General features: G+C 36.7%; 2 protein-coding genes across 9 annotated transcripts; one reads left to right on the forward strand and one right to left on the reverse strand.

Annotated features, from left to right (window-relative positions):
- The first annotated feature begins 32,275 nt into the window (after window positions 1–32,275).
- LOC130420704 (L-selectin-like) lies at window positions 32,276–46,284 on the forward strand. 7 transcript variants are annotated; one of them, XR_008906686.1, is made up of 7 exons: window positions 32,276–32,300; window positions 32,602–32,640; window positions 35,329–35,682; window positions 35,815–35,868; window positions 37,401–37,568; window positions 39,322–39,411; window positions 44,953–46,284. XR_008906686.1 is itself a non-coding variant. In XM_056748197.1 (7 exons), exons 1-7 carry the CDS (start codon window positions 32,294–32,296, stop codon window positions 45,450–45,452), a joined length of 744 nt encoding a protein of 247 aa, XP_056604175.1. In that variant the 5' UTR covers window positions 32,276–32,293; the 3' UTR covers window positions 45,453–46,284. The 7 variants fall into 7 exon arrangements, 6 of the variants coding, with proteins under 6 accessions (XP_056604175.1, XP_056604177.1, XP_056604174.1 ...); XM_056748197.1 differs by lacking the exons at window positions 37,401–37,568; window positions 39,322–39,411 and having other exon boundaries at window positions 44,953–45,051; window positions 45,189–45,367; window positions 45,441–46,284; XM_056748199.1 differs by lacking the exons at window positions 37,401–37,568; window positions 39,322–39,411 and having other exon boundaries at window positions 44,953–45,051; window positions 45,189–45,367; window positions 45,450–46,284.
- A 6,436-nt stretch (window positions 46,285–52,720) lies between these two features.
- LOC130420706 (uncharacterized) lies at window positions 52,721–58,930 on the reverse strand. 2 transcript variants are annotated; one of them, XM_056748204.1, is made up of 6 exons: window positions 58,649–58,930; window positions 57,259–58,264; window positions 57,046–57,115; window positions 53,534–53,563; window positions 53,313–53,393; window positions 52,721–53,215 (listed from the first exon to the last, which is right to left on the reverse strand). In XM_056748204.1, exons 2-6 carry the CDS (start codon window positions 57,592–57,594, stop codon window positions 53,151–53,153), a joined length of 582 nt encoding a protein of 193 aa, XP_056604182.1. In that variant the 5' UTR covers window positions 57,595–58,264; window positions 58,649–58,930; the 3' UTR covers window positions 52,721–53,150. The 2 variants fall into 2 exon arrangements, with proteins under 2 accessions (XP_056604182.1, XP_056604181.1); XM_056748203.1 differs by lacking the exons at window positions 52,721–53,215; window positions 53,313–53,393; window positions 53,534–53,563 and adding exons at window positions 55,331–55,951; window positions 56,367–56,535.
- Between the last annotated feature and the right edge of the window lie 4,702 nt (window positions 58,931–63,632).

The following is a 63,632-nucleotide window of genomic DNA, read 5'->3' on the forward strand; positions in this document are numbered from 1 at the left end:
TGACATTTGATGGTTCAGTTTCCCAGTTCAGATATGTCACAGGATCACCCAGAGACCACTTCCATTTATAAACATCTGTTCTCTTCAGTCCAATCCAGACATACACTTGATTGTTATTAACAGTCTTCTTCAGCTCGTTCATGTCATTGATGTTGTTGACTGTGGCCAGATCTGTGTAGTTCTCTCTGCAGTATCTCTGAGCTTCAGTCCAGTTCATCTTCATGTTTATAAATTGATAGCGGCGCTGGATGCCTTCAGATAATGAACAGAGAGCTGAAAGAGAGAGTTTTTATTCAGATACATTTACTCAGAGCTGATCTAAGCAGGATTGGGCTGACACCACACAATCATCATTTACTGACACAACGTTTGTATTGAAGAAGCAGATTCTGACAGATTTTAGTCTGTTAGTGTCTCAGAGAGACGATCGCTCGAGTCGGCAACTCGGAATCAAATCAAATATTAAAACACATCAGACTGGCAGCGAGAAAACAAGAAAAACAAGGAAATATCCTGCAGTGAGATTTCTGAGCTGGCTCAACGATTTATTTTTTACCAATCTGCAATATATTCTGTGCTGTTTGATTTCAATCTATATTCCACCATCAGCAATAGTAATTCTGCATCGTGCACTTAGACCTGAACATTGAAATCACAAACATCAATCCTGGTGATATTTCAAAGCCCTTGTTTGTTAAATGTCGAATTGTTTGTTCTGATACATCGGGATAGAAACATACAGTTGTTTCTTGTTTTATGTAATTTTATTATTCTATTTCATGTATCTCATTTATTACATTACTCATTTATCATATATTCATTTATCATATGTATTCATTCATTGAATAAAATAATTCCTTTTTGTTCAATAAAATATACTGTCATTAAAATATGGTAATATCACAATATATAAAAAAACAGAAAACACTTCTAAAAGATTTTTGAAAGCATTAAAGATCTCATCACTCCATCCAGGGTGTATCCTGCCTTGATGCCCGATGACTCCTGAGATAGGCACAGGCTCCCCGTGACCCGAGGTAGTTCGGATAAGCGGTAGAAAATGGATGGATGGATAAAGATCTCATAATAATTTAATATAGATTACAGTAGAAATGTGAGTGTTGCTTTGTGGCAAACCGCAGAACTGGGAACAAGGGTGATGAACCAACCCACATGTCTCTACGACATTTAAATCAGACGAAAAACCAGAAACACAAACTCACCAATGACAAGAAGACTGAAATACAGAATCTGAGCCATTTCTGAGGAAGAAACACATTAAAAACCTCAAATGTAAACTTCTGTTTGTTCGGTTTGTAAAATTAATTAAATCTGTAATTATGACATAAAAGTTTGCTTAGTTTCTGTCATGTATTAAAGTCAATGAAGTTATAAGTCAAAATGTCTATCACTACTGTATCTCTTCAGAAAATCAGTTTCTTGATAACTTTTCATTTAAAGTTATTTTCATATCAATTCACAAAAACAGAGTCATTTCAAAAGAATGATTTTAATAAGAATGAGAATGTAAATAGTTCTTACTCTTCATCTCTTGTGTGTTTCTCTTCTGAATCTGCTGCTGTTTCTCTCTCTGTGTGTTCATGTGTTGTTATATTACATCAGGTCTTCAGCACCTCCCATCTTCTGGTTATTTCTCAAGAAAGACTTATTTACTTACTTACTTTACATCCTGCTTATTTGTATCCTTGTTCACTCAAATGAGAAGAAACAAAGTGTGCGTTCTCTTATTTGCATGTGTGATGTGTGTCAGCCAGCGAACACAAGATAATAAGAGACACAGCAGAGGTTGATGTGATGTGTTACTAAATATATACATTTCAAACTTATAGATTTTAGGCATGACTTTAAAAAACAGGTCTGGTAGACTTTTGTACCACAATCAGCGTGTCGTTCAGCCGTTCACTTTTGATAGAACTCCACGCTGCATCGATGACCACACTATGAGGAACGTCTCTGCACTGGAGATCTCAAGCTTCCAGAGGGATATTAAAGCCTGTGATGTGACTTCCCCCGGCCTGACTTGAGGTCTTTTTGAGGAAGGAGGTCACATTGATGTACGGCCCTGCGTGAGAAAACAGATGTGTGGAGTGAGAGCATGACAACAGAGTCAAATGAGTGAGTCTTACGCCCAATGTGTGACAGCCCTGAAAACATCAAAGTAAGTATTGATGTCAATATTTGATGTTTTCTCATCTCATGTGTGTTTTCTGTTTCTGGGTCAGAAGAATGACTTTCATAGAAGCAAAAATGGATAATTCTTATATAATGAGGCTCTAAGATCTCTCACTAAGCTTTATTCCTCTTTCTTCCATCAGTCCATTGTTATTACATTAATAGAAGTGTGAGTTTTCATTATTTCTTATGACACTAAATATATTTTAAACATCTTACTGTGAATACAATTTAATGGTTACCAAGTATTGCTATACCAAACATTAAATCCTCCTCAGACCTTCACTACGACATATGTGTGGCTTAAAAGTAGTTAAATGTGTTTTCTAATAATAAATTCTAATAAAGAAACAATTTACTTGTTTATTTGCTGAACATTTAAATGGTCAGTTCACCTAAAGTTGAAAGCAAGTTTGTTATTTAAAATGATACGTTCACGTGTTCAGGTCTCTTTCTGATTCAAATGTATTTGCTTGAAGCTCTTGACCAGCAACTCTCTGTATCCAAATGTTGGTGTCACATGGGTCCTTTCATGCATATTTTTGTGAGCAGTGTTGTGATGGTGGTTAAAATTCAAATCCATACAAATGTTGTATCCAAACAAACCAAGCGCACATGTTTTCTCTTGAAGAAGGAAGATAATCTGTGCACAGATGTCTAATATTGTGGCCTTTTGTTGTTGTACAATGTAAAGAAATTCACTCATCTTACATTTTTGAGTTCTCTTTTTCCTTTGACTCAGTTAAGTTTGATGCACAAACAGGCTAAAATCTCTCAGAATCTGCTTCTTCAATACAAACGTTGCGTCAGTAAATGATGATTGTGTTGTGTCTCCTGCTTAGATCAGCTCTGAGTGAATGTGTTTGAATAAAAGCTCTCTCTTTCAGCTCTCTGTTCACTATCTGAAGGCATTCAGCGCCGCTATCACTATATAAACATGAGGATGGACTGGACGGAAGCTCAGAGATACTGCAGAGAGAACTACACAGATCTGGCCACAGTCAACAACATCAATGACATGAACGAGCTGATGAAGACTGTGAATAACAATCAGATGGTCTGGATTGGATTGGACTGAAGAGAACAGGTGTTAATGAATGGAAGTGGTCTCTGGGTGATCCTGTCAAATATATGAACTGGGAAATAATGTGCTTTTATGAGAAATGGAAAATGGCATCAGCAGAAGTGAAATGAGATGTCACAGTTCATCTGCTTCAATGGTGAGTGACAGCGAACCTTCACTTAACAAAACATGATCATAAGAAAACAATAATAAACACCACAGTTAAGACACAGAACACATGTGGGGCAGATGAACAGGTTGGAGCTGAACTCTACAGGATTGGACACATCTGATGTAAATGCAGTGAACAAACAAACACCTGAAGTTCGTGAACGTATACTCTCTCCTGCATGCACGTGAAAGTGATGTCTATGCATGCTCGCTGTGTGCTTTTCTGGTAGAATGGTCCAAAAAAGGACTAAGAAATAATTCTTACGAAACAGTTTTATATGTTCAAAAAAACTTTCTGATACCTGTACAATCGCTGGGGGAGTGTATCAAGCACAGAAATACTACATAATACACCCAACTCATTTTTTGACAAGTTAACCATGTTAAGCATGAGAAGATAACACGTTTAACATTGTTAAGAAGTCAGAATGCATGAAAGACCGCTGCAGGGCGGCTCTCCTGTTTTTACCACATGGTTGATATCATTACGAAAACATCATGTTGCATCATGTTGCATTTTAGGACGATTTTGGTATCGGATACACTTAAGGAAATTTTAACCCTTAGTGAATAACAATTAAAAAACACAAATATTAAGATATAACAAGAATAAACAATGTATTATGAATAAGTTTGATAGAGCTCTGGCTCAAACCACACGCTCTCAGCCAACAGGAAGTGATGTCTGTCGTTTTATATTTGCATATGTAAATAGTCTTATAAAACATTCTAACAGATTTTACCCTGATCCGTACAAAAACGTAGTGACCAGATTCATTCATCAAATGACCATTGTCCAGGTTATCTGAAAACTGAATACATGACGTCGCTACAACGTTCTCCATGAGATTAATTCATGATGTTATTTGTGCATTGATGTGGCTAGGACGATTCAGAAACGTAAGTAAAAATTCTAAGAAATGGAACATTGCCAAGACGTCCTCAGAACCTGGTGACAAAGAAATGTTGCCGTGACAAAATGAAGACGAACTGGCGGCATTATCAGAACGTACAGTGTATTGTGTTTGCATGGTAAACTCTGCCTACTCACAATGAGTTGTGGGTAATATCAGCCCTTTGAGTATCCATGAATCTGCACTTTTATTTTCACCAGAAAAGACCGTCCGGGAACTTATTTCACCATTCTATGATTTTGGAGTTACTAATTCTAACTGCAGTTTATCTGAATTAGTTTGATGATTGTCGCCATTGTTGAGGTTTGTATGTCTGTAAAATCATGTTAATTTTTTCACAGGTTCTTTGCATTTGTGAACCAAAACATTCAAATCAGTCATGAGAGATGAGTTTCAACATTGGTTAGTGTTCATCTTATATTACTGTACTCCTTTACAGATATTGCAAGCAGTAGCCTACTTTAAATAAACTTTAAACATTAATTTCCTTACAGGTGAATAATGTTCTTGTAGAAACACTAATGCAAAGCACTTAATGAGAGTCAAGAGCAAAACTAAAGTGATCACTGATCACAATAATGGTGGTTTGTTTAAATTACAAAAAAATTCTACATTAATTGCGAGTTCAAAAGTGACATTGATTCAATGTAATTAACATTGTAGACAAATTTTATAACATTGATATAATTGTTCTCACCTGCTCTCGTGCTTTCAGGTTAAGAACTAAACTATACAGATCACTGGCCCTCCTGAACTGGAGTGGACTAGTTCTGATTTACATTCTTTCAAACAAAGGAGCATCTGAAAATCTGAATGCAAATCGGTTTCACTTTTACCAAACAGAAGCATGTTTTGAATAAAAGTCATTGTAGGAGGCTACTCTGTAGGAAACAAAACCCAGAATGTAGAGCTAAGAAAGACCATATTCATCTTCAGACTGAGACTGTTCCTTCAGGTAAACGCGGATGTTTTATGATATTATATCACTAAACTGGCATGCTGATTTACTTTTTTGAAATGTGTTTGATTCCTTCTGTTTCAGATTGATATTATTCTTTAAATCCACCAGCAATGGAAATGCTGCTTCTTCTGCTGATTTTCTCAGGTCAGTGTGTGTGTATACATTTAAAATGATAGAATTACAGTATTTGTTTATCACTGCCCTTCAAAAGCCACACATCTATAAGCTGAATGTACTTTTGATCCATTTCCAAATATTTACTTTTAACATTATATATTGTCTTGTTAACAGCAAACAAACTGTTACATTTAAAGGTGCAAATAATAATATCTACTGAAAACAATTTTTTTATAATTTTTATTTGTACATTATTTACAATGGATATCCCCTCTGATATATTTCCAGATGATATACCTGTGCTTCCCTTAAAATGTGTGGATTTGTCAGTGTTAATTGCATTGAATCAATATCAGGAACTGTAAAAATGAAATTTCAAACCACTATTATTGTGATTAGTGATTATGTTTACATACCAAATAATCCAATTGTATTTGAATTGTAAAGCCTGCAAGTAAACAGTTTGGGTCGGATTGCTTTAGGTCTAAACCACCCCTTTCGATTCATTTGGAATTTTGTTCAGATTGATCTCAGTCGGCTCAGTCATCATTATGATGATCAGTGTCTGCTTTTACGTTTTGATATTCATAGTGTATACAGTATGTGTTGTAGGTTCTGTGGCTTTAGGGGAATACTCTCGTAATAGAAGTCTTATAACTAAGATTGGTAAATAAAAAAAAAATACTGACAACATACAAACAACAAATGTAATGTAACAATTAAAATGTTTCATGATTAACAGAAAACAAAGTTACTTACTAAATGAGCCTTTCCATTGCATTCACACCAGAATACTTCTATCTTGAAATAATTCCAAATTAGAACGTTGTTCATTATATAATGGGACCCTGCTCGTGAAAACCCAGCAAAAGTATTTTTACTGTCCCCTTTTGTCGGTCTCTGGACGTTGTGTCATGACACAACATCATGACTACAAACAAAACGAATTCAATGAATTCTTCATCTTCTACATAGTCGGATCTACGATGTAGAGCAGCGGATCGTCCCTACCTGCAGCGACCTTCCCCTGGGCGTCTCGCCGGTTCCGGTGGTGTAAGAGATTTTTTTCTAAAAAGGTCCTTTTCAGGACTGAGCATTCTCTAGCGCGGCCTGTCCCGCTGTTCTCTTGGGTGGCTACGGGCCCAAAGTCCGCCTGTATTAGCAGCATTAGTGATGTGGGGACCTCTGCAAACGTAAACCCACCAGCCAAGTGCTCACGGGCAGATCACACCCCGATTCGCTCTTCTGAACGTTCCCCAACCGGCGGTGGCATACCGTCCAGATCCTCAGGCACGCACTCCGAAACGATGCGTGACGTAAATGAGATGTCGCACGCAGCATCGGATGAAGATTGGCATCCGACTCTGACGAATCCAAGCTCCACCCCCAGCGGTCGAGCTCAGAAGGAAGCAGAAGTGATGTTAGCCGTGCTAACCCAGGGATACGTGGTTCCTGAGGTCGGAGCGCGGTGCAAACCACGCCCACCCCGTTTGCCCTTTTTTTCCCGGAGGTGCATGAGGAACTGTGTAATACTTGGAGCGTTCCACTCACGGCCCGCTCCAGTCAAACCAGCTCCGGCTCACTTACTTCCCTCGATGGTGGGGCAGCCAAAGGTTACGTCGAGATTCCCCGGGTGGAATGTGCGGCTGCGGTGTACCTGTGCCGCAGACGGCTACCACCTGGGGGAATCGGCCACGCCTACCGTCCAAAGCGTGTAGGACTTCTGCATCACTGGTGTCGAAAGCTTGCGCTGCCGGGGGCCAGTCTGCCTCCTCTCTCTACGCCATGGCCATCCTGAAGGTCCGCCAGGCCAAGGCGTTGAGAAAACTCCATGAGGGTAAGGCCGACCCGGGTATAATGCAGGATCTAGACGGACCGTCCTCATTAGCCACCGAGACAGTGTGGGCAGCTCTCGAGCTCCCAGGGACTGTGACGGGGGACCAAGGGGACTGTCTGCTTCACCATTCCAATGGGGGTGGTTCGTCGGCTGGCGGAGCTAACTATATGTCGCGGGGGTCCCCGGAGGGAAGGTTGGCTCCGCCTTTTTGTCTGCCTGGCGGGGCAGCTGCACGCACTGTCGGTTTGAGAGTTGTGCCAGCTGTCGTGTGTGCACGACCCTACGCCTACTCGATCTAGTTCGCCAGAGACTCTCCCAAGTCCGGGGGTGGAGCTATCCCTCGGGTGGGGACCAGCATGCAAATTTCATTCAACATATTTCATTGGCCATTTCTATAGTAGTCAGAGTTGATTGGTTCTCAAGGTCGAACCCCATCTGTCGTTCTCGACACATCTCGTTCCCTCCATCAGGGAACCAAGACGTTTTCTACATAAAAATCATACAAAAGAATATTCTGTGAAAATATAACAATTATATCTTTAATATTGAATAATGGCATTTTAAAGATGCCCAGGGCGTTGCAATGAGTCTCTGTGTTTGGTGGTACCGTCTCCATTCCCTGTTGTTTTATTTGCCTTGGTCGCAGCTAGCTTGCGAGCAACATACTTCCGTTCGAGAGGAGTAAAGGGATGACGTATGTGGTTTCAACGATGAATTAAGTCTTGTTCACTTTTGACTGGGATGCATCTCAGACCACCTCCTGAAGTGTTTTGACATATGGGGTTTAAATCCGTCTGGAATGCGTTGCGAGGGCATTTACAACTAGTCTTTCATGATTGGATAGCTATCCGATGAAAGAAAACGCATGAAGTGACCTGGTGTAAATAGGCTCTATATGACATCTGACAGGAAATATTGCAGATAAGCAAACAATCCAAAAATATGTGTTGCAGACGTAAATGTAAACATCAAATAGCCGTCTGGTAGATATATGTGTGCTATTATAGGATCATTTATGTATTTTTTTAAATGTTGGTATAATGGAAAGATCTCAATAAAAGATGTGGCTAAAGAGACACACTTAGACACTTATCAAACAAACCACATTCAGTTGATGGTCACCATTGTTGTCTTTGTGTGTCAGACCGATGCTGCAGTTTTATCTTTAGTGTAGATGTTGGGTTTGCTTTTAAATGTATTGTTTGTTTTAATGTGAACATATCACTTCATGACAAGTTTCCCACCATGGTTTCACATATGAGCTTACAATTCTTTTCCAAAATAAACGTGTTTAATGCACTAATAGAATACATTTTCTTAAATGAGAGTCAACAAACTAAGAGAAACACTGATCACACTAATGATGAATGTAACGTTTAAAACTTCAACAAGAGCTTTTGAAGATGTGTGATCTACAGTAACTAGCTGGCAACACTGTTGCCAATATATTTCTGTAAAAATGTCTGGTATGGTCTAACAGTGCACATAGATGAGCCACCATCATATGATACCAAGATATGATAAGTTCAGAAATTAAGATGTGAATAAATTTAATAACATGAACAAAGATCCCAGATAACAAATTTTTGCGGCCCAAATCTGGCCCACACCTTACTCCCCATACTTTACTCATCTGGCCCACATATGGCGTGGAATGATGGCACTTGTGCGGTCCGCTCCTGTTTGCCAGATTTGGGCCACAGGCATGCCAAAGCTGTGCCACATGTCAAACATCAAAACAAATAAAGCAGAACTGAACCAAATATAAACAACAGTTCATTTCAATTCTGGCCCAGATTTATCCCAAAACCAACACCTTTCTGTGCTCCAGTTTGACAGAATTTGTATTGAGTTTCATTATTATTATAGTGGCTCTAAACAGGCACCTGCATCTCGACTTCACTTGGTATTATTCTCGACACCCGTGTTATTTACATCACTCGTCTAGAAGGACTTTCAGTATTCATCAACCCTCGTCTACTGTGATTCAGAGCATTTGGTCTAGCAACAGGGCTCTGAGAAAGCTGAAACGTCCTCAAAGGAACTGTCGAACACCGTGATCACTTGTCAACATAACTCGGATCGATTCCAAGGATAACGTTACCACCATTGGCCGCATATTGGAGAAACACTGTGCTCTTCTTAACTGTCGCTCCATCTCTGGTAAATGCTCCTATATAAATGACCTCATTATTGACAATAACCGGGATATGTTATTTCTTACCGAGACTTGGCAATCACCAAATGACTATTTGCAGCTAAATCTGCTTACACCAACAGGATATAAATATCTGTCCAAACCACATTCAACTGGCAGCGGGGGTGGTCTTGCAGTCATTTATCGTGATTCCATAGAATTATGAAAAACCAGTTTTGTAAGTTCAATGACATTTGAGTTTATGGTTATGAAGGTTGCCTTAAAATGTCCCCTTATAATTATTTTGATTTATAGACCACCCAAGCAGCAAACTGAATTATTTTCAGAACTCAGTCAATTGCTTACGTTAGCATGTGCTGTGTCATCCAAGGTTATCTTACTTGGTGACTTTAACATCCATGTGGATATTGTCTGCTTTAATGCTACTTAACTGATGGCTGTACTGGACTGCTTCGATTTTATTCAGAACATTAACTTTCCAACTCACACTCATGGTCATACACTTGATCTGGTCTGTACATCTGGTTTTAATAATATGTCCGTCAGTGGTCTGGCTATTCCTATCTCTGACCAAAAGCTTATTATTTTTGAATTTGCATTAATCTGTCCAGCCAAATGCACTAATAATACAACTACTTCATATTGTCGGTTAATGCTATTAACATCAGTACATTCTCTGCCTCTGCTGTTCCTGAAGTTTTAAATCTTACCCGTCCATCTATGATTGATGATATGTACCATTCTCTTAAATTTTAACATCTTGGATGAGTGTGCTCCAACTAGGACCAGGTCTGTTACCATGTCTCACTCCTCTCCTCGGTTTAATGCGGATCTTCTTGCTATGAAAGAAAAAATGCAGACAACACAAACGTCTTTTCAGGAAAACGGGTTTAACTGTCCACCAACTTGTTTATTCTGACTATGATAAGAACTATAAAACTGCCTTGAATGCAGCCCGCTCTTCTTATATTTCCAGCATCATTAACAAATCTAAAAATAGCCCTCAAGCACGATTTAGCATGGTAAACAAACTAACTACTAACCAAATCATAGTATTAGCCAACATGAATCTGCTGATTTGGGTTGCGCTTTCTTGCATCACTTTCAGGGAAAGATGGATGTTTTATGTTGGACCTTTGGTGAGGAACCCACTATTTCTGGTTGTGAGCAAACTCAGTCTACCCAATCATTGACAACCTTTACCTTCACAAATCCATTTCAAATTGCTTATTTAATACAGAAATTGAACTCCTCTTCAAGCCGTCTTGACCCTAGCCCTACTTTTCTCCTGAAACATCGACCCCTGTTATTTCTGCCCCAATCTCACACCTCATTAATATGTCTTTCATTTCTTCCACTGTTCCTATGTCATTTAAGACTGCTGCGTTTACCCCTATTCTCCAAAAAAAACCTGAATCTGGATCCTTTAAATCTATCTAACTACCGTCCGATATCTAATCTGCTATTTGTTTCAAAAATTATGGAAAAGACTGTTGTATCTCAACTGCAGAATTTCTAGCCCATAACAATCTCTTCGATGTTTTTCACTCTGGTTTTCGCTCGCAGCACAGTACAGAAACTGTAAAGGTCATAAATGATCTCTTATTTTCCGGTGATTCAGGTAGCCTATACATTTTTTATTACTAGACTTTAGCTCAGTTTTCGATACTGTTTGTCATTAGAATTTAATCCCGCGTCTTGCAGAGTTTCAAATAAAAGATATAACTGATGTTTCCAGGTTTGACCTTGACGCTACTGTTAGAAATTTAAGTATCATTCTAGACCCATCACTGACCTTGGATGACTACATCAGCAAACTATCCAAAGCTGCTTTTTTAGCTACGACGAATTACGCAACCTAATCCTTTTCTCAGTAGAAAAGATGCAGAATCATTAGTGCATGCATTTATTACCACTCGCCTTGACTATTGTAACGCTCTTTTCTCTGGATCACCAGCTCACTCCATATTTCGTCTCCAATACATTCAAAATTCTGCTGCAGTAACGTCTCTTAGTGAATTTAAATCAAAGCTTAAAACATTTGTTTAATCAACACTATTACTAAACTGCATTGTACTCTCTATGCCCTTACTATATTCTCTGTGTTAAATGCAATTGCATTATTTTGTTACTATTGTACAAATGTCCAATGACCACTGTAATTTGTTTCTTTGTAATGTGTATTTGTTGTATTGGTGTACCTTATACAGCGACCTTCAGCCTAGGAAAGGCGCTATATAAATTAAATATATTATTATTATTACACAAAATATGAATACTAATCTTAGATCATTAGTTCTGCAAGTCACAAATGTTATTTTTTATGTCATTTCAGCAGAGACTCTTGGCCTGGACCCCTGTGATAATTACTCTGTTCTGGATAATGCTTGGAGGTCCACAAGCAATAGAGTCTCTTCCCCAGTAATGTGTGATCGTTATGTCCAGTGGGTTGGATGGTATCGGCTCTTCCTTAATAACCAAAGTGCTCAGATGCCGGATACATGTGTTAAAGAAAACATTTGTGGCACTCATGCCACTCTGTGGCTAAACGGTCAACATCCAAGAATGGAGGATGGGGTGGTCACCCGGGATGTCTGTGGTAGCTGGAGCAATAACTGCTGCTATTTTAAATCCACTCCTATTAAAGTCAAAGCATGTCCAGGACAATATTACATCTATGAGTTCAAAATCCCAATTAGCTGCCATTTTGCATATTGTGCAGGTAATTACATATGTGTCTTATAAAATATCTGTGCCTCTGTTACATGATTTTTTTTTCTTATTAAAAATCCTATAATAAAAAAAACTTAATTCGTAAGTCCCTTTGGATATTAGTGTCTGCTAAATGACTAAATGTAAATGCTTATGTAACCACCTTCAGGTGACCATTTGCCTGTAAAGCAGAGGTCATTAAGCCTGAGATTGAGTGATGATAGAGATATCAATGGAGACATTGTAAATATTGGCGGCTGGGTGCATTTATCTACCTAATGGTATTTTTAATGATGTATGATTGACTGTTATGGTTTCAGTTTGTATATCAATCAGTGCACGCAGCCCTTAAGCTAAAGCTAACATTTAAATGTAACATTTTAAGTGTGCATATGCTATATTTTTATAGGCTATCGATTTTATAATTCCAGTGCCTGATGAATGTGGTAACATGTGTGGGCCAAACACATACTGTGTCAACTCCAACGGAAGCATCTCATGCTCTTGTTTGGGTGGATATATTGTCACAAATATGGCTAAAATGATCAGCAGGAATAACCCGTGTCTTGGTAAATGTTCAGTCTGCTGCAACACTTTTTTTCTATTTTTTTCCGTACTTAAAGGGGTCAAATTGTTTGTGTATTATTTATGAGGAACTGCTATTAAAAAATCTGAGAGTTTTATGTCTTGTCATTCTCTTTCCAGATGTGGATGAATGTCAGGCAAATCCATCTGTGTGTGGTCCACATTCCTACTGCACAAATGTAAACGGAAGTTACAATTGCTCATGCGTGGAAGGAATTTCTGCAACATTCCCAAATCTCCGTATCGGCATCAGTAACATATGCATGGGTGAGTTATAGGCTGACATTTGTGTTTTCTTCAATGATCACCATTCATCAAACCAGATCGGTGTGTGCTTTAGTTGAGCTCTTGACTCAATATTTACTTAGGTTTTTCTGAAGCAGTTATAACTTTTTGTTAGAATATATTTGTTGTGTTGAAGAAAACTAAGATCCGGAGGCTCAGGTAACCATGGTAGTTTCTGTATAGTTGTGCAGCTCAAAATTGTTGACTTGTGTATTTTTACCATGTGAGATTAAGGCAGTGTTTTGGCTGTCATCCTTTTAAGAAAGGACAAAACGCTCAATAAACACTTCAACTAGACTATAAGAATCAGTGTATAAAAGGGGGTTATATGACGGAAATACGTGTTTTTCTGTGTCTTTGGTGTGTTATATGTTGCCCATGCATGTATTAGACACGTAAAATTGCAAAATTGTAAGTATCAGAACAAAAGATGCATTCTATCTTAAAGCGAATGTGGACCCAGACCTGCCTGAAATGCCTCGTGTAACCACACCCCCACATGTGTACGCAAGTAACGTGGGCGGTCTTGAAAATCTCGTTGTACCGTCGCCAGCGCAGCCTGATGTTCCGAATATGGTAAGATGCGTTACATTTCTGTGCAGTATTCGACCAATCACAATGCACGTTTCAGAGAGGCGGAGAAAGAGGAGATACACACATGCAAGTATCCACTGTTGAGGCATGTAGGACAAGAGGTTATGTCTTTCTCTTCAGATTTAGACAACATTAATTTCATTATCTTCAGGGGCCAGTTTTTAAAAAATTGTTATCTGGATCAAATTGATACAGATTTGGAAATCCCATGTTATGCTATGCAGGATCAGCTGATCCATTTTACTTTTATGCCAGTTTTCAAGGAACATTGAATTGGATCACTGTGATCCAAATACCAAATTTCAGGATTACCAAATCCTGTTTATCAGAGCCTTAAATGGAACCAACAGTGTAGCCTACTGGCTGAGTAAAGAACAACAGGTAGGAAAAATAGATTAGATTAGATTAGATTAGATTCAACTTTATTGTCATTACACATATACAAGTACAGTGTAACGAAATGTAGTTTAGGTCTAACCAGAAGTGCAATTAGCAAGTGCAGATATACAGTGTGAATAAATACAGAATACAATATTAGGAAAATAATTTACGTTGGGCATGTACTATGAAAATATGACAATCGGTATGTACTATGAACAATATATACAGAAGGCTATATACTGTGAACATTAATGTACAGGAGGTTATGAACAGATAACAATATAGACTATACAATAGTGCAAGTGACTTGAGTGTGCATTAGGTACAGACATTAGCTATTAAAGTTACAGTGCAGTAGATGAGTTAATGTGGTTATTAAAGGTACGGTGCAATACATGAGTAGATGCAGATATACAGTCACAGTGCAGTAGATGAGTTAATGCAGTTATTGAAGTTATAGTGCAATAGATGAGTAGATGCAGTTTGTTATGCGATAGATGCAATAATGCAATAGATGAGTTACAGTGCAGTAGGTGAGTTAGTGCAGTTATTAAAGTTACAGTGCAGTAGATGAGTTAATGCAGTTATTAAGGTTACAGTGAAGTAGATGAGTTAATGCAGTTATTGAAGTTACAGTGCAGTAGATGAGTTAATGCAGTTATTAAGGTTACAGTGAAGTAGATGAGTTAATGCAGTTATGAAAGTTACAGTGCAGTAGATGAGTTAATGCAGTTATGAGAGTAGTCCATTAGTGCAAATGAGCATTCAGTGTAATGTTCCTGGTGTGCAAGTGAGCAGTATAGAGTGCAAATGATGCGTGTAAACAGTCCGGTAGAGCAGATACATGAAGTACTGGTGTGTACAGTTCCGTCATGCATGGCAGCCCTGTAGTGCAATGTAAACATTATAATAGCAGCATTAAGTTAAAGTTATGAGAGGTAGTGAAATCAGTGGGGAGCAGAGTTCAATAATGAAACAGCTCTGGGAAAAAAGCTGTTTCCTAGTCTGCTGGTTCTTGCCCGGAGGCACCTGAAGCGCCTACCGGAAGGCAGGAGAGTAAACAGTCTATGAGCGGGGTGAGAGGAGTCCTTGAGAATGCTGCGAGCTCGACGCAGACAGCGTTTCTTCTGGATGTCCTCAATGGAAGGGAGTGTAGTTCCTGTGATGCGCTGGGCTGTTTTCACCACCCGCTGCAGTGCCTTGCGCTCAGCAACAGAACAGTTCCCGTACCAGACTGTGACACAGTTGGTCAGGATGCTCTCTATCGTGCAGCGATAGAAGTTCACCAGGATAGTTGAAGACAGTTGGTTCTTCTTCAGTGTCCTCAGAAAGAAGAGACGCTGGTGAGCCTTCTTGACCAGGCATGAGGTGTTGGTGGTCCAGGACAGGTCCTCCGAAATGTGGGTCCCCAGGAACTTAAAACTGGAAACACGTTCAACAGCCGTCCCGTTAATGTGGATGGGGTCGTGTGTGCCTCCTTTCGCCTTCCTGAAGTCCACGATGATCTCCTTTGTCTTTGAAGTGTTAAGGAGCAGGTTGTTGTTTGAGCACCATGTGGCCAGGTGCCGTACCTCCTCCCTGTAAGCAGTCTCATCGTTGTTGCTGATGAGACCAATCACTGTTGTATCGTCTGCAAACTTGATGAGGGAGTTAGATCCATTCACAGGCCTGCAGTCGAGTGTGAAAAGGGAGTAGAGAAAGGGGCTCAGTACGCAGCCCTGTGGTACACCAGTGTTGAGGGTGGTTGTGGTGGAGCAGATGTTGCCTAGCCTAACAAGCTGAGGCCTGTTCGTCAGGAAATCCATAATCCAGTTGCAGGTTGTATTGTTAATGCCTAGGTTTCCAAGTTTGATGATTAGCTTGGAAGGGATTACGGTATTGAATGCAGAGCTGAAGTCTACAAACAGCATGCGTGCATAAGTGTCCTTATTGTCCAGGTGTGTGAGCACGGAGTGCAGCGCCATGGACACTGCATCATCTGTGCTCCTATTGCTACGGTAGGCAAATTGGTATGGGTCCAGTGTGGATGGTAGAGAGTCTTTTAGGTGTGACAGGACCAGCCGCTCAAAGCACTTCATTACAATGGGTGTGAGTGCTACAGGGCGGTAGTCGTTCAGGCATGTCGGGCTGGAATGTTTTGGAATGGGCACAATGGAGGTGGATTTGAAACATGCTGGAACCACTGCTTGGGCGAGGGACAGGTTGAAGATGTCCATGAAGACCCCAGCGAGCTGCTCCGCACATGCCCGGAGTACGCGACCAGGGATGCCGTCAGGGCCAGCAGCCTTGCGCGCATTTATCCGGCTTAGTTCAGTGAAAACATCTGTGGAATTTACTGTGATGATTGGGTGGTCGGTGGAAGGTGTGAGCCTGGTGGCGGGTTCCTTATTGTCTCTCTCAAAGCGTGCATAAAAGTCATTAAGCTCGTTCAGAAAGGCAGCATCTGTGGTTATGGGGATGGAGTGGTTGGGTTTATAGTCACTAATGGCCTGGATGCCCTGCCACATGCGTCGAGGGTCAGAATTGGTAAAATGCTCCTCTAGCTTCAACTTGTAGCAGTGCTTGGCCTTTTTGATGCTCCTCTTCAGATTTGCCCTGGAAGTACTATAGGCCTGTGCATCACCTGATCTGAAGGCGGTGTTGCGTGCTTTCAACAGGAGGCGCACTTCCTTGTTCATCCATGGCTTCTGATTAGGGTATATGGTGATCTGCTTTTGAGTTGTGACACTATCAATGGTGGTATTGATGTAGTCCAATACAGAGGAGGTGTAGCTGTCTATATCCGTGTGAGAGCCACTGGTGGCCTGAGAAGCAAACATACTCCAGTCTGTGTGTAGAAACCTTTCCTGGAGTGTGAAGTCTGCCCCCGCAGGCCACACCTTGATGGTCTTCATTGATGGCTTCACACGATTAATGAGAGGTGAATACTTGGGGGTGAGGAACAAAGAAAGGTGATCAGATTGACCCAGGTGGGGGAGGGGGGTTGCGGTGTAAGCTTCAGCCATGTTTGTATAGACATGGTCTAAAGTTTTGTTTCCTCTTGTGTGGCAGGAAACATGCTGATGAAATTTAGGGAGCACTGTCTTTAAGTTTGAGTGATTAAAATCTCCCGCAACAATAAATGCAGCCTCCGGGTGAGCAGTCTGTTGTTTACTGATGGCTGCATGAAGTTCTTTCATAGCAAGCTTGGCATCAGCATCCGGTGGAATATAAGCTGCCGTTATAATGGTTGAAGTGAATTCCCGTGGCAGATAAAACGGTCTACATTTAACCATGAGAAACTCAAGGTTAGCCGAACAGTGTCTCCCGACAATAACAGAGTTCGTGCACCAAGCTTTATTGACATAAATGCACAGTCCACCTCCTCTTGTCTTACCGGATTCCTCTGCCGTTCTATCCGCGCGGTGTGTGTTGTAGCCCGCTAACTCAATAGCGTTGTCCGGTATGCCGCTGTGTAGCCATGTTTCCGTGAAGATTATGACATTGCAGTTCAAAAGTCTTTTGTTGTTGATGATGCGGAGTCGAATCTCATCCATTTTGTTCACTAATGATCGTACATTAGCAAGGAAAATGCTGGGTAAAGAGAGCCGGTGTGGTGTTAGCTGTAGCTTAGCTCTTAGCCCTCCGCGTTTTCCCCGCCTCTGTTTACGATCTCGACGCCGCCGGCGAGCACTTCCGCCGGGCCGTGTGGGGTGCGTAGCATCGGAGGTTTTGACGATCTCAGGGACGAGTTGAATGTTGCTGATATAACTTCCGGGAATGCGCAAACCGATATCCAAAAGCTCATGCCGGGTGTACGTTGTGAATGCACAACTGTTCTTAACGAACAGGCCCGAGATGAGCAAGAAAAACACTATATAATTGCTAAAACTGGAGAGACGCTGAGCCTCGCGATGTTCACGCGCCGCCATCTTGGTCTATCGGTTGCCGGTTGCCACCAAACGCCATTGTTTGTTTTAATTGTGAGAAACAGAAATACTGTAATAAACAGAAACATTTTGCATTCCTTATTTTGTTATAATGTTAAATAACAAAACAAAAAACAATACTATCCAATAGTCAAAAATCATCTACAGGACAGATACCACCTATTTCCATCTATGCCTTTAGATGATGTATCTCCGTCTGTAATTTTTTTCTGCTGCAGTTGGGAAAGCATGATTTCTTCTTCACCCAGTTCAATTTGTACTTTTGCTCTTTCGGCTTCCCGTTTCAGAAGCAACTCACAGCTGTCACAATCCTGGTTTGTAGCTGAGGAACGTTATATGATGTATATATCATCAGTAAACATTGATTTTGTGATCATTCACTTAAAAAAAACCTCTCTGATATTATTTGGTCTGAAAAATCACAACTGAATCCACCCTTCTGATGGGATCAGGATTATCCTGTTTCTTTATCAAATAGATCCCAAACCGAGTTTAAAGTTTTGAAAAACTCAGAGGTCAGGTTTGATCTAGATCACATGACAAATCGGATTACATGATTTGATCTTAGTTTGGAATCCCTCTTTTATTTTTGAAAAACCCATTTCCAAGATTTGATCCAATCTGCCATCCGAAATCCCACTGGATTACTTTTGAAAACTGGGCCCAGGTGATTTCGTCTAATATTGGTATTGGATGCCTCTTTATATTCAACACTACGTCAGTGTTATTTTAACACTCTAAGGAGTGTGGCCATATGTACTTTGATCAGTGTTGTTTTAACACTTGGGATTTTGCTGTGAACAATATATCATATTCTGTTGTTATTGCGAACAAGAGTGTATCGTGTGCTTTATTGAGCGATTGACATGCTTTCTTTAATTCATATGGTCAGCAGCTCCTCGTTGACGATCATCCTTATTCATATGTCAGATGACTGACTAGTTCAGTGAGGCGGATTCGTTCAGTAGCTCAGATCAATGATAGTGTTTAAACATCTCGCACCGAGGGACTATTGTCTTATGCTCAGTCAGTCTTTCACAGCAGGACAGGGAACCCAGAATCGGGTGCAGATTAAAAGTGCCTGACCGGACTGATTTCTCATATTTTATAAAAGAAACACATAAACAACAGCAGTATTAGCAACAACAAACTCTGAGCACGCATTAGCATGTTTAAGTGCCATGAATGTGTCATACACTTATATTATTCAATGTGTGTAAATATGATCGTGTAAGTACATGCTTCTAACAAACAATGTTATACTTTCATTAGGAAAAATAACTTTGTACAACAATCCACAGTTAAATCATCATGTTTATAAAATAGTATATTTAAGTTATTTGCTATTGTTTGAGCATAATATTTATGGTAAAACTATTTGTATTGGCATGGTAAGAAGACAAAGTACATAAAAAAGGTGTTCAGGTGTGTTTGATTCTGGTCGGAGCTAAACTCTGTAGGAAAGTGCATCAAGAGGTCTGGAGTTGGGGGCCCTACACATGTTAAAATAAGCAACTATATGGTGATATCGCTACAGTAAACATCACCTTTTTCAATCTGCAATAAACACACTATCCCACCGGCCAGAACATAATTTAATTTAAGAAACCAAGAGTCAAGAGCCCAACTTAAGGAACACAAACAATGTTGGGCTAACGCGTTACCAGTAATATATGTAATGTAATCAGAGTACTGACAAATGTAATGCACAAGTCAGTAAATGAGTGATAAGTGAAGAAACAAAATGTTCTTACTTCTGGACCATTCACATATAAGATCAAAGGCGAATACATTTCAATTAAGTATTTGTACATTATATTTAATCATTTATAAAAGGAATAGATTAGTGCCTAGTTTGTTTGTACACAGCAAAACCTCCAGTGTTAAATGAACACTTTAAGTGTTTATATAATTCTCACTCAGAGTGTTAAAAAGTAATACTGAAACAGAATTAAAGTTAATGAGATAATTAAGAGGATTACTGAAGTGATGATTGATCATTAATGATGAACACCTGATGATAACAAACACAATCACTGAAGAAAACATGAAAAATAACAAATCACCATAATAGTGTTTAGTGTTTTCTTTAGTTGTGCTCTTATCATTGTTAATTATTTCATTATTTTTTGGTTAGCTGTAACAGTGTGTTAATAATGCACATTTATAAAAGGAAAACAAAGTTAAATATTCTTGTCCACTTATTTATGGTATTTGATGCAGTTATGACTTTCTTAAGCTGAATGTAGGTGCGCTTTATAATTTTCAGACTTAATTTTGAGTTCTTGGCCTTGAGATACAGCACCACAGTGATATATTATATAATGAAAGTACACTCTTAATAGATAATTAAAAAAAGCCAAACGTTTGAGTCAATTAGACATGAAGAATCAGTCTATGAATCTCAACAATGGTGACGGTTAACAAAAGAAAACTAAATGCAGCAATCCAGAATTAGTTTAAGAATCTCAACAATGGTGACAAAAGTTGCATATTTTATTTTAGCTGCAAAGCATGCTGGTAGTCATGTATGACTTTTGTATTGTTACCCAGCATGCATTTCAGCTAACATTATTATTTTTTTCACCATTGTTGAGATTCATAAGATAATTCTTGACATCTGAAAGATTTAATTATAATATCTCTTCACTCTATGGAAATGTGTAGTGTTCATAAAAGCATTTATTAGACAATTGTGATGCATCATATAACTAAAAATATTAAGTTTTCATTTGACACGTCTCCTACGTTCATCAAAAAATTGATGAAACAGTACTTTTGAGTCAAGATACTCATGTTTAGCCAATATATTACATTATTTTTAATGTGCCTCTAAAACGCACTATTACAGCAAATTAAAAATAGATATTAAGTTTAAGATCCAAACTAAATTAAACACTATTTGGGTGAGTTCTTATTTTTCATGCTTTCTTCAGTGATTGTGTTTCTTATCATCTGGCGTTCATCATTAATGATCAATCATCACTTCATTAATCAAATTTATTATCTCATTAACTTTAACTCTGCTTCAGTGTTACTTTTAACACTCTGAGTGAGAATTATATAAACACTAACATTGTTAATTCAACACTGGAGGTTTTGCTGTTTACGTACATCCCAGATGGCTGGAGTTGGAAACCACTGCGTTAAATGACTTCTAAAGATCTCTATCATAATATACCCACTTGTTCTCCTGCTAAACGACCAAGCTGCATTTGTGTTCCATAGCCCTGACGTTTAAAATCACACAAGTCAGAATATTTCACTGTATCTCAGGATTTCCTTTCCAGATAGCAACCAAACCAGCAAATTGTTGTGGCCCAAATCTGGCCCACACCTTACTCCCCATACCCCCTCATCTGGCCCACATACCGCGTGGAATGATGGCACTTGTGCGGTCCGCTCCTGTTTGCCAGCTTTGGGACACAGGCATGCCAAAGCTATGCCACATGTCAAACATCAAAACAAATAAAGCAGAGCTGAACCAAATATAAACAACAGTTCATTTCAATTCTGGCCCAGATTTATCCCAAAACCAACACCTTTCTGTGCTCCAGTTTGACAGAATTTATACGGAGTTTCATTCTTATTATAGGCGATGTTTGAGTTATTTGTGATGAAGATCAGCATCACTGCAGAAAAGTTCAACAAATACTACAATAAAATATTCATCCAGAGAAACGCAACAACTACAACCCAGCCAACAAAAGTTTGTTATAAGAACGTTCCATAGTGGTTTTTCATGTGTTTGAATATGTTTTAAAAAATCGCTATCTGGGATTAATTACTGGTTACTAAGAACTATCAATTTCAGCACAGATGAATTTTGTGTTGCTGTTACCGCTTTTTAAACTCTTAAGGATTTGCATTTGAACATTACTTCTTTACAGATCTACTGAAAAAACAATGTCACCTACGTCTTGATTGGTTTAAGTTTCAGTAAAGTTACAGTTCACTGAGAGATGAACATTTTCTAACACTTTAATATTGTTTTTCCTCATAATTTCAGAAGCCAAACCTCACAAGTTATTATTTGTTTCAACAGCTCCAAAGAAACAGATTCTGAGATTGGGACTGAAAACAAGTCAGAATGTAGCTGATCCTACAGTGATGGAGAACATTTTACAGTCGGTGAGTATTAAACTATAACAGAACAGATTGATTTGCTGCCTAAATAACATTTGAATGTCAGATTTAATTTGACAAAATACGGCTGCATCCCTGACAGCAAGCAACTATTGAATCAATATTAAAAACTGTTGATTTGTCAAGATCCAGTAAGATCAGAAAAATAAAGTCTGAATATAATTAAATAACGTCAAGTTTGTTGTGTTATTGATATGAGAGAACACTGTGTTTCAACATAGTTTCAAGAGATTTAAGCAGTCCAACGAAATTTATAGTAGTCAACATTTGAAGTGGAGGATAAAAATTTACAACTTTGATGAACCTTTTTGATCTACTTCACATGTTGACTTCTGCATAACTTCCAGGAAGCAGTTAAGCTTTTGAATCAATTAGACATCAAGAATCAGTTTATTTAACTCAACAATAGTGACAATCAACACAAGAGAGCTTCAACTAAAGCAAACGTTTATCATAATAATGGTGTGTTTGTGGGTACAAAACCTACAAATCATCAATTTTTAACATTTATTCAATGGTTGCTTGCTATCTTACTGCATTCATGCACCTCAATTCATTTCAGAATCTCACTTAATTTATTCCCTTGCGAAGACTAAAATAAGTCCAATAAACAGTTTTTACTTTGTATAGAGGTCCCCGGGACGTTAATCTCAAACCTTTCACTTTTGGCCCATAAAGAGACTTCTTTTCAATGTCGTCAAAGAAGTAGAAATGATGTCTTTTGGATATTTCTTTGCTCAGGGGGTACATGCACACTGTTACATGTTACAATGTAATGATTATAAAACTTTTGTTCAATTACATTTTATTTTATATATAATGCTAAAATATTGCATTGTTGCAAAACGGTCAGATTGTTTATTCAGAAAAAATGAATAAAGAAATAGACAAATTAATAAATAATGTCATGAATAAGATACACTTTGACGCACAGTATTTATTTCATCAGATAAAGCAGAAACTGAAGGATCATGGGATAGAGAAGGACACAAGATTGATTTGGAGACGACAACGTAATGGAAAGGTTTTCACAGGGAAACATGCTAATGTTAACATTCATGGAAAATGTACTTAATTAGACATCTGTCAAATATAATCAAACAACGTGAATGCCATTCTGAGGTATACATATCAGAAAAGCCACATTATACACATATAACATACACAATAAAAATCTTACATAGAAAAGGTGAAAAGCATGGCAGCACAGGTTGTGAAACAGAAATCACATTAAACCCTGAACTCGTCTTTAAACTGTGTACATAAGAAAATGTGTGTCTAACATACAATAACAACATGTTTTCACTGTAGAATGAAATTAATTGTCAGTTAAATAATATAATTAATGAAATCTTTTTTTTTGGAATTTATAAAATGGCAACATTAAAACACAATGGTACAAAACCTTTCTGTGTGTGTTGTATTGCTTTTAACCAAGTATGTTGTTGATTGAGTTGTTTATATAACCATCAACATTATATTAATATGGTTTATTATGTACAAAGCAACCATATGCAATGTAAAAAATGTTCCGTAATTTTTACGGAGAAATACCGGCAGCTGTGGTTGCCAGTAAAATTCCGTAAAAAATACAGGAAAAGAATGTAAACAGCTTTGCAGTTTAAAACTTCAGGGCACAAACTTCAAACTGTGAATGAACTTAATACATTTGAGTCTTTTATATTAACAACATTTCTTTATAGAAAATGAAAACTTGGTCCAAATGCATAAAAGTGATAACATTACATTTACATAATTTGTTTCTTTGTAATTCATTATTAAAGTCACTTTTAAACAAAGCAACATGCAGCATGACAACAGATATCTTTGCCTGACCGTGAGTTAAACACAGACTCCACTCTTCAGCATAGTGGTGACCCACAAAACATTTAATATCAGACAAGAAAAGAGAAAATACAAATTCCGTAGTTTTTACGGAAATATAACGGCAGCTGTGGTTGCCAGCAAACTACCGTAAAATTACTGGAACATCCTGTTTTTATTCATCCAATCAATTCACAGTAGAAAACATGAGCCACACCCACTATTCATCTTGTAAATACATCAGAATACTGAAGACGATCATCACTTCTGCTTCACAGGGACTGCAGCATAACAGCCATGACTTGATGCTTTATTGGTTTATTTAAAGTCACCGTTTTTGTGATCAGGGTTTGCTCTAGTTGGCCTCTTTCAGCCGTCATAAATAAGTTTACAGTTATCTTTGTGCTGCTATGACATTGATTTATATAAAACATAGTTTTGTAGCAAATCACATCAAATGAAAGTGTGATTAGGTATTTACTCTTTATTTGGGACACTGTTTAATTACTTATTGTATTTTCTGTTAAAAATGCGTCAATGAATCTGCTTTTAAAATTCACATTTCATGCAACAATCAATCTAAAAAGTTTTTAAACCTTTAAAAAAACTTGCATTTTGTCTTTGACTCAGACATCAAGAATCAGTGTATGAATCTCAACAGTGGTGACTAACAAATGAAAAGCTTACAGCCGCAATGCATGCTGGGAGTCATTGATGAGTTTTGTGCTTTGATGATACCCAGAATGCATTGCGTTTATCTTAAGTGGTTTTTTCTGTTGTCACCATCTTTGAGACAAACTGTTATATTCTAGATATCTGCTAGAACATTTATCATGTGTTAGATGTGCTGTTAAAGACATTCAGTATATTAATTAATTTCATTCAATATCATGAATGAGGACAACAAGTAACTTTAAAGCACTACCTAAACTCTTGAACATGTACTTACTCACCAACACAAATAATGTAATGCGTTAGCTTTATCTGAGCTTTCCACCCACCTGAGTCAGTGTGTTTCAACTCATAGATGTCAATACTGGGGAAAGACTTCTTCACATGGAAAGCAAATGGTCAAGACCACAACTAAAGCAAACACTCTTCACCATAATGGTGACTCAACAAAACCATCAACATGTAAACTTGTGTTCATTTTCAATTAGAACTTTTGTAGACGTGCAACAGAAATAAAGTGACAGTGGTGTCTGTAAGTGAAGGTGATAAAAGTGTTTGTGGAGTTGAAAAAGACTCCTTGTGAAAACTTTGGAATTTCACTGTTCATTTCCCAGAGAATTTGACAGTGTTATCCGTATTTTATGGATGTTTTTTGACAACAGTTTTCTCTGTGAAAACTACAGAATTTCACTGTTAATTTCACAGCATTTTTTGTACAGGGTTTTTCCGTAAAAACAATGGAATTTTTGCTGTTAATTTTACAGACAATTTTACAGTGTTTTTCTGTTTTTTTTACGGACACTTTCAGATAACAGGTTTTTGTGTGTGAAAACAACAGGATTGTACTGTTAATTTCACAGGAATTTTTTACAGTGTGGTGTTTACCTGGACATTCACATAAAAATTCTAAATTCACCAAAGATGACCATAAAGCATTTTCTCAATTTATCAATCAACATTATCAACATTATCTTAACAACTTATAATGTTAAAAAACACTAAAATGTACACAACTGCTAAAACAAATAACTGTAAAAACTAAGTGATTACTGTAGATTGAAATATGACATGTTGTGCAGAGTTAAACAGGGAATTGTGGGAAAGTCTTTACAGTTTTTCACAGTATATGTGAAGGTTATTTACAGTTTCATTCTACAGAGATGTCAATGTAGAAAATTGTGAACTGCATTGGCAGCACAGGGTGCCAGACATTTACCATCAACAGAAATGACGTCTGAACACTTTGAACTGAAGTGACGTGAGCTCTACAAACTGTCTGAGAAATACACAGTGAAAGTCTGTAGTTATTACAGAACAAAAGTTTTTTTCCTGCAAAAACTCCCCATTAAACAACGCCACAAACACCTTCGTACCCTTTCTTTATTTCTGTTCTACTTTCACAAAAGCTTTTATTAACAATTAACACAAGCTGGGATGTTAATAGTTGTTGTTTAATTAAGTCTTTGCTTTTACCTTTAGGTTTTCTTAAGCTTATATGGTTTAAAAACTAAGAGAATGAGTTTTCACTCACTATAGAGAGTGTTGTTATATATTGGCCATTCTCCATTAATTGATTTAATAGTTTTAAATGTTTTTATGATGCGACCTCACATTTAAGTGTTAGGTTAATTGTCATATGATTAAAAATTAAAGGAAGAAATATTAAACATATACTGCAAGTTATAATTAGGCAGATACACAAGAGGACGGAAGATATACTACAATAAGGAAAAGATAAAAAACATCATTGCTTTTACAACACTACTTGCACATTGGAAATCTAAAAATCCACCAAGTGTGTCTATAGGGTTTAATGAACTAATGCAGTTCATACAGTTAGAGAAAATAAAATACACTCTCACGGGGTCCAGGGACAAATTCTTTTCTGTCTGGGACCCAGTGCTGAAATATTTGGGTAAACTTAAGACTGTGCCCACTTAACAGCCCTCTAGCATTTACAGTTGTGATGTTCATTCAGGAAAACTATAGTGTGTTTGTATGTTTTTTTTTATATTAATCTGTTTAAGGCAAGGTAAGGCAAGTTTATTTATATAGCACATTTCATACACAAGTGCAATTCAAAGTGCTTTACATAAAATGATTGACAGAAAGAAATAAAATGTATCTTTTAAGTGCAAATGATTTAAAATCGCAAAAACTTTAGATTTTTAAGAAACAGTAAAACAGCAATAAAATTGATTAAAAAATGTTAAAAGAATAAGAGCAAAATAAAAATAAATTAGAAATAAAAGTGAAGTTGATGTTAACCAGCACAGTGCTCAGGTTGTGAATGCACAGCTAAACAAGTGTGTTTTTAATCTGGATTTAAAAGTAGCTGCTGTTGGTGAATGTATGATGTCTTCTGGAAGCAGATTCCAGCTACGGGTGACGTAATGACTAAACGCTGACTCGCCCTGTTTTGAGTGAACCCTTGTTATCTCTAAATGACTTGATCCTTATGATCTGAGAAGTCTGTTTGGTTTATATTCAATGAGCATATCTGAGATGTATTTAGGTTCTATACCATTGAGTGATTTATAGACAATAAATAATACTTTGAAGTTGATTCTAAAAGTAACTGGTAACCAGTGTAATGACCTGAGGATTGGAGTGATATGCTCAGATTTTTTGGTTCTGGTCAGAATACTGGCAGCAGTGTCTGATGGTCTTTTTGGGAAGACCTGTAAGGAGTCCATTACAGTAATCCACCCTGCTGGTGATGAAAGCATGGACTAGTTTCTCTAAATCTTGGCTTGAGACAAAACATCTGATTCTGGCTATGTTTCTGAGATGGTAGTAGGCTGATCTGCTTAGAAGTACTTTAAGAAGTACATTAGTGACCTCTAGTGGTAAAACATGTTATAACACTGTTCTCTAGATAATCACCGGAGGTTTAATGTGATAGAAAGAGGAGACGATCGGCCTTCAGTGTCACGTTGTTTGTTTGAATCCTTGTGGTAGATACAACCGTAAGTCGCTCATTTTATTTTGATAACATCTGCAATCATTCTGTTTAGTTAATTTCATGATTAATGGTTGATTTTTTACATTTGAAAATTGATGTTATGTCTTAAAATCCATCGGGATCTGAAAGCTAAAATGTTTACTGAGTTGTGCTATTGTGTCAGAATAATGTGAATCATCTGAAGCAGTGGATAACTCTCTCCTCATAGCGACAAACTAAAGAACACGCAGAACACAAAGAGTGTTGAATGAAGTGGATATGAATCTATAAACAATCAAAACTACAAATGTGTCATATTGTTTGCCAGAAATGACAAATGTCCGCCATCTGCACCCAACCTGTTCACCAGACACAACAACATGCGCGCGACCTGTCAGATACAGAGACGTGGACTTGCAGAAATATACATTTGAAGAACAGAAGGAAGAAAACTTGTTGTTGGGTGTGTGTTCACTGTTTACTGTATGTTTACATGTAAGAGCTTTTCACAACACACACGTGACACAACACGAGAAAACATGAGCTTTGTCAAAAATGTGTATTTCATATAAGAGAGCACTGCAGATGTTCTGGATCATCTTAGGAAATGCTCTGAGTTTAGTTAAATGCATTTCTAACACAAAACTCTAAAACATGTTGAGTAGAATTTACTTGACAAAAGCTAGAAACAATTTTCAGTCCAAAAATGTGAATTATTTTTAAAGAAGCTTTCATGTACACGATTATCTGTAGCTTTCAGTAGAAATTCTCAGGTACACGTTACTTTGATATTTCAAGTTACTTTTTTACTTGTTCTTCATTTATTGAGCTTTTACATGACAGTTCTTTCAACATAAACTATTTTCTGAGTGAAAATTGTTCCTAGCTTTTTACAATTATATCCTGCTCACATTTATTTTCAGTGTACGTGAATCACCTGATTCAATTCATCAGCTTGTTAGTGTGTTCATGAAGGAGACAAATCCAGCATAGGAAGAGAGGCCAATGAGTTAAATAATGTGTTTTATATAGAGAGATCTAAAACATTGTGTGAGAGGATCAAGAATGGGAAACACTGTTGTGGATATATTCTTATATATGTTATTAATTTGCCATATTTGTGTGTAGTATTAAATGGCACTTGTCAAGATGACTTGCAGTACCTGGTTGACCCTGTGTGTGACACTGAGCAGTTATCAAAGAATAACCTCAGAATATCACAACTAGTCAATCAAGTGCCATGTAATTAAATCTTACATATAACAAATAACATTTATATTTGATTTATTTGGCAGACGCTTTTATCCAAAACACCTTACACTGCATCATACTTTAAATTTGTTTCTAAGTATGTGCAATCCCTGCAACTTTGACGTTGCAAATGCCATGTTCTTACCGCTGGAAAGTATGAATTTATGTATGATGAATATGAATGTAAATCAGGGGTCTTCTACTACTTTTCTTTGAGGGCCAGATTCTAAAGGTATAAATAAGATGAGGGTCAGACTTTTACCATATCCTCATTTCTTCTGTTATTTCGTTTTTCTGTTATTTATTGCGTTTTCATCCTTTTTATACTGTTTTTGTTGCCGTTACTTATAGGCCATATCTTACAACATGCACAATAATATTGCATCCAGTAAGTGTCCAGTAAGCATCCAGAAAGTTTGCTTTTCATAATATTAAATTAAAAGGGATATTGTCTTTTTAATTGTATTTTATATTCCTTAATCATTGTCACCACTGATGAGGTTTGAAGGATGAGTGTTGATGTCTTAGTGTGTCGGTATTTTTTTTTGTCACGGTTTGAACAGGTCAACATTAATTACAAGTGTGGAAGTATTATTGGTTAAATCCCATTAACATTGACAACCATTTATCATTGATTCAATTGTTGTCAGTGTTTCTAGAGGTCTCGAAGATGTTGAAGAGCATGTTCAGGTGTGTTTGAATAGGGTTGGAGCTAAACTCTGCAGGACACCGGCCCTCCAGGACCGAACATGGGGACCCCTGCTCTACACTCAAAGTACAATATTAAGATCACAGTTTGAGCACACAGTGAGTCTGCTGTGAGGTCACATTTTGACCTCATTGTGAGTATTCTGAAAGCTGATGGTGACATCAGATTGTTGACTTGGCAGACAAACCAAACAAACAGGTTTTAATATGTAAATATAATAACTGAATGTGAATTCTGTTTGTGTCCAGTCAGAGCCGACATCAGTCATGGGTGTAGTGAGTCATCAAGACAAAAATAATCTCATCTAAATGTTGTTTTTGGTCTTTACATTGATGTGTTTGTACATTTAGTTCTGTTCTGCTCCTCATTCAAATGAAGATTGCCTGAAGCTCTCGACTAACAAAAGTGACCTTTAATAAAGTAATTCCACGGTATTCTCAATGTTCCTGCATACAAAGCTCATTTGCATAAAACGTGGACTGTGAGACTCATCAGTGGATATTATGTGCTGTGACTAACTGAACTTGACCGAATGTGACGAGGCGCCTAGAGCCTAATCAGCGTCGCCAGGGAAACGCACAATCACGGGCTCACAGCTGCCGGTCGTCAACACCTGTAGCTCGTTCCCAGCAATATAAAGACGGGAGAAAGGAACGAGAGGGGAGACTTCCTTTCCACTTGCTAACCTTATGACTGCTTGTGACCTATAGCTGTCTTTTGAAACAGGCTCAGAGGACAAGACGACCGGCAGAGGAACAGACACCACATTCTCACACTTGGGCACTCAGGATTGCACCCGGAAACCCCAGAGGGATTGTCTGCACGATTTTCCCCAACTTCACTCTTAATAAACTGCCCTCCGGGGGTTTTTGACACAAACCTGAGTTGTTTCGTGCTATGCTCACCACACCGAACAATAACATAAAAACATCTCTTTAATATTGTGTGGATTCCCTGTTATGGTGCCAGAAGAGTTCATGAACGTCACAACAAAACAGCATTCTGACAACATTAACACAGAATCTTGTCCTGATAAGTCCTGATAACCTGAGATGCCGCAGTCAAATCTACTGGATATGTGATAATCAGGTCGTAATAAATTTGGAATATTATTATTTTTGTTTAAGCTTACATTTTTGAAGCAGTTTTGGGGTTGAAATAGTGATGATTAAATAGCCTGATTTAATATGAGAGTTTAAGGCATAGGTGAGCAATCCTGGTCCTGGAGGGCCACAGCTCTGCAGTATATGCAGTTTAGCTCTGAACAGTGTTTCCCAATCCTGATCCTCCAGAGGACACATTTAAATAGAGCAGGGGTGTCCACACTCGGTCCTGGATAGACATTGTTCTGGAAAATTTTCTGAGAGAGGACACCAAAAATTGACTTAATATCAAATATTTTATTTCTTGCAAGCAGGATCAACTCAAAACACAGTGATAATCATCAATCTGCAGAGAACGCTACTTCACCTTCAGAGCCGAAGAAAAGAGTAGTGGATCCAAGAAGTGCCATGGCTTGAATCCGATGACGACTGCAGTCAAATGTGGTGTACGTAGTGTCGTGGGCATCCCCATATAGCAGACAAAAGTTGTCCTTCCTTTACAGGGACAAAGAATTTTAGTCCCTCAGTATTTGATAAACATGAAAAGATCAGGGAGCACACAAATGTTGTACAATCTGTCTCTAACAGAAAAACAACTCCAGAAGAAATATCTGATCATGCGCTTGTTAGATGGCAAAACATGATAAATGAAGAGCAGGCGACAGCTTTCTGTAATAATTTTCTATGAGTCTTTCATAAGAAGCACGCATGTGAAGATATCACTTTATTAAAAAGGCTTGGAGTTAATTTCAAAGGTGTATCTCATTTATGTGAAGGTGGAACGTGAATTATGCAAACTATTGCTCAGACTGTCACCACAAAACTAAGAGAAAAGTTAAAATCAGCTGAATTTTGGGATCTACTCTTTGACCGATCAGAGGACATAAAAAAACTGAGCAAGAAATTATTTACATTGTGTGTGTGTCCAGCAGCAGAGAATTTATCATTCATTTCTTTGGATTAATTAAACTAAATCACACAAACCTCAACAATGGTGACAATCATCAAACTAATTCAGATAAACAGATCAACTGCAATACATGCTGGGAGACGTGAATGAGGTTTGTTCTAGGATGTTACCAGGCATTCAAACAAGCATGAAGCTTTATTGTTGATTGTCACCATTGTCGAGTTTCATTCACTGATAATTCATCTCTAACTGATTCAGAATTTTTTTCAACTAAAGCAAAAACTGAACACAATAATGATGATTTGTTGGAAATTTTATGTTTTTTCAACATTAATTGAGGGTGCAAAAGTGATATTGATTATATGCCCTTAACAATGACAAATCAACTATTTTAACATTGATTCAATGGTTACTTGCTCTCAGGGCCTCCGTCTTTCTTTGACACTATGGAGTACTGACCGTAGAACCCAGTTTCTCTTTTAAATAAAGAAACATCTCTTTCCTCACGGTAAAATGATAAAAGATCACCTCAACCTCGGCTGTGTCTTCTGATATCTTTTCTTCACTTGCTGACACACATCACACTATGCAAATAAGGCAACGCACACCTTGCTTCTTCTCGTTTGAGTTCTTTCATTACATAATAGACAACAGGAAAGTCGGTGAGCAAGTATACAAATAAGCAGGATGTAAAGTATGTAAACTATGGAAATGAGTATTTCTAGAGAAATACCCAAATGATGGGAGGTGCTGAAGATCAGATCTCATATAATGACATATAAACATACACAGAGAGAGAAACAGCAGCAGATTCAGGAGAGAAACACACAAGAGATGAAGAGTAAGAACTATTTACATTCTCATTCATATTAAAATCATTCTTTTGAAATGACTCTGTTTTTGTGAATTGATCTGAATATAACTTTTAATGAAACTTTATCGAGAAACTGATTTTCTGAAGAGATACAGTAGTGATAGAAATGTTGACTTTTAACTTCAATGATTTTTAAACATGACAGAAACTAAGTAAACGTTTATGTCATACTCACTATTTTAAATTTGCAAACAAATTTATGTTGGATGCCAAAATTGTGAACAAACAGAAGTGTACATTTGAGCTTTTCAATGTGTTTCTTCCTCAGAAATGGCTCAAACTCTATATTTCAGTCTGCTTGTCATTGGTGAGTTTGTGTTTCTGGTTCTATGTTTGATTTAAATGTCAGGAGAATTGACACCATTAATAACTGTTCTCTTAAGGGTCAATACTTTATTACGTGTATCCCACCCCCAAGCAAAGGCATATCCAAAATTGGTCTTTGTTGATGTGAAAATATATCCCTTGAGGGGCCAAAAGTGAAAGTTTTTTCTACGTCTATTTATGACATCTTCTGAACGCCTAATACTGGGGACATCTGTAAAGTTAAAATAAGTTAAAATGGTTTTTAAGACAAGTTTTAGTTTTCAAATGAAAGTAAATGAATTGATTGAGATTGTTTAAAATGAATTGAGTTAAATGATCTGAATTCAGCAAGTAACCATTGAATCAATGTTAAATATTGTTGATTTGTCAATGTTAATTACATTGAATCAATATCACTTTTTCACCCGCTATTAAAGTAGAAAACGTGTTAAAATTTCTACAAACAAACATTATTGTGATCAGTGTTTTCATGTTTTCATTTGTGGTCTTGAATACTTGATTTTAAGATAATGATTTAACCAGTATAAAATTACAACAAAAATATAAATGTTAATGCTTTCATAACTAATGTCAAGGTTCTAGTTTATTAATGTAAAATGACTTTAGAACAATAAAATAAAACATGATTTGTTGACACACTAATTAGACATCGACACTCATCACACAAACCTCAACAATGGTGACAATCATCAAACTCAGATAAACCGATTCACCGCAATGCATGCTGGGAATCATGAATGAGTTTTATACTATGATATTACCCGGCATACATTTGTTGATTGTCACTATTGTTGGATTCATACACTGATTCTTGATGTCTGGTCAGTGATTTCTGAACACATGTTGTTATATGCAGTAACAAACTTTGATTTCTGAGCGAGGGTCCTTTGACTCCATTAATCCCCCCACACTAAATGAACATGATAGTTAACAGCTGAATGAACTTTCCCTTTATTGACACAACATGGTTAGATTCAGATGGTAAATATCATATTCGTTTGGGTGTCCACCTCAGAGATAATCACCATATTTATTATGAAACCATTATATTTCTCAAATATGACATTACAATATCACTTATTGTTACTACTGTAAATCTATAATAAATTATTATAAGATATTTAATGCTTTCAAAATCTTTACTTTTTCTAAATATTTGTGATGTATTGTGATATTAAGAAATATTAATGTCAGTACATTTATTGAACAAAAAATAATGATTTTATTCTTTCAAATAAACAACAAGTAGAATTAACAAGTATTTGCTTGAACATTATTAAAGCCAGATTCTTTCATCTTAAGTATTGCATATACTGTGTGCCTTTTACCCCAATGCTCATACATTAATACAATTTATAAACACAATTAACCATTTAGGATTTATTTTCACATAAAATCTGTTGCTCTATAAATGTTTAACACAAACATATATATTTTTTCTGCAATCTTACAGTATGGGTGTAGTAAAAAGCAAAAAAAGAATCCTTAGGGTGTGCCTTTAGCCTCGTTTTATCCTACAACACAACGTGATAAAAAGACAGCACGCCGCCCAAAAATATCTAAATTACTTACATTTGACGGTCAAATGACTTGTAAACAAAGTCCGTCATCATCATTTCTTTCATAGCTAGACCTCTACCTCATAGCAGAGACTGTTCATTGGATGACATCACAGCATCATGAGAGCAAACTGATCTGTGCTCTTAAATTACTCCCGCTATACTTTACAGTCATAAGCTGAGCAGAACTGCAGCAGGCAGAACAGACCTGTTCTAATAGTGAAAAGCAAATAATCTTCATTAAAAATAATACCTGAAAGTTTTTAAATATTATTATTTATACCCTTTGGTCATATCTGAGGACCCTGAGGGTTTGCTACTGGTTAGTTGAGATATGATGCCATAGCACTGCATATCACAAAACATGCAGACATTAATAACACAGTAGAGAGTATAGACCCCAGCATCATTTACTCACCCTAAGGTTGTGCCAAGGCTGTATAAAACACTTTATTTTTTATAAACACAAAGGAAGATATTTGTAAGAATGTCAGTAACCAAACAGCTCTTGTCCCCCATTTACTGCCCTAGTGGGGAAAATAAATGTTTGGTTAATGACATTTTTCCACATATCAAATCAATTTTATACTTAACACAAAACCGCCCAAAATCAACTTATTTACAACATATATCCTTGAATTTTATGACAAGGGTGTGATCTACCACACCACAAAAAATATCACTCTAAAATATAATGTGTTATTTCAACCTATCGATTTCAATGTTCGCGTCTAAGTGTAAAGTGTGATGTTATGTATAATAGCACATAATAATGTTCATATTCAAATAAATTTTAGTTTGGTAAAAATTAAAACAATCATTCAGCCGACTCAAAAATCTTACTGCATCAGACTGAATTATTTCCTGTTGTTTTCTCTATTATATTTATGGTGTAAGTCTGATGTCTATTAAAATGTGATTTAATTCTGAGTCACCAACTGGAGCGCTCATCTCTCTGAGACACTAACAGGCTCAAATCTGTCAAAATCTGCTTCTTCAATACAAATGTTGTGTCAGTAAATGATGATTGGTTGGTGAACACCCATCCCTGCTAAGATCAGTTCTGAGTAAATTAGTTTTAATAGAAACTCTCTCTTTCTATTTCACAGCTCTCTGTTCATTATCTGAATGCATTCAGCGCCGCTATCACTATATAAACATTGAGAAGAACTGGACTGAAGCTCAGACATACTGCAGAGAGAACTACACAGATCTGGCCACAGTCAACAACATCAATGACATGAACGAGCTGAAGAAGACTGTGTATAACAGTGTGGTGTATGTCTGGATTGGACTAAAGAGAACAGGTGTTTATAAATGGAAGTGGTCTCTGGGTGATGCTGTGAAATATCTGAACTGGGAAACTGAACCATCAACTGACACAAATAATTCTGCTGTTATGAGAAATGGAAAATGGCTTCAGCAGGACTGTAATGTGCCGTCACAGTTCATCTGCTACAATGGTGAGTGACAGCAAACCTTCACTTCACAAAACATGATCATAAGAAAACAATAATAAACATCACAGTTAAGACACAACACATCTGGGGCAGATGACTTCTCATCTCTGTCTCACTTCTCATCTCTGACTTTAGGTGCATCAAAGGATTTAATTATCTGTCAATCACAGACTTTAATTCTCAGCTGTGGTAAGTTTCATTTGTATTCTGTCCAATGAATTAAAGGGAACATAACATGATGAGATAATCAGAGGCGGACAATCCTGGGGCCAAAGAGTAAAAGTCCTGCCATATTTTTGTTTCACCCATGAACTCAGCAGCTGATTTCATCAGCGGAGGAACCAAAACGTTCCTTTCAAGTCACAAGCAAGTCTCAAGTCCTCAAAGAGTTAATGTTAATGAGATCATTAAGTGAGTAATTTAATGATGATTGAGCATTAGTGATGAACACCTGCTGTAATTGAGATGTTGACGTTTTATTGGTTAAATGATGTCACCATCATGGAGATCAGTGTTTGCTTTTGTTGGACTCTTGACCCTATAGTTAGATTTTGCACTGTATCAGTTCATGTACTGTTATAAAGCAGAGAGATCAGTCCTGTGAAGTGTGTAATTCTTCACTTATTTTATATGATGAGTTGATCTAACACTGAAATGTTTACAGGCGAGATATTTCTTTTAGATCATAATCATGTTAATGTTTAGCATAATGAACCTTTTACACTCTGTGTTTAAACAAACTGTTTATCTAAAAGTATCAGTGAGAAAATTCAATAGCAAAAAAACACATGATAAATTAAAACTTCTAGACAGACATCAAGAACCAGCATATGAGGCTCAACAATGGTGACGCTCAACAAAATGCTTCAAGCTGCAATGCATGAAAAACTCCCATCAGGCAATGCAGTATGACTTATAATTGTCACCACTGTTGAGGTTCATATGATAAATGTTCATGTCTAAAAGACTGATCCCAATATTGAAGCTTTATTGTGCCATTGATTTAGGAGGTTTTTATATCCAAATGCAGATCATAAACCTAGAGAGATTTAAACCAGAAATACAAACTATTCTGTTCCTTCAAGATTTGATTCAGCATTGAACAAATGTTTGCCATGAAAAAAATATTGTAATTATTTAAGAAGCAAGTATCTTTGTATAAATAAGCCATTTATATAACGCTCGGTTGTGTATTCCTGTACACCTAAAGTGCTTTATAACCATAAGTGGGGAGTCTGTGAGAACACCAGTGCGCTCACGACATACCAGCATTCGGTTGAGTGAAGAGACAGAAAAAGACCCACAACCTATTACTGAACGACTCAAGAGCACAACTAAAGCGAACACTGACCACAATTATGGTGAAAATGTTTTTTTTTTTCAGCTGATGTCATCCAAGGCTGTGGCTGAAGTCAGTTGTAGTTCTTGTGTTTCTCTTTTCTTCAGTGATGTTGATTGTTAACAGCAGGTGTTCATCACTCAATCATCATTTAATTACTCACTTAATTATCTCATTAACATTAACTCTTTGAGGACTTGAGACTTGCTTGTGACTTGAAAGGAATGTTTTGGTTCCTCCGCTGATGAAATCAGCTGCTGAGTTCATGGGTGAAACAAAAATATGGCAGGACTTTTACTCTTTGGCCCCTGGATTGTCCGCCTCTGGAGATAATAAAGATTTGTCAAACACATTTGTCTGTAATGTGACTTTTTATCAACAGTCGAGGGAACTATTAAAATCCTTTCAGCCAATTATGAGCGTACAGACGGTCAGACCTCCTCTACTGGAATACCAGTGACTGAGCTCACAAGAGTTCTGTGCTTTCAGAACAGATCCCAAACAGTGGGCACTGTGTGTGTCACTGTAAAAAATGCCCGTGAAATTAACGGTAAAATCCTGTTGTTTTCACACAAAAAACCTGTTATCAGAAAGTGTCCGTAAAAAATACGGAAAAACACTGTAAAATTGTCTGTAAAATTAACAGCAAAAATTCCATTATTTTTACGGAAAAACCCTGTAAAAAATGCTGTGAAATTAACAGTAAAATTCTGTAGTTTTCACAGAGAAAACTGTTGTCAAAAAACGTCCATAAAAATACGGATAACATTGTCAAATTCTCTGGGAAATGAACAGTGAAATTCCAAAGATTTCACAAGGAGTTTCTTTCAAACACCCAAACACTTTTATCACCTTCACTTACAGACACCACTGTCACTTTATTTCTGTTGCACGTCTACAAAAGTTCTAATTGAAAATGAACACAAGTTTACATGGTGATGAGTGTTTGCTTTAGTTGTGGTCTTGACCCTTTGCTTTCCATGGGAAGAAGTCTTTCCCCAGTTTTGACATCTATGAGTTGAAACACATTGACTCAGGTGGTTTGGAAAGCTCAGGTAAAGCTAACTCATTAAATTATTTGTGTTGGTGGTTAAGTACATGTTCAAGAGTTTAGCTAGTGCTTTAAAGTTACTTGTTGTCCTCATTTAGGATATTGAATGAAATTAATTAATATACTGAATGTCTTTAACAGCACATCTAAGACATAATAAATGTTCTAGCAGATATTTAGAATATAACAGTTTGTCTCAACAATGGTGACAACAGAAAAAACCTCTAAAGATAAACGCAATGCATTCTGGGTATCATCAAAGCACAAAACTCATCAATGACTCCCAGCATGCATTGCGGCTGTAAGCTTTTCATTTGTTAGTCACCACTGTTGAGATTCATACACTGATTCTTGATGTCTGAGTCAAAGACGAAATGCAAGCTTTTTAACGGTTCAAATACTTTTTAGATTGAATGTTGCATGAAATGTGAATTTTAAAAATAGATTCATTGAGGCATTTGTAAATAAAATACAATTAGTAATTAAACAACATCCCAGATAAAGAGTAAATACCTAATCACACTTTCATTTGATGTGATTTGCTACAAGACTGTGTTTTATATAAAACAATGTCACAGCAGCCCAAAGATAACTGTAAACTTATTTATGACGGCTGAAAGAGGCCAACTAAAGCAAACACTGATCACAAAAACGGTGACTTTAAATAAACCAATAAAGCATCAAGTCATGGCTGTTATGCTGCAGTCCCTGTGAAGCAGAAGTGATGATCGTCTCCAGTATTCTGACGTATTTACAAGATGAATAGTGGGTGTGGCTCATGTTTTCGACTGTGAATTGATTGGATGAATAAAAACAGGATGTTCCCGTAATTTTACGGTAGTTTACTGGCAACCACAGCTGCCGGTATTTTTCCGTAAAAACTACGGAATTTGTATTTTCTCTTTTCTTTTCTGATATTAAATGTTTTGTGGGTCACCACTAAGATGAAGAGTGGAGTCTGTGTTTAACTCACGGTCAGGCAAAGATATTCTGATGTCAAGCTTGCATGTTGCTTTGTTTAAAAGTGACTTTAATAATGAATTACAAAGAAATAAATTAAGTAAATGTTATGTTTTCACTTTTATGCATTTGGACCAAGTTTTCATTTTCTATAAAGAAATGTTGTTGATATAAAAGACTCAAATGTATTAAGTTCATACACAGTTTGAAGTTTGTGCCCTGAAGTTTTAAACTGCAAAGCTGTTAACATTCTTTTCCTGTATTTTTTACGGAATTTTACTGGTAACCACAGCTGCCGGTATTTTTCCGTAAAAATTACGGAACATTTTTTACAGTGCAAAGAATCAACCTCGGCTGTGGTCACTTCTAATCTAGAGCAAAGGTTATTATCTCTTCATATTTAAGTACACTTTTATTGATATGTTCTTGGTGACGAATCAACCTTATCATTTGTGTAGCTTTGGAAATCATATCGCTCATTGATTTCAGAAGGCTTGGTTCTACGCTTGTTCTTCCTCTCCTCCTTTTTCTCCTGTTTTCTCTGAACAATCAAATCATGTGTGTCATACTTTATGGGTTCATGGTGAAAGGACATATACACATTCTTTCTCAGTCCTTTTTTAACATGTGCATCATATACAACAGTAAACATAATGCTGGCCCCAAATTGTCAAACGGCATGTAATGTTATAACTTTTCTCTTTAAGTGTAAACATTAGTTCACACATTAACTGCAGGAGCAGAAGCCGGGTGAGTACAATCTCTCTATATTTCCATCCATCCATTTTCTACCGCTTTATCCGAATGACCTCGGGTCACGGGGAGCCTGTGCCTGTCTCAGGAGTCATTGGGCATCAAGGCAGGATACACCCTGGATGGAGTGCTCTCTATATTTAAAAAATATATTTAGTTTGATCTTCTGACTTCACGTCACCACTGCTGCATTCGAGCGTTGCACTTTTGTCAGCATCTGTACTGTTTAGTGAGCGGCATTCAGCCGACCGTAAGCTTACTGGAGAATAGAAAGTATAAACGGCACTTCCAATAGTGACTGCTGGTTAACTACAACATGTCTATATCATGTATTCAGTGTGCATAAGTTCTCTACATAGCGTGCCGTTCCCACTCACGTCTTGCTCAAAATAACTCACGCAGTCACTACATCCAAGTGAATGTAAACAAAATGTATCAGAAGCCTATATCTTACCAATGTTTTAAGTGCAAGATCTCCTTCGTCTCTTGTCTGCACAACCCCAACACAACTGCATCTCGTATATGACCCCCTTAAAAAATTTGCCATCATGAGAAAAGACCTCTGGAGCAGACCCTCAGCAAGTCTGGACCGCACCTCAGACTCCGCCGCTGATAAACCCCGACTGCTTTTACACCAACAGTCACAAGTCATTACAGTTCAAATGAATTCATTGAAACATTTTAGATTCATTCAACAGAAGAAATATATTTTAAATATATATTCAAGTTTTCACATAACTGCTGAAACCTAAAAGTCATTGTTCAATATTACTGTTAAATTCTATGATGATGCTGTAAGTGAGTCCTGCTTGTTGTCGTAACCATCCATTGACGTCCATAAAAAAACAGCCTCTGGTCTCCTTCCCTGCGTACCGCTGAAGCCCCCGCAGTAGCATTAGCCGATATGGAGTTTTTGCTAAAGGCTTTCATTCTAAAATGGCTTTGTTCATGATGACTAGAAAATGATGAGCAGGGGTGTTGGATTTGGGTTGGAACTAAACTATGCAGATCACTAGCCCTCCAGGACCGGAGTTGAATAAAACTCCACCTTGTGTGCAAAGAATACCCAGAAGTGCACAATACTGTTAAAAGTGTTTCACTCACAAAGCAGGTTTTATTTAATTTAAATGGTTTTAATCTACTTAATTTTATTTGTTTAATACTAAAACGTACCAATATACTTCCTCTTTACTTAAAATATATCCGTTTTTTATAAAACAATATATTTTAGGTAAAACTAATTCAATTTATTTGGGTACTTCTTTTTATGTGGTTATTGTGTACAAGAAATGTTCTAAAAATTAATTGACGAAAACAATTTATTAGAGCACACTGTAAAAAGTAATACCTAGATCTAACTTATAAAAAGTGAGGCAAGTGGCTGCATTGGACTTTTTAAGTTGAATCAACTTGCAGCCTTTTTTAAGTATAATAAACACTTTAATATTACTTAATACAAACGCAACAAAATCAAGTTGAGCTAACTAATAGTACTAGTGTTCCTAAGTTAGATAAACCTACTTTTATTGGTAGAGGGGACTTATTTATGGGTTGCTACAAGTAACCTGTAATCATTTTATTTAGGTATTATGAACATTAATTTTTCTTAGTAAAATTAAACTAATCATATGTGAATAAACATTTTAATTGAGTCCTGGCTATAACATCAACAAATACATCTAAATGTCTATATTCTAAGCACTACGGTAATTAACTTTACATAAACAGACATTGTCAATGACAACTACAAATTCAATTGAAGAAGAAAAAGATGGGAAGATAGATCGAAGACAATAACATTTATTCAATGTCAACCAGTGTCACTTTTACAGCGACTACAAAACAGGCAATAAATGTGGCCACACACGTACACAAAATATAAATATATTTGCCGAGAGGAATACAACAACTACAACCTGAAATACAACCCAGCTAACAAAAGTTTGTTATAAGAACGTTCCTATTAAAATATTCAAAATGTCAGTTTTTTATGTTTTAAGATAATTTCCAGCTGACAAAAGTCACCATCATGGTGATCAGTGTTTCCTTGAATTGGGCTCGTGACCCTTGACATTTACTCTTGAACATAGATGTACTTATAAAGTACATTTGTCAAAGAAATTGAAATGATGCTCTGATCAATGGTGTTGGTTGGTGGTCAGTGAGATATCTACCATGTTTACATTTAAATAAATGACTGTGCTGCTGATCTGGAAATTACATTAAAACATCTGGGAGTTTGATTACATTTTTCAGTCTCCAAAGCTTCTTTGAAAAAAGAAAATACTCCGAATTTAGACACACAGACATGAAGAATCAGTTTATGAATCTCAACAATGGTGAGAATAAACAAAAGAAAACTTCATGCTGTGATGCATGCTGGGTAACATCATAGCACAAAACTAATGATTGATTCCCAGCATGCATTGTGGTTGATCCGCTTATCTGAGTTAGTTGATTGTTTCTCACCATTGCTGAGATTCATACATTGATTCTTGATATCTGTGTGATTCTAAAATGTTGTTTGATAAAAATACATCCGTTTTTCACAAATCTTTCTAGATATCTAAAAACAGTAAAATTTCCTGATTTTACAATGTCCTTTCAGGATCTTTAGCATAGCACTCAACCTAAATGAGTTCTGAATCAAGCTATAACATCACAGAGGTTTCACCAATACCATTTGGTTAGGTTCATATTTGCTCTGCCGTGACAATTGCACTTTATGAGCACTTTCAGCAGTTCGAACATACATTTGCTCAGGGGTCAAGATCCCAACTCAAGGAAACACTGATCACCATGACGGTAACTTTCTTAAAACGCTTAAAACATTTTTTTCGTATTCAGACAAGTGAAAAACCTCTAAGGAACGTTCTTATACATTTTTTTTGTTAGCTGGGTTGTATTTCAGGCTGTATTTCAGGTTGTAGTTGTTATGTTTCTCTGGGTAAATATTTTTCAGCAGTGACGCTGTTTGTTAACAGCAGATGTTCATCACTAATAACTCAATCATCACTATAATAATAATGAAACTCAATACAAATTCTGTCAAACTGGAGCACAGAAAGGTGATGGTTTTGGGATAATCTGGGCCAGAATTGAAATGAACTGTTGTTTATATTTGGTTCAGTTCTGCTTTATTTGTTTTGATGTTTGACATGTGGCATAGCTTTGGCATGCCTGTGGCCCAAATCTGGAGCGGACCGCACAAGGGCCATCATTCCACGCCATATGTGGGCCAGATTAGTAAAGTATGGGGAGTAAGGTGTGGGCCAGATTTGGGCCGCAAAAATGTGCTATCTGGGTTAGCTCAACTTGATTTTGTTGCGTTTGTATTAAGTAATATTAAAGTGTTTATTATACTTAAAAAAGGCTACAAGTTGATTCAACTTAAAAAGTCCAATGCAGCCACTTGCCTCAATTTTTATAAGTTAGATCTAGGTATTACTTTTTTACAGTGTAAAGCAAGCAGCAACCCATACATCTTATCACAGCCTAAAAGACTTAAACACACCAGTGAACATGGGATACAGATGAGGTCTATGTATTCGGTGACTCTATTAGAAAGACAGACAGACATACACACTTAAACCCATAGAACTTTATTTGCTATAAAATTACGTCTTGGGTTTGAATACTTCACGCAATACGAGTATAATAAAACGTTAGCTTCAGTGAAGCGTTAACATTATTAAATGCAGTAAACTGTCTTACAGTATAGAACAGTTACAGAGCAATTTAAACTGAACTTCAGACAGTAAACTTTAATGCTTGCGTAAAGCATGTAACTAGTATAACGCAGGCTACGAAGTAATTTATATCGTTATGTCATGTCAATACTCATGTCACGCCAATTAAAACACATTTTCTGCGTTTGTTTCACTTATTGACAAATTATTTACAGCTTAAGTGTCCAGTTTATCATTTAAATGGTCTAACCTGAAAGTGAGTGAAATATGACGCGGGAGTGAAAATATCAAGCGGGAAAAGCGCAACGTCACCACGTTATCGAGTAGATGTTTGATCACCGATGAGCTGGATTCCTCTGGGTCTGGATCTGGAGTCTTCTCTTGTATTTGAAAATGTGGTTTGCCATTTGGATGGATGATAACAGCCTTCTGAGCCCACCAGTAGACGCAGCAGCCCCATCTGGCCAATATGAATCAGCTGATAACCACTGACAACACCTATTCAATCGACTGATAACACTCGAAGCGGGTGAACACTGACACAATTAAACCCCACTAACAGAGTAATCGCACCAGAGTTCGTTTTAATCTAACCAAACATGGCATATATGAACACAAGCGTCATCAAATCTAAAGCTTCATTTAACGTATTGTTGCTCAAAAAAAAATTAACTCCAATTAATACTGATACAAGAATCATTTATCAGACAGTTTCAATGATTTAAAGAAAATAGAGATGTTATGGTTTGAAACCTTTACAGTCAAATTCACCAAGAAGAACATTTATTTAAAAATTCTGTCATCATTTACTCACCATCATGTTGTTTCAAACCTGTATTAATTACTTTGTTCTGATAACACACAGAAAGATATTTTGAAGAATGTTCACAATTTTCAGTTCTGGCACATCTTTGACTGTCATAGTAGGAAAAGGTTTGCTTTGCTACACTCTTCAAAACATCTCATTTGGTGTTCAACAGAACAAATAAATGTATAAAAATAATGTTTCCTAATCTACTATGAAGGGTGATCATCTGTGTGTGAGAGAGAGACATAATATACTGTGATCCATACAGCCCCTGTGGGAACTATATCGTAAACTGAATGAATAATTCCACATTAAACACTAGAAAGTTCATTATTGTTTATTTTTCCACCTGTGGATGAGACTAATCTGATTTAGGTTTGAGATTCAATCAAAAAAGGGAAAGGGCATTTTATTATGCTTTATTTGTCAGATTATACAAGCAGATTACAATGAAACACACATGAATCACATGCATAGATCAGTATTGAAAGATAAACATTGATAACAAACTCTTTAAGACTGTTCACTGACTGACATCGGATAGCTGCATGATTCCTAGAAGCTTCACTACTAATATATTTCTGTACGTGGCACAAGGATGATCTGACTCCTCACCTCTTGTTTTAAAACAATGTGTGTGTTATGTCTCGACTGAATCTATGTTTCTTTGCAGGCGTGGTGTCACTGTCACTACAGGCCCTTTTACAAGTGTTCCGGTACTCTGGCAATTTAATTCGACCAAAAAAAATGTTTTCAGCCTCCTCAGATGAAGGTTGGTCACTAAAACAGTTTCCATGAAAGATTTGAAAAGAAGTTTCTGAGGATTCATACAGTACACTTAGCTCCTTATTCATCTCTGAAACGCTCATGATCTTTATGTTGAATTCTGGCTTGTTTTCTCCTAAATAGCCAAAGGAAAAAGACTTTTTGTCATCTGTGTGATGTTTATAACAGACAGCCGTCCAGATGTGAGAAGGAACTGTTACCCGTTTAAATTTGTCCATTGGTGGTATTTCCTCATTACTGGGTACAGCACAGTCGTCCTCTTGTGGTATTTTCTTATTACCGGGTACAGTACCTGTGACAATGTAAGCTGTCGCGTCTTTATCACTTTTATCACCAATTTTTTTCTGTAAAAAACTTTGCAAATAACCCTCCCAGATCTTCCAGTGAATGCGGTTGAAGCAAGCATCCATCGGCACAGCGTTGGTCAGAGTGAATGTCGCCTGACGGGCATCGTCACGTTGGATACCGTTGGGGTTCAGGTGTCCGCGATCATATCCCGTGTGTTCGTAGTCAGCGGTGATGGCTTGACTTCCTTTATATTTATTGACAAACTTTTCAGCTTTGCTCTCACGGATCATGTGATCAGTGTTTGGTCCAGAAATCTACAAAAGAAATATAACTTTACCACAGTTGTTACACATATATTCGGTTAATATGCACAAGCTTCTTTTCAGAGAACATTTAAGATGTCACTGTGTTCATAAAATCAATGTGTATCCATTAACAGTGTATTACATATGTATCTGCAATTACAACAGTTTAAAATGTAAATAATTTAGAAAAACGGAGTTTTACATTTTATATATTTGTTAAATAGTAAAACTTACTGTTACCTGTGGCTCAATGTGCCATTGGTCGCATCTTTTTGTTGTTCCATCTGTTTGAAAGGATTTGGAATCAAATGAATAGGCACTGTACAGGGGAATTTTGTGAAAAGTCGAAAAGAGAGTAGCAAATGCAAAAGGTTTGTTTTCCATTTTCTGACAAATTTTCTTGGAATTTTGATCTATTCCTTGCGGTTCCATGTTCATGTAGAAAAAATTTGGACATTCATCAAATTTCATGACCACTTTTGCCTGAACATCAAAAGCTCTCAGCGCAGTACAGCTGAACAGGAAAATCAGAAACATGATCCAGTTTAAATGTTTCATACGACGGTTATAACAGACTGTGGTATGTCTGCTTAAATACACAGTTAATAATAAAACGGCTAACTCTTCACCGTTTGTTTTTGAATATTTGTGGTCAGGCTGTTTTGCATATTTATTCAATTACACATATGTCTTTGTTACGTTGGACAGTCCAATTACTCTTTTGCTATAATTTTACATACAAGTCAAAGAATGACATCGAGATATGCAAAGCGTGTAGGATGAGTCATTTCACTAATTTAGTTGGGCTGGAGCTCATGAGGCAAGCCGGTCATAGGACAGCATCATATACTGTAAATGCACACTACATTATTTGATGTATATTTTTGATCTTGCACCTGGCTAAGATGCTTTGGATGTGCATACTTTTAATGTTTCTTTGATGCCATCATTTTATGATTGAAAACCTATATCACTGATATAAGCATGGCCGTACACAGGATTTTAGAAATACTGAAGTCCGCCTGTAGGATTTTATCTCAAGGTATGCAAAGAACTACCCCCACCGACTATACAGTGCTTGCACTCGCAAATATAGAATAACTTTGCTCCCCTATTTGAAGATTACTCTCCTCCTCCTGGTCGCATCAAATAGTTTAAGCACTTTCTGTTGATTTTAATCTTGTGATAAATGTTCATAGGGGCAAGTCCAGTAAGCCTGTTGTCTGTCATCGTAATGAGTGTGTCTTAGGCGTCTCAAGGTGCTAAAAGACAACTCTGCAGAAGCCAGGGATGCTGGAATAGTTGGAAGGACGTACAGTACACATGCAAATTGGGGAAGAATTCCAGAGTGTTCTTTAAAACCTGACAAATGTCACTGGCACTGCTGCTGCCTGCTGTACCTCAACTGCTCTAGTTATATATTTATACACCTTTGGGGTTGTCGCTGATGTGTTTGACCTCCTCGTCCGCAAAACTAAGCCATTTTCGTGTGTGTGTGGGAGCAATAAAACCAAACTACAGAAAAAGTATTAAAATTTGCAGTTACAGTATTATTTTAAAGTTGGTACAAAGTTGAAGTATTTTATTAAGCTGGTCCACAGTTTAAGTATTTGATTTATGTCCAAAAAATGTTTTGTCAGTGAAGCTCTGTTAACACATTTAGTATAAGGGGGGCCCTGCCCTTACGGAAAAGTCACATGAGTTTCACATGTGAAATTTCATGTGTGGAAACATGTTAAAATCCCTTGTGAAATGCACATGGGAAATATGTGTTTTTGGAACAGATTTTGTGTGAAAGTTGTGTGAAATCCATGTGAAACCCATGGGATCACATGCGAAACACATGCACATTCATTTGTGAAACCCATAAGATCACATAGGACACATGTGTATTCTGATGTGAAACCCATGGAATTACATGTGATCACTCATATAAATTACCATGTGAAACCCATAAAATCATATATGACACATGTGCATTACCATGTGAAACCCAAGCATATTCCTATGTGAAACCCATGGGATCACGTGTGACACACATGTGAAACCAATAAGATAATTTTACTCATGTTAAATTCCATATTATTATTACATTATCTTATATTAAATATTAAAGATAAGCTCACATGTATACCCTATAATCTGTACAATTACACGAAACAAAAATTGTGCTCACAATTGAAATGCAAATGCATGTGTCTTCAAGTGGGTGCGTGTACAGTACAAAACAATGTTTCTTAAATAAAACATATCATCTACAAATTTACAGGTCTGCAAGCAGAATTAGTTTAGGTTGTTTAAGAGGAAGAAGTAATGTTTGTATTTATTCATTCATCATACCATAACCTTTGACACCAAGGGCAAGCCATATTGTTAGGCTGTTGGTAGAATGCAAAGTGGAGGCTCCATGCTGTGATGTAGAGTGGAAAGACATCTAAACATGACACACTAAACAGCACTGCAAAAGGTACAACATTGAGATTTTATTTGCAAAAATCCATAAACACTGCTGATCATAAAATGAGCAAAAATAAAATCTGTGTACAGGTGTGTGTGTGTGTGTGTGTGTGTGTGTGGAGAAATGTTGTTACAGAGGTTAGGATTTGATGTCATGAAGTTGAGTAAACCCCACTGGGTGCCGGTCAGAGCACAAATAATGAAGAGACAGGTTTGTGGGTGTTATGTGGTGTATTGAAGTCAGATGAATGTCAGAGATATCAACAATCAAACTGTATCCTCACAGGCAGAGGTCTCCATTTAGTCCATGAATAAAAGTACAATAAATAATGAATAAACTAACTGGGTCTTAATAATGTGTCCACATTTAAATCAGTGCAGTTGTAATAAATGATACTGTTATGTGCACAGTTCTATTATCAGGAGTTATCAAAAGATTATCTGAGTAACAATATCTTACAGTTTAATGCACTGAAGCTATAGTTTCACATTTATCATAAATAACATGCGAGTTATACATAATGAACAGAATATATAACAGAACGCAACCATTACAGTATTTATCTGTAATATCAATATTATTCACTGTAAACATCTGTATAATGAACTGAATTAACAACACTTTCAATTATATTCCCGAAAGAGAGAAATATATATAAACCGATCAGCACATGACCATGCGAAACGAAAGTAAATAATATAACATCACCAAGAAGACATAATAATAAATTGACTTACTTCTTCTTCAATGATTAATACCTTCAGAATAATCACTTGTGCAAAACCATCAGATAATCAAAATATAAACTTAAATATGAACTATAAACTTCTGCCCCAGCCGACTGCCGCAGTACAATAGATCCGCTACAGCAACACTGACTACCGGATAGAGCCCAACTGTTACCATAGCAACGATTTCAACGTAAGAGTCCTCTGAGGAGGCTTTTAACACAAATGTGTTTCTTTCTCTGTGACTGTGGACGGTTACTTGTGTAGTTACGGGCATTCATTTGTAGTTTTGTGTGAATGTGGATTATATTGTGTTGTTTTAAAATTGTATTTTTTTTTATTTGGAATATATATATAGTTTGGTCGTTTTTATTTATATATTATTTGCGGTTATTATATCGCACATGATTACTACAGATTCAATTTCCTCTGGTTTTCCATCTTCCATCGTGTTCCTAGATATTACTTGTTGGGAGGGTTTTCATTTATGAATCATTTTTTTCTTTTATGTTTTACTTTGTGGAGGTTGGTTTGAAGTTACTGAAACTCGATTGAGATTCTTTCGTTTTTGTTTATTATTTTGTATATTTATTATTTTTCTGGGGTTTTCATGCTGGAGTTCCTTTTGTCCTTGACATGTTTGTCTAGTGGGCCAATGTGTGGTATGTGTGAAGTGGTGACTGTTTAAATGACTATTTGTATGTTATATTATTGTGAGGAAATTGTGGTAGCGTGAGGTTCTATGAAGGATTGAATCAATAACCTCCCCTCTGGCCCGGTCACACAGGTAAACTTGAGTTTTCATCATATAATACAAAAGAGTTTCTTCACTTTGAGTCACTTTATTCATTTTAAAGTGTTTGTTATGATTCACTGAGATATTTTCATCATTTCAGCTTCTGTAAAGCCATCAGCAATGGAAAAAAAAACATTCTAGTGCTGCTGTTCTCTGGTCAGTGTGAACAATGTGTAAAGCTTTGTATCTGAATGTTAAATTTTTGAATTTATGATGGTTCACAATATAATTGTGCCAACAAAAAATATACATAAATAAAACAACTTTACAACAGAGGTTGATTGACAATACCATGTGTAATATTTTGCATTTGTTTGTCATTTAAATCAGTGCCATTTGTTGTAAGAAACAATAAATCATTTTCTTGAAAACGGAAATATAAACAGAACAATATTGGGTTTTATGGAGGATCTATTGACAGAAATGCAATAAATTATACACATTGTAAATAAAAAAGCTAAATATATTTTCCTTACTGTGCATAATCATCAAATGTCAAAGTTTGGAAATACACACAATAAACTCTCGCACAAACGTTTCTCTAAATGTCCTCTTTATCGATTCTAACTAAGTTCATAACAAAACTTGAATGACGAAACATTCGTCTTTAACAATGATGTCTTTAAATTTGATATCAGATGAAGGAAACGTCAATTAATGATGTGATTTTAATGAGGTGTTCACGATCAGTCTGAATGCTGTAAACATATAAATGTTGCAGAGATCTTCTTTGCCTTTAATATAATTATTATCATAATTATAACGATTATTAATATGGAAATCTCAGTGAATCTCATGTATGGCCATTTGTGATTTTATTACGGAGATAAAGGATGTGATCAGGGTTTACATTATTATTATTTTTTTTTCTATGACATCAGATAGCGGTTGAACCAGAAACATTACACGTCCATAATGGTGCGTGACGTCAGACTTAACAAGGGGGTTGGATGCCGGACTTATTAAATACGAATAAGCATTCATGAGGTGCTTTGCATTGACTATTTATGGGTACAACACAATTTTTTTTGTGCTGAATTTATGAGCATTTTTTAATTTAATTAACTTCCATTAATTCAATATCTTCATAAAAAACAATACCACACATATCTTGGAAGTATCGGGGGACTGTGGGTGAGTAAATTTACAGCAATTTCATTCAGTAAATGAAGACACTTTCCCTTTGATTAAATATCATGAATAGTTATATACTGGATGCAATATTTGTGTGCATACTTTAATATATGACCTGTAAGTTAAAGCAACAAAACCAGTGTAAATGGAACAAATGAAATAAATAACGGAAATACAAAAGAAAAGAAATTATGAAATGGAAACTGGCCCGCATCCTATTTATACTTTTGGAATCTGGTCCTCAAAGAAAAGTAGTTGAAGACCCCTGCCGTACACAGTCAGAAGTACACAGTCAGTGCTCATAGACTAACAAACACATACAGCCAGACTGTGTATAGTTATGAAACTCTGACTGACCTCAGTCAAAATGATAAGTCTCCAAACATTCATCAGACCAACGGTTGTTCATTATGAAATGTCGGTTTTCAGTTGTTCTGTTAATCTGTTAAATTCATGATTGCAAATTATATTACAAGAATAAATTAATAAATGAATGTATTTATTTGGTTTAAATCATATCCCGTGTTTAAACATCTGCATGATTACAGCCTATAGGCACATTAAGAGTACAAATCACAAAATATTTTAGTGTTCATGAAAATGTATTGAGATTTAGCAAATTAATGTTGAATTCATCTGATAAATGATGACATTACATCCAGAGGAAAGTAAATGTAAATTCAGGTGAATTCTTCTAAAAGTATTGGTATCAATATCAGCAATACTGGTCCTGCATTTACTTTAATTGTACAGCATCACAAACCACTGTTTAGAATCACACAGACATGTAGAATCAGTGTATGAATCTCAACAATGGTGACAATCAAACTAAAGAAAACTTCATAATGCAATGCATGCTGGGTAACATCATAGAACAAAACTCATCCATGAATACCAGCCTGTGTTGCAGTTGATCTGTTAATCTGAATTAGTCTGTTGATTGTCACCACTGTTGAGATTCAGACACATATTCTTGATGTCTGTGTGTGTCTGATCACTGTAGATTACAATTTTATTTGCTTCAAGGTTTCACACGTCTCCTCAAACTGTGGTTATACAACTAGTGGTACGTGATGTGAAACAACAGAAAATGCAAAACTACAATACAATTTCAGTTGTTTAACAAGCCTCCATGATTGATAAATATGGTATACATCTTATCCTATGTGTAATTATAAATAGTTTTATGTATTATTGTTGTTTATTTATCATTGGTGGATGTGATGGGCAGCTCAAACACTGAGCGGGAGCAGACAGACGCTTGTGAGTCTCTGACTCTTTCTCTTCAGATGAGCTGCGTGTAAATGAAGTTTCTTATGTATTTCTGCACTTGAAGCGTTGTTTAAAGCTGTTGTTATTGCTGTAAAGTGCTCATTCAGCATGTGTCTGCATCTACTCGAGGTTAAATCAATGAAGCGTGAGTTGAGATGTTCTTTGGAAACACAACATTGTCAAAAGCCGCTGCAGTAAAGTGTAATTCTGTTGTTTATATACATCTGTTCTCTTAAAGTATTTGTGTATTTATTTATCTTCTGTTAAATATTCGTTCCACATTGTTTGTCTTTAATATTCAGTTAAATATTATTTCCACATTGTTTGTCTTTAATATACGTTTGTAGGCTTTCTGGAAGTCTCCACAAAGTTAATAAATCCCCATAAGAGTTTACAGAGCCGTGTTTACTGTGCACTGTTTACTATGAATTGGGACACAGCTATTGAGTCTGGAAATGAGTGAATGAGGAACAGTTTGTGTGTCATCATAGTATGTTGAAGTGTGCGGTGAGGTCTGGTGCTGGGGGCGTGGCTAACAGAGCATCTGAGTCCGTGACAGAGATCATTATCAGACATTTTATTCAGCTATTATGCAAAATCAAAAGCCAGATATAAATCAACACACAATTTAACTACGTTACAAAAATGCAATAACACACATGCAGTTACACAAACCGTCAGACTCTGTTGACATATTTAAAGTAATAGTTCATGAAAGAAGGAACATTCTGTCATCATTTACTCGCCCTCAAGATGTTTCAAATCTGTGTAAAATACTTTGTTCTGCTGAACACAAAGAAAGAATTTGGAAGAATGTGTTTAACCAAACAAAAGATTACTATAGTCAATGGTGACCCAGAACTGTTTACTTCCCCACATTCTTCAAAATATCTTCTTTTGTGTAGAAAGGAAAAATATACAGGTTATTGAATGTGAGTAAATGATGAAAGATGTTTCATTTGGGGATGAACTATCACATTAATATAGAAAAGAAGATATTATAGACAGTTGTGGTTTAATGTTTAGAGAGTCTGACTTGTGACCAGAAGGTTGCAGGTTCAATTCTTAGGGCTGACGGGTAACGACTGAGGTGCCCTTGAGATTTTATTCCCAAACTGCTGACATCACTGTGTCTTCTGGATGAGCGTTCTGAGTCCTTCTTCTGTTTTCTGAGAAGATAAAAGTCAATAAAAGTGATGAAGTTCTGCTGTTTGTTTTCTGGATTGTTTCAGGTGAATGTGAATGATGATGATGATGAAAACTCACGCGCTCTTCCTGCACAGATGATCTGAAGAAGAATGACAGTAGGAGCAGCAAACACTGACACCTCAACAATCACTAGAATCACTAGAAGACACAAGAACACCATTAAATCCATCAAACTCTCAAACACTACACATGAGAAACAAACACAAGATGAGTTCAGTGAGAGTTTCACTCATGTACTTATGTAACAGGACACATGGATCACAATCAACACTTCATACCTCTTATTAATATTGATGTTGTAGTTGATGCTGTAAAAAACATAGTTTAGTTAAGATAAGCCATAATGTGAAAACACACACACACACAGATCTCTATAGTTTCCTGCCCATTATTTTAATAAGCCTGCAGTTTAAAAAGAGCTCCGGTGCGGGAATATTTCACACAACATGTATAACAGGAAGCATGTTACAGGTTAGATACACTGGAAAGTATTTGCCTCAAGTCATGTTGAAATCGAGGCAGCGGTGGGAAGTAAACCACAGTTAAAACGTAAAAGTATAAGTAGAGGACGCATGTAAATTTACACAAGCTTTTGTACTTGAGCTGTGGTGGCACGCACGCACGCGCACACGTCGGAGGCGGGAATCGAACCCCAACCCTGGAGGTGTGATACGAACGTGCTAACTACTAAGCCACCGTGCCTCCTATATATTAAATTATTATTCATAATACTCATGTTAAGAACTGGATGTGCTTATTTTTCGTTGTTACTTTGAGTTCTAATGCTGTATGTTATTAAATTATATATTAGATATACAAATAAAGCTTATAATAACATTTCTATGTTCAAAACATCTTTGACACAGTCGGTGAAGGATTTTTTATTGACCACCAGATGACGAAGTAGAGCACTGTGTCAAAAGCTTCAAGCACCGATGTTGCTGATAACCGTTATGTACAAAAAAAGTTTTATATTATTTAATCACAAGAGATATCAAATTTCAACTTATGAATCTCAACAATGGTAATGTCTAATATAAAAGGTTCGGTGCATAGTACAAAACTCATCCACGATGAGTTCTAATTTGTGTTATTGACACTTGTCACATCGCGCCACATCCGGTGTGGACACGGTGTCAACAGATACACTTTTATTTCAAATTAAATGTGTTGTTTCACATTTTCCATTCAAATGCTGTTTTAAAATAAGCAAACTTCGAGTTGTGATGTTGTTTGATGAATACACATTTTTTCTTACAACAAAACAATTCAACAATAGTAAAAAATCTTTACAGACAAAAATAAAGCGTTTGTGGAAATGTTTAAAATTCAAACACCACATCAGAAGGAATTTCCTGTGAAAATTAAATTATCTTAAAGCTTTTTGTTAAAGTCAAAATTGTATGAAAAACCTCAGATTGCATTGATAAATAAATGTTAATGGAAAACGTTGTGGATTAAATAACACATTAAATGATTTGAATGAAACATTAAGACCACCGCGATCATGCAGAAGACCACAAACTATTTTCAAGCTTTAAGTGTTTATTTGGGATATATTTGTCGCCTCACACAGATAAGTATAATTGTGTTACGAATATTATCTTTTTATCTAATATGGGACCCCGTTTTAAACATTCACTAATATAATTCTGTTATTCTGTTATTCAATTATTTGTTATTAAGTTTGCAGATGTTTTTTACAAATAATGAAGTAAACCAAAGACCCTTTTAGTGTCAACGTCACACTGTTAAAAATTTCACCGTAAAAAAACAGTAAGTAACTGGCAGCACAGTTGCCATTATAATACTGTTAATTAACGGTCTCTTACTGTTGCTGAAATTAACAGGTGGTTACCGCTTTTTCAAAAACGGCATAAAGCTGTTATTTTCTACATTAACAGTAAAATACTGTCAAAAGCATTAACAGTTGATTAATGTTTATTCTCAAGTGGTTCTTAAAAGGCTACAAATAATTTATTTTTACTTTTGATACTATCTATAATCCCTTTAGCAGTCCTGCTGTTTTGTACAGTATATACTTTTGTCCATTAAAACATTAAAGAAAACACAAATAATGCATCTTCACTTCAAAACATGCATCTTTATTATTTAAAAAAATCTTAAAACCTTGAAACACATTTAAAACAAAAGTTACAAAAAAATGCAGCCATTTAAATAAAATTAAATATTTGTGCAGCAAATAAGTGCAGTTATTGTAAACAGCAAACACAAATAACCAAATATTCTCAAAAGTAGGGGCTGTGGTAAAATAAATTAATCGTCAAATAAATGTACCTTTATAAAATACAGAATAGTGGCACCTTTTATCAACACCTGAAAGGAACATCATTGAACACAAAGAACCACAAAATATTCTCAAAATATGTAGAACGTGTAAAAAAGCTAAACAAAGGACTTAAAGTGACTAAGAATTAAAGGTTTTTGTTCTGCAAAACTGAACGCCTGAAAAAATTGTGCAACTAGCACACATCATGTTTGTGTTTGCATGGAATGTGTGTTGTGTAATGGATGGGTTAACTTATATAAAGTCCCACTCAAAGTCCACCAGTTTCTTGAGTAAACTGGCAACACGGGTGTTGACTGTTTTCTTTTTCTGGGGGACCTTTCCTGTCCGCTTCGAGAGGACTCGTCCACCCTTGGTGCCTTTTTCGGGATTAATCCCAATGAACCGCCTATAAAAAATGTTAACATTCATCTTTAGTATGGGTAAAAAAGGATACTCACTCAGATTATGTAAATACAGAACTCAATTCTTAAATTATAAAAACTACCCTTTTATCTTAAGTGTAGATAATGTTGCACTTTAACATCTTTTTAGGAGTTAATCACATGTAAATCCCAAAACAGATAACTCTGATTGATCAAATTCATGTTTCAGTGCATTCCAAGTAAAATCAACTGCAGTTGGGCTGATTTGATTGATAGTAACAAAAAATTTAGCAAACTAACACAAAACAAATGACACAAAAAAAATGTTTAAAAAAATGTTTACATAACAAAGTTGTGCAAATAGACTTTGTTTTATAAACGTGGTTTAGAGAAAGTGGTAGGTTGAAATGTTTAATTGAACTGAATTAAGAATCTAACCTCTGGATGAATTCCAGCGTGCATGCCGCTTCAGCTTGGTACTCGTTGAAAACGTTGAGAGTGTAGAAAATAGCAAAAACAGCAGCAAGCCCAGAAAGAAAACTTGGCTGGATACCCGCACAAATTATTTGGCCCTCAAAACTGATCATCCATTGTTGAATGCAGATTCCTGGTTTTTCAACCAACACATAATTTTTTTTTTTTTTGCAGTTACAAAATTTAATTTTCTATTCTAAATATTGTTGAAGGGTTAGTGCATTCAAATGAAAATGTACTCAACAATTAGTCACCTTCAAAGCCATAAAAACTATTAATTTTCGAATCCATGGTAAATAGGCCTTCAAACCTGCTAGCCGGACAGACAAGTATATATCTCAATGGTTTTCACATGTTAAGCATGTTTAAGCGCATCTGCTCTATGTACAGTATGTGCCGTGGTGATTCTTTATATGCGAATAAATGGCAGCATTAAACTAAAATGATGAAATGACTTTCAATAGATGGATAAGAATGAGATTTTTTTTCATATATTCATTTGAGTTCCAAAGACATAAAGTTATACAGGCTTGGAACAATACCAGTGTGGGTAAATTATAACAGGATAATTATTTTCTTTTCAGCTTAGTGTTGAAAAAAAGTACACTTTTTATGTAATCATAAAAGAACAGACTATACATACCAAGGAGTATTAGTCGGGGCGTTGCAGGTAGTGCATGTGTCCTTTCGACATCAGCTGGAGTGGAAGATGCCTATGACACAGTCACAATAGTGAAAAGATAAGAAAGATGAAATACAGTAACAATTATAATTTCCTTTTACACTACAATAATAATTTTCTATTTTGATTGTCAGAACTATCACAACATGATAGAAAATAAACAAAGTAACTTACATTGGCAAAAAGGATCAGCCCTTCCTGGGTCTCTGAAAAATGAGCCATCAGAAGTTGAATGACGAAAAAGAACAGCTCGATGTCTGAGCGCCGTGAAAGGACTGCCCTGACGTCAGCGTTGCTGGGTTTGTTGCTGAAGAACTCTGCAATGATTCTTCCACACTCCTCCATGGACATCTCAAGCGCACGTAAAATGTTGACCTCTGTAAGAAGCTCAAAATGAGCATAAAGCCCTTTCTGCGTGAAAAGATATTGCCACTGGTCTCTTAAATCGGTGATGGATGGCGCTGGTAACACATTTATTTGCCGACGCTGTAGGCAAAAGGTTGTTTCCATGAGTTGTTTAACCTCGACTCTTTCAACTCCATTAACTCCTTCTCGATGGTATATCTCATCCAGCCGCTGACGTTTCTGCTCGACTGTTTCATCTGTCTCCTGTGGTGGGAGGTCAGGCTGGAATCTGGTGCAGCCATAGGTATCGGTAGGGTAGGCCCTCTCTTTAGTCTATCACCAGAGGAACGGTGCTGGCAAAAGCTTGTTGTGCGATTCAGATTTTCAATTCTGTTTTTAAGTTGAATTAACAGTGAGGAATAACCATTTCCTAGTACCTGACCATTGTCAATGACATCAGCAAAACTCTTAGGATATTGGCGGATGATATTTTGGCAGACAGTGACAGACTGTGAGCGCTTGGGATTTAGTTCGTATTTCCTCATCTCATCTGCCAAAACTCTGACCATTTGTCTCCGTGCTGACAGTGAAGGTCTCTTGCCATCAGCCATCGCTGACCTAAGATCCACAGGTATGGTTGTCCATTGAATTTGGAAAGTCTCTGGCCATGTTCTTTCTATTTGGGGGGATGGAGTACAATCTTCAGAGCTGCTAGATCCTTGATTTGAGACTGAGAGCAGACCTGATTGACTAGAACAAGGAAGAATTCAAGGTGTGCTGACTGCTGGTGTAGCGGAAGGAAGTATTTCTAGGTCCAAAGTGACAACCTCTGTCTCTGAAATAGCAAAAGCAGACGTTAAACTGCATGTGTGATTGAACAATATGTGATTAACACTATAACAATAAAAAAGATTCACTTGAAAGTGAAATAACACATCAAGTGCTTAGAATTTTCTTTTAATTGCAGCTCACAGCATAAATAAAATATAAAGTACATTTACAACTATTTAGAACCATCAGTATCCAGCAGTTCAAAGACTAACAGGTAAATATGCAGGATTAAAAGTACAGGAAAACAAAATCCCATATGACAGCATAAATTAGCATAAGATACAGTATCCTGTAAAACAGGACAGTCAGGGCTACTGTTTAAGGATTAACTCTATATTTTAAAACAGTAAGATTTTCTTTTATATTAACAGTGAGATCTTCACTTTACCTTTTTTAATGGCTTCCAGAAGCTTCCGTAGTTGAATGGACGGGTGTAGGTCAGCAATGTCTTCTTGAGTCACATATTTAAGGTCTTGTGTAGATTCAAGTCCAGAGTTTAGCAGCTTATCCATCAATGCCTGTTGAGTGTCTTTGGAAATTGTTGGCAAAGTTCTGAGGATGATTCCCCTCAGGTCTTCAAGCAGAGTTTTCATTGCTCTACAAAGAGGGAATGGAGTGGTGAAGAACAATTAATGCAATCTCACAAATTGAATCCTCAGGTAGAGGGTAATAATTCAGTAGGTCCTCCTGGTTAATGCAGTAGTAACAGTTCCTGATTGGCGTGATGCAGTGAACACCTATATCATGCAGACATAAAGCCTTGTACTTTTCAGTGAGAAAGTAGACTGCAGAGTTTTTATAATTCAGTATCATCACAATTTTACCAACATCAAGCCCATCTTCATCCTTACTAATAAAAAACAACATGTTTTTTTGTATTTGGTTCCTTTCACGGTTGCTTCATGAGCAATCAAAGTATTTTCAGGTCCAAAGCCATAATTTTCAACTGATTCTCTAATACCATCATTGTAGTCATGTGGAAAAAATTTAGATGCTTTTTCTACTACAATTGTTGGTGGGAAGATATTACCAGCACTAAGGTATGCTTGAAGAAGCTGATGTCTCTCTGCAAGGCTTGAACACACATTTTTAAAGTTATGCATTTTTCTTGCGCATTGTTTAAAGTATGTGTGTTTGCTTTCGAATCTCAAGGTCCACAGACGGATAAGCGGTCCAAACTGAATAATGAGCTCCGGATAATGGCTCATGAAATGATGCTTAGGTTTAAGAAGCTGACGGGGAAAGGCTTGTTTTCTGGAATGCAAATATTCATCAATAAGGACTCTCAAGTACCCTATATGGTTAGTTGAAATTGCTGGTGCACAAACCAATGTCACAATTTCTCTTAACTGTAACACCAGTTGCCAGATCTCATTGTCAGCAGGACATGTTATCTTACCTCCAATCAACACAGGTAACAGTCTCAGCAGGCACCAGTTTTGTACAGCATGGCCACTCAGTCTGTCACTTCCTCGCTTCACCTCACACGGTATATCATTTGCATCATTGCCTAAATATCTGAACTGATCGATCCTTCTATTCAATTCAGTGTATGTTAACTGTTTGTCAACAATGACAAGATGGTTACTGCACAATGCAAGATCTAAGGCAACAACTCCTTCGAACAAATCATGCCCAAGACAAGGGGGCAACCCAGGCTGACATACATAAAACAAAGACGGAGTTGAAGAAGGAGTCAAATTTGATACCCCCACTATGAACCGAATGTTCCTTGTTGTCGGAATATGCTTGTTGTATGACTCTGGGGTCCGAGGGTTGGCTGTGGTCAGAGGATCTGCATGAAACACATCTTTCTCAATTTCACAGTATCGACAAAAGTACTTGATGCAACGATGTTGTGTGTGATGAAGGTGAAAGTGAAAGTGACCTATTTGTCAGATATGGTGACCCATATCCGAAATATACCTCTGCTTTTAACCCATCCAGAGAGTAGTGAACACACGCACCGCAAGTGGTGAACACACATACACCCGGAGCAGTGGGCAGCTATCACTTCAGCGCCCGGGGAGCAAGAAGGGGTTAGGTGCCTTGCTCAAGGGCACCTCAATCATTACCCGCCGTCCCTGAGGATCGAACCGGCAACCTTCTGGTCACGAGTCCGACTCCCTAACCATTAGGCCACGACTGCCCCCACAGGCCACGACTGCCCCCACAAATCCCAGGTTGTCTCCTGCAATAACTCGTAAAATTCCTTTACATACCTGTCCATCAGGTAGAACTATGCCATTGGTCTCAAGGGCTTGAAGGTCTTTCATTAAGCATCCTATTGTCATGATTCCACCTCTTCCTGTTAGGTAATTCTAGGTCTTGAGGTGGAATCATACAGGATCCTTTGTTTCTCAAGTCTACGTCATCTGTTCCTGCCCTCCTGTTTCTTAGTTTGTGTTGATTAGCTTTCCCTTGAGTGTTAATCCCCCGCACCTGTTCCCCCTTAAGTTCTCTCCCCTATAAAGAGTCCTCATGTTTCTCTGTCTGGAGGATGGTTCATTGTTTGTCATGTGTACGTATTACCTCGTGTGCTTGATGTTCTCCAGTGTCCTCAGCTTTTTGCTTGTTCCTCGTTTCTTGTTCCGAGTTACCCCTGTCTCTAGTAAGTCTTAGTTTAGTGTTCCAAGTGTTTCTAGTGTTTTATTTTGTAGTTTAGTTAGTTCTTGTTCTTGTTTTATTTTATCTTTATCTGTTCTCCCCCTCGTGGGTTTTGTTTTGCCTATTTGTATTAGTTTTGTTATTGTTATAATAAATACCTTTTGTTACCCGTACCATCACCTTTGTGTCTGCCTGCAATTGGGTTTCAGTATTGGAATCGGGGATTCGTCACGCCGGAGACCCGGGTTCGTTCCCCGATCCTGACACCTATGACCAATTTCTGACCAAAATATTTGAAATCTTGTTCTCTACACAACAACACAAGTTGCATTTGGTCAATACTTAAACAGTTATGTGGCAACAGGTCTGCAAGTGTGAGATACATTGCAAGTATTTTGTGTTTTTTCCTTCCTGACCCCAGAGGATTAACAAGTTCAAATGAGTCTTGAGAAAGTATCAAGCCTAAAGAGGACCTCTCTGTCCGGGTAAAGTTTTTTGTGATGTTTTCACCATCCCAGACATCTTCTATAACATTATCCAACTGGTTATGGCTTTGTATTTCCTTGTACTGTTTCCTCACAGACTCGGAATGAAAAAGTGCCTCAATTGTCTGTTTCACAGGCACATACTTTAACTCAACTCAACTCAACTTTATTTATATTGCGCTTTTTACAATTTTCATTATTACAAAGCAGCTGTACATATACTGAAGAAAACACTCCTTACCAGCTTCATTATGTCCAAGTCAAATCGGGACATGTTCAGCATAATTAAAACTGTTTTTGAACACTGTTTTCCTGCGCTGGTCTGTATTAGTGTGTGGCTATTACATGCTTGTAAGAGATCATCTGCTCTTAGACTGTCAATGACATTATTAATGGAAGTCTTTGAAACGCCAAGTTTAATTAATTTCTCATTCAATTTGAAAAGTAGATGTTACTGGTTGACATCATAAACTGACTGCATATCCTCAATGATAGTTTGAATAACCAAAGCGGGAATCAGTTACTTTGACTGTAATTTCAGATATAACAGAGAAAGAATCTTATAAAATAATGCCTCGGGAATATCTTCTGGAGTATAATCCAAATGCTCACTTTTTCCAATTACATCAGTATACTCATCTGTTATCATATCGGGAGAAATATTTTGAAAGGTTTCCGCTTCAGTAACAAGTTCTCTGGCATAGATAGATTCAGCTAGGTTCACCAATGCTGAGTGTTTATGTTTTCTGGAAAGCTGAGAGTTAAATGTAGATAACACAGTAAATGACTGATTACACTGCCTAAAGGGGCATGTCACTGTTCGTCCCTCTTTAATGTGCACTTTTAGATGTGAATAAAACTGAGTCAGTGTATCACATTTAGCACTGCACAAGTCAACATGGCATGCAAGTTCTGAGGGGCACACATGTGATCTAGGCACCAGCACACACGCTATTTTTTTAAATGTCCTGTTGCAGTCCTGGATACAGCAATGTAGAAGTAAGTTTGGGCTATGTTGTTTATCCTGATGTGATTCATGTAGGCTACTGGAGTACTACACAGATGTCCACATAACTGAAATGGAAACATGCTGACGAGTCAAACTGTACCGTCCTAAAAGGCATAAAAACAACTCGACTTAACAAGAAAATATCAGCACAACAATGAAATGTCCCTTAGCCTTATGAATTGGTCAAAATAAAATACAAAGTAAACCAACAACACTTAAAGTTAAAATGCTAATTATTCATAAGTATCGCAAGTTATTCTTAAAGTAAAGAATATTCTTTAGCATTCTTTCACCAAACGTATCAACAACTTCGATCAATGCAATCCAAAACACAAGCAACTTAAAACATCCACAACACTAGTAAAAGAAAAAAAACGTTTGGAATAAAATTATGTACCAATTAGAAAGACGTAGCCACATTTGCAAGAAAAACGAAATCAAAATGTATGCTATGAGCAGCACGTTCCAGGATTAAATAAAAGATAGCATGCTAATATTAGCAAATGAGCTGTCTATAATTAGCGTGATACAAATACATTGAGATGTTTTTGTAGCAGCAGTTCTCGAAGGCTTATCCTTGCAAAAGAGCATTTAGTATATCATGACACTTGTTTGATAAAAAGTTTAACCGGAAAATATATTTTTCTTCACAATGTTGTCGCCTCTCGTAATCACTGAAACAAGCGTAACAAAGAGTTACAATTCACAGCATCCACAATTAGTATGTTTTTACAACGCTATCTGCACTTGCAATTGCAAATTTATATTTAGTCTATAATGAGCAAAGCAAACTGGCACTCACCTTTTAACTCGGAGAATGTAGACGATAGCCTTCGACTTTTTCTTAAAATACTGTACATACCTGTTTTTTGTCCTTTGTGCATTAAATACGGCAAAATAATGTTAAATTTTGTTTACGTCATTGTAACCACCATGAAAAACATTAATGTCCTGTTTTTAGACGTAACAGGATTATACTGTTAAAATTTTGCCGTAAAATAACAGCAATTTTTAACAGTGATCTTACGTCACAGCATTAGCTGGAGGAAAAATCAAAGGGAAACTGGAGGCGGCCGATACAAACCAGCACAGAGTCGACTACACAAAATATACAAATATCTTATTGTGTTGTTGAGAGACAGAAAAACATCATTCAACAATATGTTTAACATGTTTTATTATTTATTTATGTGTTTGCACAGTTCACTTCAACACAAATATTTTCATAGATTATTTTGTCTATTCAGTGTTTATAAAGAAGCTTTAATTTA

The sequence above is a fragment of the Triplophysa dalaica genome, chromosome 5, assembly GCF_015846415.1.
Source record: "Triplophysa dalaica isolate WHDGS20190420 chromosome 5, ASM1584641v1, whole genome shotgun sequence".
NCBI classification, from domain to species: domain Eukaryota; kingdom Metazoa; phylum Chordata; class Actinopteri; order Cypriniformes; family Nemacheilidae; genus Triplophysa; species Triplophysa dalaica.

What these genes read in the sequence shown, in the direction of transcription:
- LOC130420704 (XM_056748196.1), top strand. An exon ending in ACAGTTCATCTGCTACAATG is followed by an intron (nt 35,683 to 35,814) that starts GTGAGTGACAGC and finishes CTCTGACTTTAG; the next exon opens with GTGCATCAAAGGATTTAATT. An exon ending in TTCAGCCTCCTCAGATGAAG is followed by an intron (nt 45,052 to 45,188) that starts GTTGGTCACTAA and finishes TCTCCTAAATAG; the next exon opens with CCAAAGGAAAAAGACTTTTT.
- LOC130420706 (XM_056748203.1), bottom strand. Translation starts at nt 57,594, where the DNA reads ATGGAAACAACCTTTTGCCTACAGCGTCGGCAAATAAATGTGTTACCA. An exon ending in GGCTGATCCTTTTTGCCAAT is followed by an intron (nt 57,116 to 57,258) that starts GTAAGTTACTTT and finishes ACTGTGTCATAG; the next exon opens with GCATCTTCCACTCCAGCTGA. An exon ending in GCCCCGACTAATACTCCTTG is followed by an intron (nt 56,536 to 57,045) that starts GTATGTATAGTC and finishes TTGAAAAACCAG; the next exon opens with GAATCTGCATTCAACAATGG.